This window comes from Ipomoea triloba, chromosome 9 (genome assembly GCF_003576645.1).
Source record: "Ipomoea triloba cultivar NCNSP0323 chromosome 9, ASM357664v1".
Lineage (NCBI taxonomy): Eukaryota > Viridiplantae > Streptophyta > Magnoliopsida > Solanales > Convolvulaceae > Ipomoea > Ipomoea triloba.
In genome coordinates this window covers 24,969,284-25,036,982 of record NC_044924.1, presented here as the reverse complement: position 1 = coordinate 25,036,982, position 67,699 = coordinate 24,969,284, and the positions used below count along the sequence as shown (strand labels likewise).

At 36.1% G+C, this 67,699-nt stretch overlaps 3 protein-coding genes and 1 long non-coding RNA gene across 5 annotated transcripts; all 4 read right to left on the bottom strand.

Moving 5' to 3' along the window:
* Window positions 1–6,256: 6,256 nt before the first annotated feature.
* LOC116030561 (rac-like GTP-binding protein 5) lies at window positions 6,257–14,388 on the bottom strand. The gene is made up of 7 exons (XM_031272847.1): window positions 14,212–14,388; window positions 14,026–14,113; window positions 12,428–12,537; window positions 12,235–12,298; window positions 11,950–12,014; window positions 11,439–11,504; window positions 6,257–6,546 (listed from the first exon to the last, which is right to left on the bottom strand). Exons 1-7 carry the CDS (start codon window positions 14,356–14,358, stop codon window positions 6,448–6,450), a joined length of 639 nt encoding a protein of 212 aa, XP_031128707.1. The 5' UTR covers window positions 14,359–14,388; the 3' UTR covers window positions 6,257–6,447.
* A 22,080-nt stretch (window positions 14,389–36,468) lies between these two features.
* LOC116029808 lies at window positions 36,469–36,954 on the bottom strand. Its single transcript, XM_031271849.1, has one exon. It carries the CDS (start codon window positions 36,952–36,954, stop codon window positions 36,469–36,471), a length of 486 nt encoding a protein of 161 aa, XP_031127709.1.
* A 6,500-nt stretch (window positions 36,955–43,454) lies between these two features.
* On the bottom strand, window positions 43,455–45,490 carry LOC116030638. The gene is made up of 4 exons (XR_004100440.1): window positions 45,222–45,490; window positions 44,201–44,361; window positions 43,885–43,954; window positions 43,455–43,686 (listed from the first exon to the last, which is right to left on the bottom strand). It is a non-coding gene; the product is annotated as an uncharacterized LOC116030638 (long non-coding RNA).
* A 3,738-nt stretch (window positions 45,491–49,228) lies between these two features.
* Window positions 49,229–53,528, bottom strand: LOC116029416 (jasmonoyl--L-amino acid synthetase JAR4). 2 transcript variants are annotated; one of them, XM_031271413.1, is made up of 6 exons: window positions 53,167–53,528; window positions 52,613–52,675; window positions 52,104–52,406; window positions 51,668–51,769; window positions 50,693–51,486; window positions 49,229–49,989 (listed from the first exon to the last, which is right to left on the bottom strand). In XM_031271413.1, exons 3-6 carry the CDS (start codon window positions 52,397–52,399, stop codon window positions 49,448–49,450), a joined length of 1,734 nt encoding a protein of 577 aa, XP_031127273.1. In that variant the 5' UTR covers window positions 52,400–52,406; window positions 52,613–52,675; window positions 53,167–53,528; the 3' UTR covers window positions 49,229–49,447. The 2 variants fall into 2 exon arrangements, with proteins under 2 accessions (XP_031127273.1, XP_031127272.1); XM_031271412.1 differs by lacking the exon at window positions 52,613–52,675 and having other exon boundaries at window positions 53,167–53,527.
* Window positions 53,529–67,699: the final 14,171 nt, after the last annotated feature.

The following is a 67,699-nucleotide window of genomic DNA, read 5'->3' as shown; positions in this document are numbered from 1 at the left end:
GGGGGGGGGGGGGGATACAAATTCTCAATTTTTTTGTAACTATGTGAACCGCAAGAGGAGGAAGAATTAAATACTAGGCTTGCAAAATCTGTCCGCGGAGTTGGTGGTTGATGCACAGTAGAAGGGCCAGATAATGATTGATTATTTCTCTACTTTGTTTACATCCGAGGAAGGTGAGGCAGCGCCGGTTCTAGCCTGTTTAGAGAACAGAATGCTTTGCTTTTGCAGCCGGTGTCGGGTGAGCAGGTGAAAGCGGCTGTCTTTACTATGCATCCGGATAGATCACTGGGCCCTGATGGTTTATCTCCGGCTTTCTTTCAGACATATTGGGAGGTGGTGGGAAATGAGGTAGTTCTTTTCTGCCAAAATTTTATTTCCTCTGGTTTATTGCCTCTGTGGATGATACCCATATTGTCTTAATTCCTAAGTTACCGTCATCTGAAATTATGTCTGATTTCCGTTATATTTCTTTGTGTAATGTGATCTATCGTATTCTTGCAAAAGTTTTAGCAAATAGGTTGAGAGGGCTGTTGAACTCTGTTATTTCTAGTGCTCAAAGTGCCTTTATTCTAGGTCGTTCTATTGTTGATAATATTTTGATTGCCTTTGAATCTAGTCATGCCTTGAATCACCATCATGGGGATAGAGGTGGTTTCGAGGCTTTAAAGGTTGATATGAGTAAGGCATATGATAGGGTGGAATGGGGTTTTTTTTTAGTAAAATCTTGTTGGGGTTGGGTTTTAGTACTCATTGGGTTCATTTTATGAAGGAGTGCGTATCTAAGGTGCATTATACAATTTTAGTTGAAGGGAAAGAGTGGGGGCCTATTATTCTGGGTAGGGGTTTACGTCAGAGGGATCCTTTGTCTCCTTGTTTGTTTATCCTTGTGGCTGAAAGTATGAGTGCTATGTTAAGAGTGCAAGAAGAAGAGGGAGCATTACATGGTCTTAGGGTTGCGAGAGGTGCCCCTTCGGTCTCTCATTTGTTCTTTCCAGATGACTGTCTCTTTTTCTTTCGGGCTAATTGTTTAGAGGCAGGGGTCTTAAAGGCTGTTTTAGGGGAATATGGGTTAGCGAGTGGGCAGCAGGTAAATCTGGCTAAGACTTCTATTGTATTTGGGAGAAATGTTGATCGGATGGATAAGGAGGCTGTTTGTGAAATTCTAGGGGTGCATGAACAACAGGGGAGGGGGAGATATTTGGGGTTACCTGGGTATGTGGGTCGTAGAAAAATGGAGATATTGGGTTTTATTAAGGATAGGGAAAGGGGGAGAATTATGAATTGGGGAAATCTTTTTTTGTCAAGAGCCGGCAGGGAGGTTTTGTTAAAAACTGTGTTACAAAGTATTCCAAATTATGCGATAAATGTCTTCTTACTTCCTCAGGGGTTATGCACCGAGCTTGAGAGGATTATGAAGTCCTTTTGGTTGGGGTGTGAGAGAAGGAGAAGTGGGGGGATTCGATAGAGTACTTGGGGTGACCTGTGTAAATTGAAACGTTGGGGTGGTATGGGCTTTCATACAATTAGGGAGTGGTATGGGCTTTCATACAATTAGGGAGATAAATTTAGCAATGTTGGGTAAGCAGGGGTGGAAGTTCTTAATGGATCTTAGTGCTCTTGTGACTAAAGTATTTAAAGCTAGGTATTTTCCAAGATATTCTTTCCTAAATGCAGATCGGGGGGTCTAATTCTTCTTTTGTGTGGACTAGTATCTGGGAATCTAGGGATTTGTTAAAGAGGGGTGTAAGGTGAAGAATTGGGAATGGGGAGAGTGTGAGAGTGTGAGGGTGTGGGGGGATTCTTGGCTCCCATATGATATAAACCTGTTTGTTTCAACTCCAGAGCATGTCTATCTAAACAATCCTTCTGTTCAGTCTCTTTCTCAACCAGGGACTAGGCAGTGGGATTTTGATCTTTTAAGGGATTTATTTTGTGAGAGAGATTATCATCTTATTTGTAGTATTCCAACCTCCTTTTGTTGTTCAAATGGCTCTTTGTTTTGGAGTAGGGAAGAAAAAGGGGTTTATTCTGTGAGGAGTGCCTATAGACTTGCTAAGGGGTTTGAGGGTAGTGAGAGGGGTGGTGAGTGGACGGGTTTGTGGAGGTTAAATATTCCTCAGAAAGTCCAGTGTTTTTTTCTGGAATTTATGTACTTTGAGATTGCCTACAAAGGATGCCCTGTTGCTGAAACGTGTTCCTTGTGATCCCGTTTGTCTGTTGTTTGGAAAAGAAAATGAGACTATTGTTCATATTTTTGCAAACTGCGATTTTGGTCATGCTTGTTGGCATAAATTAAATCCTAGTTGGAATTTATCATATGTGGATTCTGTTTGTGAATGGCTTGAGGAGATGTGGAGGACTCTTTCTGTGCGAATGCTGGAGAAGATTGTCATGGCATCTTGGGCACTTTGGGAAAATAGAAATTCTATGGTTTGGAATCAACAAAGCAAGGATCTTGGTTCGGTTGTGCAGCAAGCTATTATTTATTCTCAGTCCTAAAAATCCATCCGAAACAGTGCCAAGGTGAATGAGGTTCTGCCCATTAGTCATATGGTTTGGTGGGAGCCCCCTCCTTCAAATTTTCTGAAAATAAACATTGATATTGCTATGGATTATGCTCAGCGAAGGATGGGTTTGGAGTGGAGTGTTTGCGATGAGGAAGGTGTTGTGTTGGGTGTAGTTTTGTTTGTGGTTCCAGGTCTTTACTCGGTTGGTGAAGCGGAAGCTATTGGGGCCCAGGAGGCTTTGAGTTGGATAAAGGCGAAGGGGTGGCAACAAATTATTCTTGAATCTGATGCTCAAGTTGTTACACGAGCCATAGATGATGAAGAGAACTTTACTCCTTTTGGGTCTATTATTTCTAATATCTGTTTGCAGTTATAAGAGTTTTCTTTGATTTCCTTTCGTTTTGTTCCTCGTAGTGGTAATATGATTGCCCATACCTTGGCAAAGAAGGCTCTTTCTGTTGTTGAGGATGGTACGATAAAGTGGTTTCCTTTCTGCTTTAATTTCGTTTGTAGAAACAATGTTATGATTTAATGAAGTTTTGCCTTGTGGTTTTTCAAAAAAAAAAAAAAAGCTTCATTTAAAATCCCTAAACCAATAAAATAGTCCAATTGAGTCCCAAATTGACATGTTTAGCAGGTTAGTCATTCTCGAGTTGACACATGTCTTTAAAAAAAATTAAAAATTTTTATTTTTAAATTTGAATTTTTTGAAAAAATTACAGCCACCGGCTGTCAAGGGTAAACGACCATGACTGTTTACTGACAGTCATGACCGTTTCCAAATTTGGACCATCTATACAATCTCGAATGAGATCCCTCGTTTCAAGGATGATATAGAGGTCTGAAGTGAAGTCGACCATGGCTGCTGCCTTCGTTTTAGTCCCTCTTTATCACCTCTGGGAATCTGAGTTGAAAATGAGTCTGAAGCGAAGGTGGCGACCATGGTCACTTTTGCTTTATACCTCTATCATCTCTGAAATGAGGGCATCAGCTCGTTCCAAATTTGGCAACAGCTTCGAGATTCTTCGAAAGGATATAATTTATGGTGGCATCTTAGGAAGAGGGTGGTAGAGCAGGAGCCATGTTTTCGTCACACACATAGCAAATCGAGTTGTTTCTGATTCGGGTTTTTGGTCGGGGCTGCAATTTTGGGCCTTGTTTTGAAATTACTAGGAGAGCATTATCCAGAAGTCTCAAAGCCATTTCGATTGCAAGTTGCTCTTTCTTTTGGAAGAGAAAGAAAAGAAATGATATGTTCAATAGTGTGAGTATCTATGTGAGGTCCATATTTGAAATGACCATAGCTGTCAACCTTAGATTGTTAGACAACCGTGGCTATCCTCGCCGGGCATCCACGAAATTTTGTTGGTTTCATAGCTGTGGCAGATTCTGAGCCAGAGCTCTTTTTGGTCGAGGCGGGCAGAAACCTGCTAAGTCGTATTTTAGTGCGAGCTTTCCAATAAGCATAGTTAGCCCCTGTTAACTCAGGTGGTCTCAAGTTCTGTCCATCCTGAAACATTTAAACACAGGTAAGACAGAACACATAAGTAAAAGAGTAAAGAAAAACACTAAATACACAGCATGCATATGATGATCACTTGAGTTCAAGAAACACGAAACACCAAGATCTTTGGACGAATAAATTAAGTCTCAAGGCTCTGATACTAATTGTAAAATTGTGAATCTTGAATGCAGGGAAAATCATAACTAATTTGAACTTAGATTTTAATTAAATTGATTATCTGTGTTAAGCTCTATGTTAGACAAAGAAGCACGCGGAAAGTAAAGAATAAAATAAATGCAGAAAAATAAAGGAACAAGGAACACAACGATATTTATACGCAGTTCGAAGAAACTCCTCCTACATCTACGGGGCCATCCAAAAATGAAACTCAACTCCACTATATGATTACTGAGATTATAAGAGGTATCAATGATATTCCATACAACTATGGCCTAATCATTCAAACTCAATCTTTATCTGTCAATGACACAATGCTTTGTGACCTTGCAGTATAAATGACTAAGTGAATTATATAATTAAGTTGTATGTAAACTTATATGCCGTGTTTAAATTGAAGAGAGGGAGAGAAGCTATACAAAGAATATATGGGGTTGTCTTGAGCTTTTGTTGGTTTTATTGCTACTTTAAAATTATAAGTTTGTATTTATTTGTTGGATGGCAGTGCCCAAAGTTCAACAAGGATTGAAGAGCTACTACAAGAGGACCATAATGTAAAACACATGAGGGAAAGCTTTCAGAAGTCAAGAAACAATCTTCTCTTCTTTCAAAACTTACCAGGCAACTCAGTATCCATGATATTCAAGCAGTTGCTGCCTCTAACTACTCAAATGGTGAAGCAGTTAAAAATATTAGGCTTAATAATCTTTCCAGTTCTGATTTCCACATTTAGTGTGTTTCGGATGGACATATTGTGTATCAAGTTATATAGAGTAGGTATGCATTTGATTAAAACTTTATGAACATTTAGACTTGGTGATTGGAATTGTTCATTGTACTTTGAAGTAGATGATAATTCTAGTGTATTTTGAAATACTTTACATACTAGTAGAAGATGATTATACTAAAGTATTGATGCCTTGGTATTTATAGTGTTTAGATAAATTGTTTTTATTATATTATTATGCTTAAAATCAAAACAGGTTAAAAACAACGGTTTAAAACCGTTGTCTATGAATGTGAGAATAATGGTTTTTAACCGTTATCTTATATATTATCGGCGTGACTTTCAACAACACTTGTTTTAACAACACACAATAGACAACATTTTTTAACCGTTGTCTATGCCTGTGACTTTCAACAACACTCAATAGACAACAGTTAAAAAATGTTGTCTTTTATAGAAAAGACAATGATTAAAAACCGTTGTATATGTGCGTGACTTTTAACAACACCGATTTCAACAACACTCAATAGACAACGGTTTAAAAAATCGTTGTCTTTTCTATATAGAAAAGACAATGGTTAAAAATCATTGTCTATGTGTGTAACATTTAACAACACCGGTTTCAACAAGACTCAATAAACAATGGGTTGATTTGTGTGCTATTGGGCTTGGGTTGCTTAATAGACGGCTTTTGACTTGGATTTGACCCATTAAGACTATATGTGGACCACATAATTTTAGAAATTGTGGATAATATAAATTGGTTTGAAGATAAGAAATTATGAACCTATATGTGATGGTGTCCCGATACATTTCTCATATTTAATTCAAATAATTAAATTAAATATGAGAATCATCCAAAATGATGGTGTTTGTTAGATTTTTTCTACACACTCACCACTATAAATAGTGGTTTCATTTTAAAAGAAAAGCGAGTTCTGAAGATCTACATATCGAAACTCCGCCGGTATATCGTCAGGATACATATATCTAGAAGCCCTCCCTTCATTGAAGAACAAGCAAGCTACTTAACTCCGGAGGCTCTTCAACAAGGAATTAGGACAATTCAACATACTTCCAATAGAGAATCAAATGACTTCTCATATCCAAAGATTGTATCCTTAATTCCTACATTAGTTACACACATCATTGTAACCAATATACTTTGAGTTTTAATATATATATATATATATATATATATATATATATATATATAATTCAAGTTTTCGCATTTACACCAACTTTCATATGCTTCTTATTTTTTATTAATATACTATAATTATTCCCATCTTTCTAGATACCTCTTTTGTAAAAGCACTGAAATCATGTACAAGGAGGGAAAAGCTAACAAATTTCAATGGTATACTACATAGATTCTACTAGAACATTAGTACACTTCTAAACATTGAAAACATAATCGAATGAATTGACTATAATACAAAAAACAAAGACTGGATTCCAAAGATGGAGAAATTAAGAATCATATCTTAGAGCTATACATGCAGGAGGAGTATAACATCAAATGTATTTGATCAGAGAATACGACATGCTTTATATTTTCTTCTCTGTTTCTTGGATTTTGAAGGTTGCAGAACCGCCTTAATTGCAGCGTCAAAAACAGCTTTCACATTCTGCAGTGAAATAATTTGTGTTTCTTCGTCATATTTGCATGGTCAAAAATATTGTTGAATAGGAGCAAAAAGTTAAAACAAATTGAATAGGGCAAAATTTGTTTATGAAAAAATATGAAACATCATTAATGAGATATAATGGTTTGAATGGAACATATATTATAATATAAGTTAATATACTCTATAAAATATTTATAAATATTTTTTATTGAATTAATTTCATGTTTATCTAAAGTAATCTCTCTATGTGTGTGTGTGTGTGTATATATATATATGTCTGTGTGTAGAGAGAGAGAATACATTGGCTAGATGATTTATCTGAATGTATATCTAAAAAAAAAAGTATTTTTTTCATAATTGACGCACATAATATATTTGATATCAACTAATCCATTTATATGTGTTATCACATATGACACATTTACAAATTAACACACATTATAAATATTATACAAAAATCGAAGTATAAAGTTGCAAAATAGATGTATGTTGTTGAAACAGATGTTGCAACGATTATTATAGCAAACACTGGATAGAAAGAAAATAACAAAAGAAATATTATTACAGATGATTATACTTAAACTAGTGATTACAAAGTTTGTCCTAAATGCCTTTATATAGTGTTTAAGATAACTAGAAAGTAGGATCAAAACATAAAATTAGAATTCCTATAAGATAGGATCTTAACAGAAGAAGCGAATTACTTATAAGTAAATAATAAATCAGAATTATGTCAGTCCAACATCCCCCTTAATAGTGTTTGTCTATGTGCTTACTCAACTCCTTCCATAAAATACAAGATTTTTGGCTAAATTAATAATTGACTTATTATTTTGCTAAGCGAAATTGCCTAACATGCACTTGACGTTGCTGCAATGTACTTAGCATCACATGTTGATAATGCAACAATGGATTGTTTCTTTGGAGACCACGAACACACACTGTTTTTCTAAGCATAAAGTGTTAGAAATAATTATTTCCTAACATTGATTTATATAATAAAGGTTGTAACCACATAAGGGACTCAAGGTGTTGATTAGTGATGTATAAAGGCGGAATTATTGTGGCCCTGTTTGGTAAATAATCAGCCTATCAGCCAATTTTGACTTATTTGACCACTATTAGTTGTTTGGTTAATAAGCTTTTTGTAACTCCAAAATACTAAAATTCAAAAGGCTACTCAAAGCAGCATTTTCAATTAGCTTTTTGAGAAAAGAAATTATATCAAACAGCTATCAGCTATCAGCTAATCTATCAAACAACTTTCTACAATCAGCTAATGTTATTAACTAATCATACCTTCTAACCAAATCAGCTAACCCAATCAGCTAACAATCATTTACCAAACAGGGTCTGTGTGAAATTCCCTCCCTCTCATTCTGTTAAAATTTAAGTATATAAGGGTTAAAAGATGTGTGTTGGAAAATGTTATGGGTTCCTAAAAGGAGGTTTCACATTCCTAAAGGGATTTCTATTCCTAAAAGGGGCTTTCCTATTCCTCTTGAAAGAGGGTTCTTATCACATCTATAAATACCCAAGAAAACTCTAGGGATCATAAGGTTTTCTAGTCTCTAAGTTTTTCAGTCTCCATATCATCAGGAGGTGATTAAGGCATACAGATCAGAGAGGTGAAACATTCTTGATTATTCAAGTTAGAGATGATATCTCCAATGGAATCAAGTAAGTCTTTATCAATATTCTTGTTTTAATTAAAAATCCATGATCATGAACATTGTTTAGTTGATTGATTTGATTTACATGCGATTCATTGTTAATTGCACTTCCGCATTCAAGTTATAAGCACATAAAGTATTTAATTAACATAAAGCAGTAACCACTGGTACTCTTTCTTTCCTCAAAATCTCCACCACAATCACTATCAAAATAACCAACAAGATCATTTTCCTCAAACGATGAGAGTAAAATAGTTTGTAGTCAAAAGTTCCTTTGATGTAGCGTATGATCTTCTTTACCACTTGCAAATGTGATTGCCAAAGGGACTCCATAAATCTACTAACTAATCCCACAACATACATAGCTAATATTGAGTTTGGTGCATGTGAGATATCTGAGACTTCCAACAATTTGTTTGAAGTATGTTGTATCAACATCTTGGCCAACACCTTCCTTTGTCAGTTTTGTTCCTATTTCAACAGGAGATCGAATAGGATTTGAACCATGCATCTTAAATTTCTTTAGAAGGTGAGTAGCATATTTCTTCTAATTGATAAAGATTTCATCTTCTCTTGGAACTACCTCAATGCCTAGATAATAAGATATGAGGCCGAGATCAGACATCTCGAACTCCTTTATCATTGACTTCTTGAAATATTCAATTATTTTGTGATTATTACTTGTAAAAATCACATCACCAACGTAAGGTCATAACAACAAAAAATCTCCAGAATTAGCCTTCACACATAAACCATGATCAGATAGACACTTTTAAAACCAACTTCTTGAAGGAACACGTCAATTATATTCTTTTATTCCAAGCTCGTGGATAGCTTGCTTAAGGCCATATAAAGCCTTTTTGAGTATGCACACTCTGTATTCTTTATATGTTGTATAAAGTCATGTGGTTGCTTTACATAAACCTCTTCATCAAATATGCCGTTGAGGAAAACCAACTTGACATCCATTTGGTAAATCTTCCATTGCCTTTGGGCTACTAAAGCAATGATCAACCTCACTGTGTCCATTTGACTTCATTTTGATCTTGAAGACCCATTTCACATTAATCGCCTTGTGACTCCGTGGAATATCTACTAGTTTCCACGTTCCATTTTTATCAATTGAGGGCATATCGTCTATAGCTTTCACCCATTTGGAATTTAGCCAAAGCCTTTTTTTTTTTTGAATACTATTGACTCTATTACAATGTAGTATAGAACCTGTGACCTCTCACTTAGGAGAGCCACAACTATGCCGCTTGACCACAAGGCTTTTGGCCAAAGCCTAAGATCGAACCCTTGACATTTGGTTAAGGATGTATGAATCCCTTCCACTTAATCACATCCCTCAAGTTTTTAAGGATGTTCTTTGCGACAATGGATCTACTAACTTTGCTTGGTAGGTTGCATTTATGCACGGGTAGCATTGAACTTATTTTTGGACCTTTTTTTTTAATTATATATCATGGTAACAATTGTTATATTGTGGACCAGAGTCCACCATGGATATGGTGAACCATGTTCAGATAATATACCTTTAGTTAATCTATTACGTACCTTTAGTTACATAAAGGACACAATATATTAACTGCAAGTACATAATCTAAAGAGTTAATTCCAATTGAAGTCCCTTATCTTTAGTGGTAATTCTAAATTTAGTTTCAAACTATTGTTTTTGTCATTTAACACCCTAGACTATCATATTTTGGACAATTTTGGTCCTTCCCGATGACTTTTCTAATGAAACTCTATTTTAGGTAAGGGTATTTTTGTCTCTTCAATTTTTTTATTTTTTCTAATGAGTTAATTCTAGCAAAGGTTTCTTGTCTTTGGTAGCTATTCCATATTTAGTCATAAATAATTGTTTTTGTCATTTAACAACAAAGACTATCATATTTTAGACATTTTTTGTCATTTCAATGTCATTTTCAAGTGAAACCCTATTTTAGGCATGACATTTTCGTCTCTACGTTTTTTTTTAATTTTCTATGCCAGTTTTTTTTTTTCGATTTTCGTCTCTTCAACTGTGGGTTGCACCATCTCCTGCACTCGACTCTTGTCTTCATCTCCTTCAACCCGGCCCCAAATTGTCATTCGTCAATGGAGATACTGAGTATGGGAGGACCTCCGGGTGCGAGGGAATCATTTTGCAATGCAGTCAGAAAGCTTAGGATGTCGCCACCCAATCGGTTTCAGTCTGACCGCTATTATTTTAGTTCATGATTCCATGAATCATTTATTATAGTTGTAGAGCCCAAAAAAAAAAAAAAAAAAACAGAGAGAGAAAGAAGTTTCTTCTTTGTAATCGAAAATACCATTTCGTAAAATAGAATTTCACCGGAAAAAGTCGAAATTACCAAAAGTGTTCAAAATATGATAGTCTAGGGTGTTAAATGGCAAAAATTATTGTATGAGATTAAATTTGGAAATGCCACCAAAGCCAATGGACCTCCGATGGAATTAACTCATTGGGAAAATAACTTTTAAATAATTGAAGAGACAAAAAATACCATTGCATAAAATAATGTTTCACCAAAAAAGTCATCCGAATGACCAAAAGTGTTAAAATATGATAGCCTGGAGTGTCAAATGACAAAAATGGTAGTCTAAGACTAAATTTAGAATGCTACCAAAGATAAAAGACCTCCGTTGAAATTAACTCTAATTTAAATGTCATTTGGACCAAGATCTACAATACAAAATGAATCATATTGCATAGTAATTTGTGTCATGGTAAGAGATGGACTTACTCTTTAGATTGGTCTTTTTAATTTTTAATTTTGCAAATCACTACATGTTGATAGGTTTCTTTTTGTATAGCCTAGGTTGATTTACTTGTATTTTCTTGATTTCTTTAGTCTTAACTTGGTTGATAGATGGCGAGAAAGGGGTTCATTCCCCGTTCAATTGTAGACCACCATATGAAGTACTCCGTATTAAAGATGTACATTTATTTTTTGCTTTAATAAAATGGTCCTTTTCTAGAGAGAATAGAGGGGAAAACAACAGTACCATCATTTACATTTATTGTAATATTTAATATATTTAATATAATCTAACATCACTTTGAATTGCATAAGATATTCATTTGGCAAGGGTTAACTTGGCAAGGGTGAAATGGACACAGAGTAACAAAATAATTCACTAACACCACTCATTTATTAGTTCTGTAAACTATCATCCATTTTAATATATCAAGGAGGGTAAATTATTAATTACCTGCTGTGTTTTGGCACTACACTCAACATATGCCACAGCTCCCATTTGCTTTCTCAACTCTTCACCCTGTTTTACAGAATGTCAGAGGTTTTCAATACATAATGTTACTTTATGTATTCCGTTTCAACTAAAAATCTAAACTAATAGTTAGACTATACAATTATATATATAGAGAGGGGTTCATATGACTATATGAGAACCTATATTAACATGTGAACCTGAGAACTAATCTGAACCATTTATCTAGATTAGTGAACGGCATCTATTAACACAATGCTGACATGTCGTGCACTACAAACACAATGCACACACATTGTGTACCGCATTCTGGATTGACTTTTTCCATGCACAATGTTCTAGCCCGTTGGATGATGCAACATCAAGTCATCAAGGGTGTGCACAGGTTCTCCGGTTCACACAATAAGATAGATTCTCACCTGAACATTATATATATATATATATATATATATGATGTTCATTGTTCAACACAAGAAAAGAACGAATGATACACCTGCTCAGTTGATATTGTACATGCCCCTGGATAATCCCTTTTAAACTGCTTGTCTTCTCTTAAATCTGCAGTGTAGATGAACTCCATTAGATTAAGAAAGTAAAAGAAAAAGTTTAAGGGGCTTGGAAATCATTACTCTAAAGAAAGAAAATCCCTGCAGCTGAGTGGTAAATTATAGGATTTTGAATTGGTGAGAGAGGGTAAAAAGAAGAAAGTGCATTAATCCATACTTTACCACTAGAACAATTAAGAGACATTAATCTTTAAGAAAGAAGGAATGGTTACCCAGTTTGGTCCCCACTAGAACAATGGGCACTGAAGGTGCATAATGCCTTAGCTCTGGAACCCACTTCTCCGACATAACGAATTAAAGCAAGAAAATAAAATTATGGTCACTTATATGATCCAAGAATTCAATTCCACTAGCCTGTTGGATACAATAATGAGCAATGGAAAACTAATTCTGTAAAAGGATTACCTTTTTTGAAATGTTTTCAAAACTAGGCCTACTTATCAGAGAGAATGCAAGGAGGAAGACATCTGCTCCTCTATAGCTAAGGGGCCTAAGCCTGTTATAGTCCTCTTGTCCTGTAACAATTACAAACAGTTTTTGGGAAACCATCTTCTCAAAAATCTTTTTAACAAAAATAATGGGTTTTGATCCTTGATGATGTCTGCTTGCACTCTGCAGGGCTAGGCCATCATTGCTTTAATTTCCTCTATTTATGCAAGAAACTATAACTGGAACAATGAGAATTCACATGCTTTTTATCCTTAAAAATAAAATTATTCCTAGACTAAAGGGTGTTTGGCAATTGGTTATTAGCTGATTGATTTATTTAACTGATAATTAATAGTTGATTGTGTTAACTTGTTTGACTAGCTAATAGTATTAACTGGTTATAGAAAGGTGTTTGATAAATTCGTTGTTTATCTTAATTGATTACATATAAAATGATATATAAAGACATAAGTATATTGTGCTTTTTACTTAACTCTTAAAATATTTTTATAATTTATTGTAATTGTTGTGTTATTATTAATTATTTTTAACTATTATCTTTTTTATTATTAATAATTTTATAATTATAAAAAAAAATAGTTTGTAGTTAATAATAATTAAACATAACGGTTAGTACAATTATATATATATATATATATATATATATATATATATATATATATATATATCGGTTCTGATAATTAAAAATGTAAATTTGAATAAACGTAAACACCACAATAACAAAAACTATTAACCAAACACCTTGTGCTCAGATGGCATGTAGTGATTTTCCCATATGAGAGTTCATAAGTATACTAGATTGTAATAGAGTGAGCTGTATTAAAAAAAAAAAACTATCAAAGGTAAATTAGACTTTTAAAACTAAAATGGAATAAGCTGATATCAATAAGTTACTCAAAGGCCCTGTTTGGTAAATAATCAGCCTATCAGCCAATTTTGGCTTATTTGACCACTATTAGTGGTTTGGTTAATAAGCTTTTTGTAACTCCAAAATGCTAAAACTCAAAAGGCTACTCAAAGTAGCCTTTTCCATTAGCTTTTTGAGAAAAGAAATTATACCAAACAGCTATCAGCTAACAACTAATTTATCAAACAACTTTCTACAATCAGCCAATATTATCAACAAATCATTCATTCTAACCCAAACAGCCAACTCAATCAGCCAACAGCCATTTACCAAACACGGTCAAAGTAGAATTTTCATTTTCAGCTTATTGGTATTAATAAGCTATGTCAAAAGTTACTTACCAAATATTCATATTAATTGTTTGACCTGACAAACAAGTTAAACTTTGGCTGATAAGCCATTTTCTAAACACCCCTTAGTTAATTCGCCATAACAAGGAATATAATACATTGTTTTAAATTAAACAAATACACTTTCAACCATTTGATTTCCATTCCAATTTTGATTCTCATGTTCGAACCAAAAACACCATAATGTAATCCACAATTGCCATAACAAGGAATATAACACACTGTTTTAAATTAAACAAACAAAATTTATGCACTTTCAGATTCCAAACCATGAAACATGAAGCTAAGGCACATACCAGCAGTATCCCACAAAGCCAAATTCACACACTTCCCATCAACCATGACATTGACACCGAAATTGTCAAAAACCGTGGGAACATAATCCTGGAAACCAAGCAATTCAAGAGCACAGGCAATTTCACAAACAGTTTGTGTGCAATCACAAAGTCTCGATCACAATCTAAAGAGAGGCATAAACATACCGTTGGAAAAGTGTTGTTGGTGTAGGAGATGAGAAGACAAGTCTTGCCAACAGCTCCATCTCCCACTGCCACACATTTGACGAACCTGCTTATCGCAGTTGTGCTTGTAGAAGCTGCCGCAGAGGCTGTTCCACCTGTGGCATTCATTTCGTCGTATCCCAGCTCAATTGCCCAGAAAGAGAGACCACTCCAGTGTAGAGAAAATGAGCGAGAATTTGAAGAATTGTCTTTTTAAGAGAAGTTGTTGGGGAGAGAAATGCAAATAAGAGAAAGTATGGGGACAGCACAGAGAATGACATTATCTTCTATCATCCTTATACCCTCGATTAGAGTTCATCTCGTCCACAGTGCACTGTAGACCATAATTCTGTATGTACGACATCATTTTTGAAAAATCATTTATTTAATTTTGACGCTGATGATTTGGTTGTCTAATTTATGTTATAATTTTTTTTTTATAAAACATGTATATGTATCTTGTGTTGTGAAATTTTGTGTCTTGTATTATAAAATTCTGTATTTTAAAAGTATAAATTCTATATTTAAATAAATTATTAGTTGTGTAGAAAAATGACCAACAAAAAACTACAAAATTCTTGCTTCAAAAAAAAAAAAAAACTACAAAATTCTTTAAAATCTAAAGTTCAAAACGACATTATTTTAAATCAAGATTCACAATGCTACTTGACTAGTCGACCATATAAATTCCTATTTTCTAACAGAGCCTTTCACGGCGGGAAAGTTGTAAAGTGACTTTATTTTGAGCTGTCAGCGAGGGAAAAGGTTATGACTAATGAGAGGGTCGACTCCCGGAAATTTTGGTCTCAAGGCTGGCCAAGTCATTATACTTATACCATATTTTATTATCCAATTAATTAATCCATTTTTTTTCAAATATTAATATGAATATTTTCATGACCTTTCCCAACCAGTCCTTATATCGTGGACCGCGGTCCACAATGCATTGTGGACCGTGGTCCCAAAACGACGTCGTTTCAGTAAGTGGGAGACGGCGTCTGTAATTGGCATTACAGTTCATCTCAAAAGATACTACCTTACATTTGTGTTTTATATTATCGAATGAAACTGTAGTTATATCGAAATGTAACTCTAGTTGTGTTGAAATGTAACTGCAGTGTATATGAACTGATACTGAATAACAGTTTCACATTTGTGTTTTTATATTATCGAATGAAACTGTAGTTATATCAAAATGTAACTGTAGTTGTGTTGAAATGTAACTGCAGTTGTGTTGAAATGTAACTGCAGTTGTGTTGAAATGTAACTGCAGTGTATATGAACTGAAAGTGAGTGGCGCGAATTCATCTGTCTGTTTTCATTAATCAAAACGACGTCGTTTTGATGCGAGGTCCACGATATAATTTGCGTTTCCCAATTGGTTGATAAACGTAAGTGAAAATTTTAGTAAAAGCATATCTCAAGTTTTATTTTGTTGTCAGGATACCAAAATCTTTTTTTTTTGAAATTAAAAAAAAAAAAGAAGATTTTGAAAGGTTTATTAGTTTATATGACAAGTTGTCAAGTTTTATTGGTAACGGTCAATTTTGTTTAAGAAAATTAAAACAAAAATAGTTACTTATTTTATTTTTGTAAATATATGACTTAAAATCTTGTCTTCATTATTATATACTCTGTATTATATATGACAAAAACTCATGTGAGATTGTCTCATTGACTCAATTTGTGAGACTAGTCGGATCTTTAATTATATGGATCACCCAACGGTTTCAAGTTCCTACTAGATTTGTTTCTCTCTCTATTTCTTTGCCACACGATTCTTCTCTACTCTCATGCTCTCTGGCTCTCTGGCTCCTCCCATTTCTCCACCTTCTGCGGCCTCGTCCTCCGAGCTCTTCTTTCTCCCATCTCTTCTGCCTCCATCACCATCACTGCTCTGACTCCTATCTCATCATCTTTTATTTTCTTAACACCATATTTCGTAAAAACTCACGAAAACTTGTGATTCTATTACCAAGAAGAAAAAAAGCAGGATTTTTAGTGGTTAATAATATAATTTTAAACTCATTTAAACATATTTGTTGACGAATGACAAAAAATTGTCATGCCACGATAATGTTAGGACCAATATGAATGTTTTGAAAAATAAAAGGTATAAAATGAAATGACACATATAAATCTAGGACAAAAAAACTATTTAATACTTAAAACTGAATAAATCAAAATGTCCTTGTATTTAACGACATTTAAATGATTTTGTTGACGGAGAACAAAAAATAGTCATACCACAATAATACTAGGACCAAACGGGCATGATTTAAAAAAAAAATGTGGGCTGACACCTATAAATCTAGGACTAAAATTGAAATTTAACATTAAAACTAAATACTTTAGTTGATAAAAATAATAATTTTAAAGTAAAGAAATTGAAGAAAAAAACTTACTCTTTTTCTCTAGATGCGGGTTGCGTAGGTTTTGGCAAAGATTTTTATTGTTTTAGTGGGCATGCAAAACCCATCTCATATACCATTATTATACCATGTACTATGGTTCATATTGCATTGTGAACTCTAATCCAAAAATTATGCGTAAATTTTATTGTGGATCGCGGTCTACATTGCATGGTAATCCATGCATCAAAACGACGTCGTTTTGATTAATGAAAAGAAACGGTTCCATTTCGGGTCGTTAACTCTGTGTGTATAACATATTCATTTTCATTTTATATACACTGCAGTTCCATTTCAACATAACTACAATTTCTTTTCGATATAACTACAGTTTCATTCGACATTATACACTCAAATATGTGAAACTGTTATTCAGTTTCTTTTCAACACTACTACAGTTTCTTTTATAATACACTGCAATTTTCTTTCAACATAACTACATTATCATTTCGATATAACTACAGTTTCATTGGACAATATACACTCAAATATGTGAAACTGTTATTCAGTTTCATTTTATATACACTACAGTTTCCTTTCAACATAACTACAGTTTTATTTTGATATAACTACAGTTTCATTTTGATATAACTACAGTTTCACTTGATAATATACAAACAAATGTGAGGCAGTATCATTTGAGATGAACTATAGTTTCATTTACAGAGTTCCGTTAAGATGTGACCGCAGACGTTTATTTACTTAAAGAAACGGTGCCGTTTTTGGACCATGGTCTATGATATAACAACTGAAAATTATGTGTCTGAAGTTAATATATTTTGTATCTGCAATGAACAATTTTGGTACCTATAAACAAATTGAAGGCATATAATATGATAATTGCATACACATAACATGAAAATTGTATACACATAAATTGTTAACTGCAAGAACATAATATGTTAATTGCAGACATCACATAAGATGTTATCAATATCGTATGTGTCGTAGTTAACATATTTTGTACCTGCAGACTGCAGTCAACAATTTATATGTATGTAGTTATCATGTTATATGTATGTACTTACCATATTATCTCCTTTCAATTTGTTTATAGGTATAGAAACGATTAATTGCAATTACAGAATCTATATGTTATTTGGGGTTGTGGATTGGTTTCAGTCCAATCCATATTTTAATCGGTAATTGATATGTAATAAATCTAAACTAAAAAATTGAAGAAAATAACTTAAATGTTTTTAATCTTTTGGGATATGGACCCGATTGAGCCAAGATTTTAATTGTTGGCAAATTATACCATGGATCGGGGTCTTTCTTGCATTGTGGATTGTAAGTGTACAAATGATACACATTTGGACCACCTTTAATTGGCTTAATTATTAGTCAAAAATCATAGTTTAAGTTTAATAGGTTGTTATATTGAGTCAACTATATCAGCACTAGATCAGTCCTGGATCTGTGTTCTGCCTACTCTGGATCAGTGCCACTATTTGATTAATTCAAATTAAACCAAGTCACCTTGATCCACGATTTATGGGGTGATCTACACTATTGGACAGAGCTTGAATTAAGGAATTAACAGCAGCTGGAGTTGAGGTTTAATTGGTTTGTTCATTAGCTATATAAAGAGCTCTAGAACTTGGGACTCATTACAGACTTTACTACCTTGATATTCCAGATATTACGTGAGAGTTATATGCAGGTTTTTCTATTGTTTTAAGTTTTATAATCAGCTTGGAAGCATATTTGATGGTTCAGCCGTGTTGGTGAACTTTGATGCAACGCACAGTGTCAGCTTGAAGATGATGAAGGCTTAGCTAGGAGTACTTTTTGTAACCATTAGTGTAGGATGGTTGTTGTGTGACTCCTTGTAACCCTTGTGATCATCTAGTGGATTGGGCTGACGTGAAGTGCCCCACAGACGTAGGAGTGGAGCTCCGAACTGCGTAAACAATTACGGTGTCTGGTTCTTTGTTTATTGCTTTATTGTTTTATGTTTTATTTATCTGTTTCTAAGTGATTAATATTTTCAGATAAATAATTCTCATTAAAATATAGTATGAACCTTAAGTTTATATTGTACATTCAAGATACACAATACAATTTCACTTGGTATCAGAGCCCGGGGAAATAAGTTATTAGTCTAACCGATTTGGCTACGAAATTGTGTTTCTTGAACTTACAAGTTCACCGTGCTTTATTGTTTGTTTTATATTCTGTCATTATTATCTCACTGTGTGTTAAGTACTCCAGAATGGACAGGCATAGACCTCCTCCAGATGACATTAAGGATGATGATCCAGTGGTGCTATTGACCAAACACTTTAACAAGATTTTAAAACAGGTTAAACTAAAGAACAGCTTCCGCGGCAACAAATTTCAAAATCACAAAGGATCAACCTCAAATGTGTCGAGAAACACCTCGCAATCAAATGGGCCAAACCACAAACCATCTATATCCCGCTCATCTCATACTAGAGAAAAGACAGCACTAACATGGAGTGGCGATTAAGCTGACCCAAAAGCTAAAGCTGATACAGAAGAGATTTCTGGCGACTTCGTTGCGTTCACGGCCAGGATTGCAGCTGATCCAGAAGGTGAAGATGAAGATGTAACTGATTCTGAAGGTTGTGATTACAACTCGGCTGAAGAGCTTGAAACTCCTGTTATTTCTTATGAAATAGAGTATAAGAAGTTGTATCTCAAATGGGAATGTTTACTTAAAGCTAATCGTTCTTTGTGTAGTCAGGTAGGGATATTAGAAAAAGCCATCAAAGTGTACAAAAATCAAATATCTGAAAGAGATCTGCTACTCAAAGCTGCTTCTGAACAAGAAGCCATGCTAAAATAAGATGTGGTCAATGCTTTTGAACAAGAAGCCAGGCTAAAACAGGATGTGGTCAAGCTTACACAAGAACTGAATACTCTAAAGAAACAAATCCAGATGATGGATACCACATCAACACTTGATGAAATTCTGGTCACAGGCCGACAATCAACCACAAAGTTTGGTCTTGGCTTCACCGGAGACAAAAACAGTGGGCAAACTATTTTTGTCAAAGCAATTGGACCAGATCCAGAAGATACTCCAGAAACTAGTACAGCTAGACAAATGAGTTCAACAAGGCACCGTCACAACATGGTAATGAAGTATAAACGTACATCTAAGTCTTATAATCCTATTTGTCATTATTGCAGGGTTCGAGGACACACCAGACCAGAGTGTTACTACTTCTACAAAGATCAGAGGATCGAAAAGTACAAACAAAAATTCATCACTCCGTTGACCAAACAGGTCTGGGTAAAGAAGTCTGATTATATATGTCATGTTTCTCTTTTAACCAAATATTCAGGTAGGGAAGGTGGTACTTTGATAGTGGCTGCTTTCGCCATATGATGGGAAATATCAACTTTCTGAACGACATCAAAGAAAACAAAGGTGAAGTAACGTTTGGTGATGGTGTTAAAGGAAAAATCACCAGAGTTGGCACGCTAAATGTTGCAGGATTACCTAGACTCAAAAAGGTGCTACTTGTAAACAGTTTGCATGCCAATCTTATCAACATAAGTCAACTATGAGATCAAAATTGGAATGTCAAATTCACCAAAGATAGCTGCAGCGTTCTGGACAGTCAAAAGCAATGCATCATGGAAGGTAAGCGCTCGTCTGATAATGCATATATTCTAACTAATGATGTTATGTGCTGCAGGTCTAGTATGAATGAAGCTGAACTATGGCATCAAAAGTTAGGACACCTAGATTATCGTTCTCTTGACAAGTTAATCAAAACTCAAGCACTGATCGGTCTACCAAACCTGAAATCTGACTCAGAAGGCATCTGCGGTGCATGTCAGGCAGGGAAACAAGCAAGGACGACTCATCTAGCCCTAAAGGAAATCAATACCAAACACTGCCTGGAGCTGATTCACATGGATCTTATGAGTCCTACACAAACAGAAAGTATTGGAGGTAATAAGTATATTCTAGTATGCGTTGATAATTACTCACGATTTTCTTGAGTAACATTTCTCAGGAAAAAATCCGAAACCTTCAAAGTCTTCAAAGCTCTAGCTCTCAAGCTTCAGAAAACAAAAAATGAACCAATTGTCAAAATCCGGAGTGATCACGGACGTGAATTCGACAACAGTTCATTTTATGAATTCTGCAACAAGTATGGGATAACTCATGAATACTCAGCACCGAAAACACCTCAACAAAATGGAGTGGTGGAATGTAAGAATCGTACCATCCAGGCGATGGGAAGAGTTCTACTAAATGCAAAATCTATACCACGAAAATTTTGGGCCGAGGCTGTACATACCTCCTGTCACATTATCAATAGAGTCTATCTTCGACTTGGCACAAGTCAAACTCCATATGAGATTTGGAAAGGTAAGAAGCTGAATCTTAAATACTTTCACATATTTGGTTCACGATGTTTTATTTTGAAGGATAGAACTCCCACGGCAAAATTCGAACTAAAAAGCAACGAAGGTATATTTCTCGGGTACTCATACAACGGCCGTGCATATCGTGTTTACAACAAAGTTACAAAGACAATCATGGAATCATCAAATGTCGTGGTGGATGATCAACCCGATGATGTATTTGAAATACCACGATTCAGACTGGATTACTCAACAAATAATCCAGAAACTCTTGCAAATAATCCAAAGCCTTCTGAAGATAATCCAAAGTCTTCTACAAATAATCCAGAATCTTCAACAAATAATTCTGAATCTCCTCCGAGTACATCAGACTCATTGTCAAGTGAGCCAAGTTTTCCAAGCGCAGCGTTAGAACCGTCCACACCTGATCCAGGAACGATTCAGATCTATAATCCAGCCTCTAGACTAGATGCACCGACATGCACTCAAAAGAATCATCCATTACAGAACATCATTGGAGATCCAAACTCTGGAGTTCGGACTAGGGGAAAGAAACGTGATTATAGTGAACTTGCTGGGTTCGCGTGCTACACCTCAAAAATCGAACCAAAAAATGTGAAGGGAGCTCTAACCGATGAACACTAGATCAAAGCTATACAGGAAGAACTCAAAAAAGCTGAAAGAAAAAAACTCCTCAAGGGTATTGGTACATTCTACTCCTTATTCTTTAGTTGGTATTTTCTCAATACCTGTGTCTAGGTTTTTTTTTTTTTTTTTTTTTGTTACTCTTCTTGATTTGTTTTTGCATTTCTCGTGTGTTATGTATGCTTTCTTAAAATGTGCCTAAGTTGATTTTTTTATTCTATCTGTGTTTTTTTATTTTCTCTGGACTGTGCTCGCTTTATCTGTTACTGAACCTGTTCTACTTGATTTTCTTGTATCTGTTCCAGAGTTAATCTATGTGTTTCTCTGAATTGATGACTGAATCTGATTTTAATATTCTTTTTGTGGTTTTGTGTTACCTGTTTGGTCCGGTCATGACCGTACGTGACTTTGTGTGTGTGCTTTCTGTGCTACCCGTTATGAATCTTTGCCTAAATTTGCTTTCTCTAAATGTATTCACTGATTTATGTGCTAATTTTCCTGCTTTGTTTGACCCTTTTATCAATTTTTGCATTTGTGGCTATAAGTGCTTTTTATTAAGTGTTGGTTTGTCTTCTAGTTCTGGGTTTCTCGTTTCTATCTTACTTATGCAGGTTCCTGTTACAATTTCAAGGAAACTAGCGCTTAGATATTATGAGGATATTGTGAAACAGTCTCGACGTACAAATTGAGGGGGAGCATGGTTATCTAATTATCATATTTTCCAGTGCTCATATCTTTGGATTATCATATTATTTGGTTAATCATCTGGATTATCATATTATTTGGTTAATCATCTGGATTATCATATTATTTTGGATCATCATATCATTTGAATTAGGAATAAGGGCCAAATTGGCCACTGAACGTAACACGAAAGTGCAGTCAGGCCACCCGACCAAAAAAACGTGCAATTACATCACTGAACAGCGCAAATCCATCCAAATTCGCCTGCTAGCCAGTTTCCACCCCTTATTTCCGGTTGTCTGCTGACATGGTTGATTAGCTGGCAATTTTTCACTTAATTCATTTATTTCCTTTGTCTCAAATTCCAGCCTGTAAGCAAAAGCGATTATATCACTAGGCTATTTTGTTAGCTTCAGAAAATGGGTATGGAAGCCACTGTGCTAACCGAGATTTTGATAATTTTCCCATCTATCTTCCTTAAAATTCTCCGATCAGCACGGCGTCGCCGTCTTCCGCCGTTCCAGGGATACCCTTTCCTATAATCGGCCACCTCCACCTCCTGAAGCCGCCGCTTCACCGCATTCTATACCGCCTCTCCCAGATTCACAGCCCAATCATATCTCTCAGGTTGGGGAGCCGCCTTGTCGTCGCCGTCTCATCGCGGTCGCTGGCAGAGGAATGCTTCACTACCCATGACTCCGTTTTCGCCAATCGGCCTCACACTCTCGCTGGGAAGTACATAGGCTACAACGACAACACCTTGGTGGGACTCCCTTATCCGACCACTGGTGCCACATCCGCCGCCTCAGGAAATCTTCTCCGCCGCCTGCCTCAACTCCTTCCACTCCATCCGACAAGACGAAGTCAAGCAACTTTTGCAGAGCCTCTACCGAGATTCAAAAACTTCGTTTGCCAAAGTGGAGCTTAAGCCGAAATTAGGCCAAGCGGTATTCAATGTAATCATGAGGATGATTGACGGGAAGAGATATTTTGGGGGAAACAACAACCAAGAAACAAAGAATGTTCCAAATCTGATAAACGAGGTTCTGGAAACTCCAAAAGCTTGTTGCTGAGGAAATAGATTATGTACTGTTGAGGAAACAGATGAGGAAAACCTAACTTTGAGTAACTTTGGTACTGCAATCGCTTGGCTGCCTTGTTTTGCTTACAGGCTGGAATATGAGACAAAGAAAAATAAAGGAATTAAGTGAAAATTGCCAAGTAATCAACCATGTCAGCAGACAACCAGAAATAAGGGGTGGAAACCGGCTAGCAGGTGACTTCGAACGAATTTGCGCTGTTTAGTGATGTAATTGCACGTTTTTTTGGTTGGGTGGCCTGATTGCACTTTCGCGTTACGTTCGGTGGCCAATTTGGCCCTTATTCCTTTGAATTATTATCTTATCTGGACTACCTTACTGATTGGTGGATTCTCTTGTTGATGAATGCGATTGATTATTTCTCTTTATCCAAGTGATGAATATGAAGATTCTCAGTGATGCATGGATAAGATATGGACAGTTTGGGAAATTGGTTGTGTCTACAGATCTTTTGGGCACTTTGTCAGCTTGCAGTCCTAAATCTAGATGATCACCTTTGGCAATTCCTTTGTCAAAAAGGGGGAGAAAATATTAAGGGGGAGCTGTTTCTGGTATGGTGTTTTTGGAATTCTTTGAAATATTTTTTGATTATGTATGGTAGGGTTGATGGATATCTGGTTGTGGTACGTACTTGGATTTTTCTATTTCTATTATATTGGACTCATTCTCAGAGTGGATTATCTTTGAAGTATGAAATATATGAGTTAAATGGGTATATCAGAATAAGTTGATGTGACTGTCAGAATCATTTTGAGTATCTACTATCAGTTACTGGTATGGTCTGTCTGATCCTGTTTGAATTGAGTATAATATCTCTTGAAGATCTTTGGAAGACTATGTCAGGTACATCTAATACGTTATGCCTTTATAGTTCTGCTTCATAGGCTATTCATTGTAAACAAATATACTTGAAGGCCTATTTTAATGAAATTTGGTTACATATTCCGTTGCCTCAAAAGTATATTTGTAGATTAGGTTTTTGACAAATAATTGCCAAAGGGGGAGATTGTAAGTGTACAAATGATACACATTTGGACCACCTTTAATTGGCTTAATTATTAGTCAAAAACCTAAGTTTAAGTTTAATAGGTTGTTATATTGAGTCAACTGTATCAGCACTGGATCAGTCCTCTGTCTGCTCTAGATCTGTGTTCTACCTGCTCTAGATCAGTGCCAGTATTTGATTAATTCAAATTAAACCAAGTCACCTTGATCCACGATTTATGGGGTGATCTACACTACTGGACAGAGCTTGAATTAAGGAATTAACAGCAACTGGAGTTGAGGTTTAATTGGTTGGTTCATTTGCTATATAAAGAGTTCCAGAACTTGAGATTCATTACAGACTTTACTACTTTGATATTTCAGATATTACGTGAGAGTTATATGCAGGTTTTTCTATTGTTTTAAGTGTTATAATCAGCTTGGAAGCATATTTGATGGTTCGGCCGTGTTGGTGAACTTTGATGCAATGCATAGTGTCAGCTTGAAGATGATGAAGGCTTAGATAGGAGTACTTTTTGTAACCATTAGTGTAGGATGGTTGTTGTGTGACTCCTTGTAACCCTTGTGATCATATAGTGGATTGGGCTGACGTGAAGTGCCCCGCAGACGTAGGAGTGGAGCTCCGAACTGCGTAAACAATTACGGTGTCTGGTTCTTTCTTTATTGCTTTATTGTTTTATGTTTTATTTATCTGTTTCTAAGTGATTAATATTTTCAGATAAATAATTCTCATTAAAATATAGTTGGAACCTTAAGTTTATATTGTACATTCAAGATACACAATACAATTTCATGGACCCTGATTCAAAAATAACTTTTAGATTTTATACATACAGTTTGACACATTCTGTACGTGAAATTAATTGTTTTTTACTTGTAAACAAATTGAAGGCACGTCAAATGATAGTTAGTTAGTTACAGACATATAACATGATAACTACAAACACATAAACGGTTAACTGCAGATATAGAATATGTTAACTGCAAACACATAATATTACCAACATCTTATGTGTTTGCAGTTAACATATTTTGTACGTATAGTTAAAAATTTATGTGTATGTAGTTATCATGTTATGTATTTTTAATTATCCTATTATGTGCCTTCAATTTGTTTATTATAAATACATAAATTGTTAACTGCATATATAGAATTTGTTAACTGCAGACACATAATTTTTAGACTTGGATTTAAAATGCAATATGAACCTTGCTTTATGGTATAACAAATTTTAATTTACTAGAATGAGTATTTTATATATGTTGACTTTATTTTTATGTTGATAGCAAAATGCAAAAATAATAATAATAATAATAATACTAATAATGATAATAATAATAATAATAATAATCAAAATCAAAATTGGGTTTCGAAAGTCATTTTTCCAAGTACTAAATGGATCCTAGGTTTTTTTTTTTTTTTTAAATCTAGGAAAAGAAGTTTTAATTTATTAAAATTTTAAAAATAAAAATGATTCTTACCCCTCCTATATTTCTCTTCCCTTATTTCTCCTTCTAATGTAGCTCTCAGTCATTGAATGACCATGAATATGTTAATTAACCACTAATTAAAAAATAAATTTAAATCAATCAAATAATGTCAAATAAAAAAAATGTAAGAAAAATAAATTAAAAGTATATTTTTTTGAAGATATAAATTAAATTAAAAGTATATAGCATTACTCTTTTAAAAATCCCCCAATTACTCATCTTTCAATCAATCAGAAAGGGATTACAAAACATATGTTTATTACAAATTATAAATACTTATATATTCTTATTGTTCAGCTAAGCACCTTGTGTTCAGATGGCAAATAGTGACTATTGCATATGGAATGTCATGTGAGATTGAGCCTTAGTGGAGGTAATATTGACTTTTTATACTTCAACAAGTTGTATTAAAAATATTTTGACTGTTCAATACTGGAACTTTATGTGTTCGGGACTTCGGGTCTTCATTTGACCTGTACATTTCAAGCCAAACTGGAACCATGATGATACTAGTTGTAATTTAATAAAATTTTGAAACAAAGACATTCCTATTTGCCAATAAATATAATATAATATTTATAGCTGTTAGTTAATCTGTTCAATACTGGAACGTTATGGGTTCGGGTCTTCATTTGACCTGTACATTTCAAGCCAAACTCGAACCATGACGATACTAGTTGTAATTTGATAAAATTTTGACACAAAGACATTCCTATTTGCTAATAAATATAATATAATATTTATAGTTGTTAGTTGATTGTGTTAGTGGGTTTGACTAGTTGATAGCATTAACTGATTGTAGATAGATATTTGATAAATTAGTTGTTAGCGGATAGTTTATACATACAAAATGACTTTCTCAAAAAACTAATCGAAAAAGCTGTTTTGATCAACTTTTTAAATTTTAGTATTTTAAATTAATAAACTGTTACAAAAAATTAATTAATCAAGCACTTATATTGGTTGTTTAACCAAATTAAACAGCTAATAGTGGTCAAACAAGCCAAAATTAACTCATAAGCTAACTATTTTACCAAACATGGTCATAATATAATAATGTAGCATTTAATAATAAAAAATGTGACACAAAATTTATTTATCATCACTAAAATTTCAAATAATTTAACATTTATGTTTGTTTCAAAAAGATTTTACAATTCATCATTAATAGTACAATAATCATCATTTTTGTTAAAAACCAAAGATAACTTCATTAAATGAAACAATCAATACAAGATGGAATAGAAGAATGCCAAATAGAAGAATCAGGCTGAGAACGAGCAACCCTAGCTAACACAATCATTGATAACACAACCTGTAAATGACAGATCCGGAAGAGTGCCATGGAGCAGGCCACTTCTATACATAATCCAAAATTTTTCTACCGGATTTCATCACTACAAGAAAAATTGCGAATCGCGACGGAAAAATTCCGTCGCGAATGGGCCAAATTCCGTCGCGAATCCGGGTTTGCGACGGAATAAATTCCGTCGTCTATTGCCTTGTCGTATTTTGATAGACGACGGAAAAATTCCGTTGCAACATATCGCGATGGAATTGGCGACGGAAAATTTTCCGTCGCGAAATCACGACGGAATTATTCCGTCGCAATTCCGTCGCGTTATTTTACGACGGAATAATTTCCGTCGCGTTATTTTACAACGGAATAATTTTCCGTCGCATTTCCGTCGCAATCACCGCAACAAATATTCCGTCGCTATATTTTAAATCCGTCGCCGCAAAATAGACGACGAAATGTTTTTCCGTCGCATTTGTTGTATCAAATATTCCGTCGCAAAATTTATATTCTGTCGCGGTTCCGTCGCAATTTTTGAATTATTTTTTTTTTAAAATATATATTAAATTAGTATTTTAAATAGTAATAATTGATTTCAAAATATTAATATTAAACTACAATAATATAAAAAAGACACTATTAATTCTAAAATAAAATATAACATAAGTCTAAAATAATATTATCAATCCATATTAAGTTCAAGTGATAATACATTATCCAAACACATTTAAAATCGGGTCATCCAAAAATATAGTTTAGACTTATGTTATAGTTTGGATAATCCAAAAATATAGTTTTTCTTAGATCCCCTTTCTATAAAATATTATTGGTAGTATAATCTTTAAAACATTTCTTCATAATAGATTCAAAATAGAGTATAAGAGACATATATGGCTTTATATGCACATGAAATCAAATTAGAATATAGATATAGATTTTAAAAGAGTTATAATGCGGAAATATATTTATAATGTACATGTACCCATTATCATAAGCTTTCAAGATAAGAAAATAGTCTTTTATGCAAGCATAAGTTGGTTGGTAAACATAGACATATGCATGAGGTTGCAAATAAATGCATAAACAATAATCTCATAAATGATTCTACTCATCATACTTCTAACATGATATTTTGATATCAAAGATAGAATGCTCAACATTCACTTTCTTTCTCATAATTCTCATACTTCAACACATAATCCTAGTTTCAAATAAGAGTATCACAAATCATTTCATAATCACATTTTCTCATTAAATAGGGATTTCATGCTTATGCAACTAGGAACATCATACTTGATCACATAATTCACTTCATAATTTCATTTCAAGTAGGAATATCATGCTCATTCACGTAGTTCATTTCATAACTTCATTTCAAATGAGAATATCGAGCTTAATCACATAGCTTACTCGTAATATCATTTCACATGGAAATATCATGCTTAATCACATAGCTAATACATAATAACATTTCAAATAGGAATATCATGCTTGATCAATAATTTACCTAATTTCAGGCAACCAATCAGATCAAACACCCGGACCTCAACGGTTTAACCAGGACCACGTACGCATAGTGACCGGACTCAATAGGCACAGGGAAATCCTCTAACAAGCTGAGCCCAGGATATCTCGCGAGGTTGGCAGCAAGGCGTCCAAGCCCGCCGCAATGACCCGCGTGGTAGTGTCCGTTGGGTGGTAGGGCTCAAAGCCCCGCCACTACGCAAGGCTAGCCCCACGTGCCCCTATGGCCTGCGGGTAGCCCTACCTCTTCTCGTAGGGCCTTGTGGCCTACGGGTGACCCTGTGAGAACTCGTAGAGAGGGGCAGAAACCTTTCTCTCGCCATTTTCTTCAACCTGCAAGCTACAAAAACTCAATTTCCAAACCTTTGCATATCCTCAACACCTCAACAATGGCATTATTACATTTAAACATCAACAATACATCAACGTACACATCAAACAGAGCACAAAACATCAATAAAGCTCATCACTAGAGCACCACCACAATATATTCACATTTCTCACATCATTCATAAAAAATAATAGGTTTTAGGTGTCCATTAATGGTTCATTCACAGACAATATTCATACACAGGGAGAAATGAGCATTAATGGAGCTGAGGAAATATTAATAGAAGAAGAAGAAGATAAAATGCTTAAGGGAAGATGAAGGAAGAAATTATCAAATAACTCTTACTATAGCTTGGAGGACTTGATGGTTTTCTCCTGCAGAATGAATAGGCAAATGGAGGGATTGGGAGGCTAAGGAATTAATAGTAACATATTTATAGGCTCTAAACCCTAGGCACAAGCTGATACACGACCATAAGGGGCATTTTTATCCTTTTGAAATATTTAAATTCTCCATGGATGATCTTAGGTTAAAAATGATATAAGGTTGGAGTAAAATATAATAAGATTGATATAGGAATATCACGGGTTCATTATGAAATCAAATTTTGTTTAAAATCAAGCCTATGAGGTTCATAGGTTTCTCTCAGATAGACTTTTGGAATAAAATTCTTGGTAAATATATTTGCCCTTTAAATAAGACTTTTGAAATCAAATGAGATTTCATAATCCCTTTGTACTTGGTCACCCGAAATAAGGATTTAAAATATTAAATTTTCCACACCCATTTGATAAAATAATTATAGAAGTGAAATAATTTTCATGGCTTTATTTTGAAACTTGATAATTTGTTGATAATTTAGAAGTTTGGGTAAAAAATTATTTTTGGGGTCACACACACACATAAGTGTGGGTGCGGGTGCGGGGTGGGGATACCTCCCCCCGCACCCACCTCCATACCCGTGCGGGTATACAAGGACGACGATTTTTCATTCATCAAGGCCCGAAGGCTGGATAATTACATTCAAAATAAAACAAAGGGGCCAATGGAGCACCCCTCCAGCAAAAAAAAAAAAAAAAAACAACAAAAAGTGGGGCTATTTTAGGTTAAGCCCCAAACCTACTTGGTCAAAGGAACGACCTTAGAAGAGACGGTCGGAGTCGCTGGTGTAGGAGCAGAAGCGTAGTCGCGGTACTCCTCCCAAAAAGCAGCGTTGCCTGGCGGAGCGCCATCAGGAATACCGTGGTCTAGCATGGCTTCGATCTCGTCAAGAAACTCCATGTAGTCAAGGTCCGCACTACTACATAAAACACTTTTAACGTCGGTTATTTTTTACCTATAACGTCGGTTATTTTGCGACGTTGTTCTGGCCGACGTAGTAAATAAACGATACGACGTCGGTTTTTTAAAACCAACGTTGTATGTTATTTTTAAAAAAAAAAATTAAGATACAACGTCGGTTTTTTTAAAAAACCGACGTTGTATCTCTTAAAATAAAATAAAAAAAGAGATACGACGTCGTATCTTTTTTTTTAAATAGAGATACAGCATCGGTTCTTTTAGAAAACCGACGCTGTATCTCTTAAAATTAAAAAAAAAAAAAACACTAACGACGAAATCACATCCAAACGCAAAACGCAATATTATAACCAAAAAATATAATGACGGCCCCCTTTACCATAAAGAGTTCAAGCTGCAAACACACTTCTGGAATTCTGTCCATCACTGCCTCAAACCCCAAACCAACAACCTCTATCAACACTAGCTAGAACACTACATACATACGATAAAAGTTCTTGCACAAAAAGTTTCACTAGCTGTAAACCAAAAGCAGATGATATTAGTAGCAGGACTTTTCATTGAATAGTAGCAGTGATAACTATCGCGGCTCGGCGTATTCTTACCGTGAAGATTACAACTGTTTTGGCGGCCCTTCTTTGCACTCCGACGCTGCCTCTCCTGCTGCATGGAAGGAGTGCGGCGGCGCCGATGCTCACGACGGCGGAGAATCAATGGGCGGCTTTAGCTGGCATAAGCTGCATCAACATGGAATGTTATTTAACAACAAGCTGCATCAGGCTGTATCAAAGAACCTCTACTTACTCGCCGGAAAATCATCTGCCCGTAGAAACTCCTAAGTCACCAGTGTCGACGAGTAGAGAGAGAGGTAGTAGAGACACAAACCAAATATTAAAGATATATATTTAAGCAAATAATGCAGATCCGGAAGAAAATATTATAAGTAGATGCAAAAATGCATATCACCGTTGAGATTCAATCGCCAGATACCATCGACAAGGGAGGCATCTTCGCCGGCTAGAAGCTCAAGGACAGCTGCACCCTCCACCTCGTCCTCTACCTCTGCGGTGGTGCGAAGAAGACCGCGTACCTATAAACAAAGCCCACGTAAGGAGGTGGTGGTTGTTGTGGTGGCGGAGAACACTACGGTGGCGACAGCAAAGTAAGGCTGTGGAGGAGAGAACAAAAGAAGACATGGGAGTTGGTGGCTGTAGGGTTAGGGAGGAAGAGAAGGGAAGAAGAAGAGTAGTGAAGAAGAAGAAAACGGCAATATTTAAAATGCAGCTCGTATCTCGTAGATTTTTTTTATTAATTTAATAGACCTTGACGTCGGTTTTATAAAACAACCGACGTCTTAGGTGTTTAGTAATTTTTTTAAAAAAAATTCTTAGCTATAATTATTAAAAAAATGAAAACCGACGTCATACTGAAAATAAAAAAATTAGTAATAATATACGACGTCGGTTTTTTATAAAACCGACGTCGTATATGGTATTTAATTTTTTTTATTTATTTACGACGTCGGTTTTTTATAAAACCGACGTCGTATGGTTTTCGTAATTTTTTTAAAATTTTTTGACGTCGGTTGGTTATCAAAACCGACGTCGTATCCTATTTTTAAAAAAATAAAAAATATAAATAATTTTTTGACGTCGGTTTTTCAAAAAATCGACGTTATTTCAGCGACGTTAAACGTGTTTTCTGTAGTAGTGCCGGGATTAGCTCCTCCGAGGACACAAGGCCATGAAGCGATGGTTCCATCGCGACGGGTGAAGGTTCGAGAGGTACGACGACCCAGTCGTCCACTTCCGACTCAGGCGAAATGTCGATAGGAAACTTATGGGGGAGCGACTAGAGGCTCGGTATTGAAAGGTTGGCGTAGGCAGAAGGGATGACCCATGAAGAGGGAAAAAAGCTCGGAAGAGGACGACCGGAGAAAGGTCTGATCGGATGGAGGTTATTCGGTAGACTGCTTTATGAATCGTGTTTAAGGAAGAGTTTGATAATAAAAATGATATGCTTGGTAGTTCCTTAGGTGACAAGACAGCTGAAAATCTTAGACTAAAAGTGATTGAACATAGTTATTGAAACAATTAATTACCATGGAGGAAAGGTCGGGCTAAAGAAGTAAGAAGAAGATGAGTCGGACCAGACAGACCTAGAAGGGGCCGAGGTAAGAAAGGCGGTGCAAGATAGGCGGGTTATGGAAGTTTCCTAAAGAGTTTGCCGGCTGAAAGGGGAGATGCGGAAGGAAGGTCGAGATAAATTAGGAAAGTGCTTAAAATGTAATAAGGAAAGAGTTCCTAAAGTAATTTATAAAGTTCCTAAGGGAGAAATCCCTCCTAGCTTTTATAAATAGGGGTTCCAGGCCTTGAGAAAAGCATGAGCAATTTTCCACACTCGAGAACAATTCATTGTATTCAAAGGCAATTTATAATACCAAGAGGGATGAGAAGTCACTCTAGTTTTCTGATAGTATTAGTCGATTTTTCGATGGTGTTGGCCTGTCGTTCGACTATTTTGTGGGAGATAAAATCAACAACAGTCATTGTGGAAACAATGCCATGGATACACCTCCATATATATATATATATATATATATATATATATATAAATTGAATATGTGGGGGACTTTTGAGCTTCTAGACATCACGCCATGCAGTGATAGCGCCACCAGAAGGGATAACATTCGTACTAGAAAGGAGTCTATAGCCATGCTTGACAGTATAAATACCCCTTAAATCACCCTTACAACACCAGCCATCTACATACTGGGTTGCTACTTGAATTTGTAAGATAAGATCGACGTCCCTTTTCTCGAACAGATCATTAATCAGCGTAACGTTCCAGTCCTTGGATTAAGGATCAATAAGCTCACTAACCTTCATGTTACCATTATTAAGCATGGGAGACCGAATGAAGGGATCGGGATCATTCGGGAGCCATGGATGCGTCCATACACTCGTAGCACTGACATTCCCAATCCTACGAATGTAGCCTTGGCAAAGAAGTTGTTGGCTTGAGAGGATAGACCTCCAGCTATACTCAGATTAGCTCCAATATTTTCCTCAAGAAAGTCTACGTTAGGGTAGTATCTCGCTTTGTACAATCGAGCAGCCAACAAGTTGGGTTGAGTAAGTAACCTCCACCTTTGTTTAGCTAATAAAGCCACATTAAACCTGCTCAAACTTTTAAAACCCAAACCACCGCTCACTTTAGGTGCACACAATTTACCCCAAGCCATCCATTTAATTCTTCCATCTCGACTGCCTCTCGTTGATCCATTCAATGCGCTCACAAAAAGTTATCGGAATGAAATACATACTCATCGTATAAGTGGGTAACGCATGCGCTATGCTTTTAAGGAGCACCTCCTTACCAGCTTTCGATAAAATCTTATTGTGTCAACCACTCAAACGGTGAATCAACTTTGTCTCAATATAGGAGAATACTTCCTTATTGTTTCTGGAGTTAATTCCCAAAATGGTCCTCCGACTATGACCTTTTCTTAATTTAGTGCCTTGACTTTTAATTGCACCCAAAGTAGTCCCCAAACTATTCAATTTTAAGCCAATTTGGTCTCTGTTAGCTTTAGCGTGAACATGACGTTAAATAGAAGGGCAAAAAAGACAATTTATATTGTTTGTGGTTGAGACCTTGACCCTAAATAAAATGGCGTCAAATCAGAAGCCCTCCCCTTCGCATCTCTTTCCCCTCGTTCAGTATAAACCAACGCCCTCTGTCTCTCGTTTTCCTCTCTCGACGGTAGCTTCAAGAGACCGGCGACCAGGTGCTGCTACAGCAAATTTCTCGTTCTGGTGGCTTCAGGCAGCGGCGGCGTCTCCCTCCTCTCGTTGACGGTGACTGATGTGCAGTGGTCTTCCTCCCCTGTTTCTGATGAGCAGGGCAGCAGCTACGGTAAAGCTCTCCTCCGTCGACCTTGGTCCCGTCTTCCGACAAGCTTGGTGACAGCAGCAACCTTCTCCCCGGCAGTGAGACTCGGCGGTGACTTCTGGTGCGTCGAAGGCAGTAGACGAGAGCTCCTCCCCTGATCCGATTCGATCCAATCCAAGTCCGGTTTGAGAAGCTACTCCAATTGGTCAAATTGATGGCTCCAGTTTCCGCCCTCGCCAAGTACAAGCTCGTCTTCTTAGGAGAAGCAGATCACATAGGAGAAGCAGAAATTCTACGACCGCCTCAAAGCCTAAGTATGCTTTGTGTGCATTACTATTCCTTATCATTATCCATCATTTTCGAGACTTGAAATTCTGTTTTCTTGCTTGCCTTTGAACAATTTCTTTGATTACTTAAATGAATTGTTATAATCTATACCCAAGATATTAATTTACAGTCTTGTGCTTAAAAGAAAACATTGCGCCCAGGGTTTCTTTTTTGTTTCGCAACAGTAAGCAGAGGAGGCTAGCGTCGAAAATGGTGAAATTTCTCAAGCCTAACAAGGCCGTTATTCTCCTTCAGGGCAGCTACGCGGGCGAGAAGGTGGTCATCGTGAAGTCGTTCGACGACGGCACTCGTGACCGCCCCTACAGCCACTGCCTGGTCACCGAACCGCCAAGTATCTGAGCAATTTTTATCCGCCCCTACGACCATTGCTTGTTCCTCTTAGTAATTTTTACAACTGGATTTTGTTTACTTTAAGATGTTATCCTTATTATATATTTATATGTGACAATCAAATTTCTTATTGATCTCATTTATCTTGATAATTATTGCTTAAAAGAAATACATGAGGAGAGAAATAACCCAATTGCGCAACTTGTTGTATTGGGGACGGCAACAACTTTAAATTTGAGACTAACACTTGAAATAACCATTTTACCCCTCATTTTAACACTCATTTGACGCCAGATCTAACGGATGACCTTTTTGGCTTAAAATTGAATAGTCTGGGGACCACTTTGGGTGCAATTAATAGTCCATGCACTAAATTAAGAAAAGGCCATAGTCGGAGGACCATTTTGGGCATTTTCTCTTGTTTCTGCCAATTCCCATTAGTAAGCCCATATATTTTCCTATAATACCAGACTGAGTCACATTGAACATTGCAGCCACAACATTTCTCATATTTCCCCCCGAATTCCTGCTAAATACGATACATGATTTGCTATAATTCACACACTATCTCGACATATGTTCATAGGTCATTAAACAATCCTTCACAGCTTCAGCTTCCAAAATTGTGGCTTTAAAGAAAAGAAAACTATCGTCTGCGAAAAACAAATGAGAAACCCCAGGAGCACCACGAGCCACTACACATGGTGAAACAACCTTCTTCTAAGTAGCACCAGTGATCAAGTGCGAAAGCCCTTCCGCGCAGAGCATAAAAAGATATGGGGATAAAGGATCTCCTTAACGGTGCGCACATGTCAGAGTAATATAACCCGTGAGGTCACCATTAACTCCGATTTTGTACTGAACTATAGTTACACACCGCATGATTTAATTAATTCAGCGCTGATCAAACCCCATACGAGACATAATCTTTTAAAGATAAGACCATTCTATCTTATTGTAAGCTTTCGCAATGTCCAACTTAAGAGCACATCAGCATTTTCTCCCTTCCCTTTTATGGTTTAAATAATGGATGACCTCCGAAGTAACAAGTGCATTATCCATAATCAGAAGTCCAAGAAGGAAAACACTCTACGAGATAGAGATTAGTTTTTCAAGGACCTCCTTCAATCTGTTAGCCAACATTTTTGATAGAAACTTGTAAACAATGTTACAAAGCACTATCGGAAGTAGATCTCCCATGGAAGCAGTTGTCACCTTCTTAGGAATTAATGTGATAATAACATGATTTACGCATGTCGGAAACTCATCTCCATTAGCACAGTTGATGACGAAAGTAGATATATTAGCACAGTTACTGTGGACATATCCGGGGCCATTGAGAATAGAGTGTCACGGGCCTCCTCTGACGAGAATGGTTGTAACAAACTCTGGTTATCATCATCGCCAAGCTTAGGTGTAAAATCATCCAGAGCATTATTTATGTGAACACCTTTTGAGCTAAAAATATTCTTAAAATACCTTGTGACTAAATCCAGCAAATCAACTCCCTCCACTCAATTATTGGCATAATCACAAAGCTTGTTTATGCGATTTTTCCATTTTCTTGCCGAAGCATTGGAGATGGAAAATTTTGGTATTCCTATCCCCTTTCGCGAGCCAAAACTGTTTCGCCCTTTGTTTCCAAATGATGTTCAGATTATCATATAAAGTACTCAGTCTGTCATCTAACTCTTGGAACATATGAAGAGCTGTGCTATCATTACGATCCCTCAAAACATTAAGACGAGCTTGCAGAAACACAATCTCCTTCTCTAATCGCTTGGCATAATCTCCTCCCCATCTCTTTAGTAACATCCCGCATTGGCTCAACCGATTAGGCAAAATATCTCCAATCATCATGTTCCAATTTCCTAATACCACCTCTTTGCAACCAGCTTCCTTTAGCCAGACGTTCTCAAACATAAACTTATGACCTTGCCTCACCACCTCGAGGTCTTCAATCTTAGTATAGATTGCAGAATGGTCAGATGTGATAACATCATTATCGTAAACCATAGCTTGGGGGAAAATGGTGCACCAATCAGCTCTGACCACTACCCTATCAAGACGTTCTTCAACCCAATTGTCAGTTCTTCTACCACGTTCCTAGGTGTATTGTCTTCCTCTGATACCAAGGTAAAAAAGACCACAATTTTCAAACACAAGGTTAGAATCATCAATGAGGGACATTGGATGCGGGTGAAGACCTCTCTTCTCACACGGTGCTTCTATATCATTGAAGTCTCCAGTAACAAGCCATAGTAAGCCAGATTTAGACTATAGAGATCGAAGTAGGTCCCAAGATTGCTGTCGGTGATTTCTTTCAGGGAAGCCATAGAAGAAGGTTATTCTCCACAGATTATAGTTTGGTAGTTGCACCTGGATATCTATGTGGTTCGTAAAGAAACTGATAAGATTAGCCACACCCCTGACATGCTAGAACAAAGCGAAACTACCTCTAATAGCACCTTCGTCAATGTAAAAGAGACCTTCAATGTTTAACTTAACTTTTAATCATTCTACATGATCACAACAAACTTTCATTTCCATTAAAAATATAAAAGTAGGCTTGACCTTAGCTTCTAAGGCCATGATTTCCTGAACTATGCGTGGATCGCCAAGTCCAGGACAGTTCCAACATAAGGAACTCATTAGGACGGGGGACTGGGTGACACCAGCTCCCGCCATCAACAAGTTTTTTTAACCCAAACTCTCAATATCCATAGGGACGTTAATCGAAGTGATTCCTTCGTTTGAAGTTCTGGTACAATAGTGTTTCTGCTCATAGATGGTAAGACTATATCCTCCATGCAAACACGAGATCCCATACTATTCTCAGCCTCAACAATTTCCTCATTTTTTGGAGACTTACCATGCGTGGTTTCCAAGAGATTCTCATGAACCCGTATGGCAAATGAATCCTCTGGCATATTTATCCTCAATTTTCCTTTAATATCCTAATATGTTCTTCTCACCGGTGGTACCCATTGACTACGTTCCATTGAGGTTTCCAGTGCTAGCCATCTCTGCCCCGACGTCAGAATATATCTCTGATTGCTTGCCTATAACTCTGGGCCATAAGGCTTCTCAGCATTCACTTGCCACCCTTGCACACATTGGTAACAAAACTTATCCCCCTATCTGATACATCCATAGATAAAACAGAAAGTTGGCAACGGTTTGTATCGGAAATCCACCCTGATCCATTCGCCGCTATCTTTTTTCAATCTCAATCCCTTCTTTAGGGGCTTCAAAACTTCGATCTCAATACAGATCCAAAAGAAAGTACATAAAGAGCCATTGAAATTATGCTCATCTATTTTTGTAATGTGACCAATAAAACCGCATATATTAATTTTCATAATCATCATTATTAGAATTAATTTTTAACAAATCTTATATTAAATAACTTAATATTAATTTTCTTTTTTTGAATTATAAATTAAAATGTAGTATCTGTTCTATACTTTCTAAATCTTTCCCGTGACCACCATACTACATAGTAGTTAGTATATTTTTTTTTCCCCAAAATGGTCCATTGACTATTGCTCATTCTCAATTTTGCATTTTGACTTTCAATTACACTCAATGTGGTCCATTGACTTTTCAAAATTCACCCAAAGTGATCCTTTGTTAGGTTTTGTGTCAACTCAACGTTAGAAGTGAGGATATTCAGTTCACATATATGGCACATAATACAACTGCCGGTCGTCGTTCCTATTTTCTTCCGTTCACAAATTAACCTCAAATAAAAAACAGAAACCCTAAAATCTAAAATTGCTCAAGCTTTTTACAAAGGAGACTAAGTATCTAGGACAATTCCATGGGGCTTCGAAGGTCTGGGAGTACCTTACCAATATATGGTATGCAATTTTTTTTTTTATTTTGTCTTTTCTGTGTACTATAAGATTCCATGTTTATTTTTACTTTGTTTCTTCTATGTACTTTGCATGTACTGGAATCAATAATGGAATCAATTTTTACTTTATGTATGTGTGTTCATATTGTCTCAATGCAAGCCTTTTATAGTGTTAATTAAAGATGGGTGTTGAGGGTACCACTAGGCAAAATTTATATAAAGAAATGTTTGTCTTTTTTGGGTAAATATAGAAATGTTTGTCTTTTAGTTGTATAATAGGGTGTTGAGGGGACCACTAGAGAGCATTGTTTGATGTTTGTTTGTAAAATAAGGTGTTGGTGGGAGAACCACTTTTTTTTTTATTGAACTGAAGATGCATTGTTTTTGTATTGTACAGTCATTCTATGTTTTTTTTTTTAAGTTTATGATCCATGTATTTTTTTGTTAATAATTTGAATCATTCAGATGATGTTGATGAAAATAGATTTACACTTAAGGTCATGCATGGTGGTAGTATATTAATGAGTGAGCCTGTGACATGTTGGAGGTCATATAGATCATTTTGATTACATGAATATTGATGAATGGGGGTTTATGACCTTACAAGACAAAGTCATAGAGTTAGGGTATAATAGTATTGACGGTAAGGTATATACTATAGTGAGTGAACGGTTGATTGAGGTAATTTCGGACAGTGAAACATGTGATTTAATTCATTTAAGTGATAAGGATAGGGAAGTAGAAGTGTGGATAAACATTGGAGGATTAAATTTTGAAGTTGAGAATGATTATAAAGTGTAAGAAGATTCTGATTATGAGCATGAATGGGGAGAAGAATTACATAGTGTAGGGGAGGAAGATGATATTCATTTTGAAAAAGTAGTAGTTCCAAATATGGAATATCATGGAATAGGATCAAGCAATATTGCTTAGGAGGGGGAATCTCGTGGTGATAAAATGAATGTCCAAGTGAACTATTCTGATGATGAGACACCTCATGGAAGTGATGAGGAAGTAGAGTGTGATATTTGGCCAAAGTTTAGGACTTGTGACATGGAGAACCCTATTTTCAGTGTTGGAATGACCTTTTTCCCTAAAAACTGATAAGGAAGAGATTATTAGTTATGCATTCAATGAAGGGAAAGATATAAAGTTTGAAAAGAATGACAAAGTTAGGTGTATTGCTAAGTGTAAGCAAAGTGGATGTCCATGGTCAATAACCCTAAGATGGATAAACGAAGTGAACTATTGGAGGGTTACAGCATTTGGAGACACTCATGATGGTTGCTCTTGGGTATGGGAGAATCCTACTGTAAAGTCTAGCAGACTAGCTAAGAAGTGGAAAAAAGAAATAGGTGGCAATTCAACCTGGAAAGTGACTAAGTTTAGGGAAAGAGTGGCCACTGATGACCACTTCCATATCACTTCAAAGGTTGTCTATAAGGCCATGACAATGGCTAGAGCTTCTATTAACGGTGAGCTAGAGGATTATTTCAAAACATTCTAGAGCTACTACCTTGAGATTCAAAGATCAAATCCAAATACAACTTCTATTGTCAAGATGGGTGATTGTGTAGAGGAAGGATGGAAGAAGAGATTTTTAAGAGGTATGTATTTATGTTGGGAAGCCTGTAGAAATGGTTTATTTATTGTAGAAAAATTATAAGTGTTGAAGGTTGCCACTTAAGATCCAAGTATGGTGAGTATTTATTGACAGCAACTATCATGGATTTCAATGATGGCATTTTTTCAATTACTTATGCAATGGTTGAAGGAGAAAATAAGGAATCATGATCATGGATTTTAGCATTATTGATGCATGATTTAGGTATTTATGTTGCAGCAGAAAATGAATACACATTTGTTTCAGATAAGCAAACGGGTTGCTGCCTGCATTTAGTGTTGTATTACCAAATGTGGTCTATAGGTTCTGTGTAAGGCATTTGTATGCAAACATGAAGGTTGCAAGCTTTCATGGCAATGCAATTAAGGACACACTTTGGGCAGCAGCAAGAGCCACCACAGTTAATTGTTTTAAAGAGTAATTGAGGACGATGAAAGAGCTTGACAGCAATGCCTTTGATTGGTTGGGAGACAAACATCTATCTGAATGGTCCCAGTCACACTTCACTAGTCCTGCCCTCTGTGATATTTTAGTCAATAATGTTAGTGAGTGCTTCAATGCCATGATAGTTAAGTCTAGGGAATATCCATTGATAAATTGCCTTGAGATGCTTAGGGCAATATTGATGACAAGATTATTTAAAAATAAACAAGAGGCATTGTCATGAACTGGAGTTATTTGTCCTAATATTGTGAAGAAAATTGCAGTAGAAGATAAATGTGCAAGAGCCTATATACTTTTACAGTGTGATTTGAATATATTTGAAGTGGTAAAAAAAATGCATACTTGGAGTAAAACAGTGTACATTTGAGTAGAAAAACATGTTTATGCAAAAAACGGGATTTGACTCGAATCCTTTGCAGACATGGTATATGTGCAATCTAGATGAAGAGACACAATGTCTTGGATTATGTAGATAGCTGCTACACTGTAGAGGCATACTTGAAAGTTTATGGATGTGACATCAATCCAATAACTGGTTAAATGAGTGGTCTCATACTCATAGAGAAGCACCCTTGCTACCTGAATATAAGCTAGGAAAAACCTGGCAAGCCAAGGAAACTAAGGTTGAGAGGAGCTTATGAAAAAAAAAAATCACCAATGATGGGGTCTATATGTCTAAAAGGCAAGTTATATAACACTGCAGCTTTTGCAAACAAAGAAGCAACAACAGTAGGAAACGTCCTCTCAATTCTAATAAAGTTGTAAGTATTATCTCCTTCTTTTAGGTACTAGCATTTAAACTTTTTCATGTAATGCCACTCCATTGGATGCTTGCAGAAAAACCCTAAGCCACAAAGAAGCAAAAAAAAAAAAAACAAAAAAAAAAATGAGAACACTTTTACAACAAATGGTTGATGTAAGTACCCTACAACTATATTTATGTTATACATTTTGTAGAATACCTACACTAAACTTACCTTCTATAATTAAAACTAGGTTCCAATTCAAGTTGAGAGATCAAACTCAAAAGTTCCTAATGAAAGAGAATTGAATGTTGAGGTTGAGGCTGTGCATAATGAGGTTGAGGTTGTCCTCAATGAGGTTTCACCAGCACTTTTTTTTTTTTTTTTTTTTGCTTATTTTAATGAGGTCGTGCAGAATGGTGAACAAAGAACTTTTTTTTTTTAGGTCATTCAAACTGCACCAGATGAGATACCAATACCTACACAACCTGACTATGGAGATGGTGATAGCATTCAATTCAAGGTACAGCTCGTGAAACCCATAACATATTTGCAGAAGATGATACCTTTAATGTTATAGCTGGTGAAGACCTTAACAGATTTGTAGAAGATGATACCTTTAATGGTATAACTGGTGGAGGCCATAACAGATTTGTAGAAGATGATAGCATTCATTCAAGGTACAGCTGGTGAAGGCCATAACAGCTTTAGAGCACATCCCCTCCCAAAAGGCTAAAGACACTTGGGCTAACAATAAAAATGAAGATGATTGCTAAGAAATTTGCTATTGCTCCAAAGATAAGGAAGTATATGACAATGGCTTCAATGAAAACCAAGTTCTATGGAAATAACAATGACCTAATTCACATTGAATAACATTGTAGCATTTCAGTGATTAGGAATCCATCTTTTGGTATACTGTGTAAATGGTTGGTGTAAATCTTTTGGTATACTGTGTAGAAATGCTTATCTATTTTGCTGTAAATATTTTCGTGTACTATGTATCAATGCACTAAATTGCAATGATTATCTATTTTGCTGTTAATGTTTTGGTATACTTTGGCATAACAATGCTTATCTATTTTCCAGTTCCATTTACCAGTTATGCACTTTCCATATACTTTGCAAATTCCATTTCCCAGTTATGTAATATCCTCCCTGTTATGCATTTTCCAGTTTACAAAGGATCAAACCATTCTTTGAATCCACATCCCACACCACCCTGTCAAAAACAATTTCAAGAATAGCAACATTATTGCCAAATAGTGACAATTATTTAAAAATAAAGAACAATTCAAAATTTGATTAGGAATATTGACAAACATTACTCCCTCCACAAACCCAAAACCTACGATCGCAATTTTCACTACTCTAAGAGGTTTGAATGCTCCATTCATTGCCACAATTGCATATGCGCGTAGGGGTTACATCTCCATAGTAATACCTCTGTCTTGGCGAAGATGATGATGTTGAAGAAGAACCCTTAGTACTTTGCCTCCAATTTGTTGACATTGTGAACAATTTTCCCTAATTAGACAAGAAAATTTGCGATTCGCGACGGAAAAATTCCGTCGCAAAACAGCTAAATTCCTATGCGTATCGGCTCATTGAATCTTCATTTGCGACGGGATCGCGACGGAATATTCCGTTGCGAAATTTTGCGACGAAATATTCCGTCACAATTTGGCAGCGAAATATTTAAAAAAAAAATTAGGTATCCGCGATTGTTCTTTGTACAACAGTCGCGTATACCCTTTAAAAAAAAATTTTTTAAAAACAAAAACAAAATTATTCCTTTTTACACTAAAATATTAATATAAAACTACAATGATATACTAAAACACTATTAATTCTAAAATATAACATAATTCTAAAATATTATCAATCAACATTACGCTCAAGTAATAATACATTATCAATTCATATTTTACTAAGTACTAATAATCAATTCAAAATGTATACAACAATATAATAGTAGCCTTCAAATTCTAAATATCTTCTTGTACATTTGTAAAAGTAACATTGTCGTGCAGTCGAGAGATGTTGAGGTCATAATTTAAATGACCCAGATTTTCAACCTACAAAAATGAAAACCAAGAAGAAAAACAAAAAAAAAAAAGTGATTTAGATTAGCTTATTCAATGACCACAAGCAGTTTTCATTGCATTAAAATTAGCTTGATTTGCACATTCAGAACTTCACAAATAAATCTTAACATAGATAAATAAATAAATTACAATATTTATACACATTTAAAAAAAAAAAAAAAGACTTACACTCAATCTGGTTTTGTCTAGTAGTATGATAAAAAGGGAGGGTAGCGTGATAAGAATTAGTCACGTTCACCTGCAAAAAATCTCAGCCTTTTTGTTTGAATCAATGCTATGAACAAGAAACATACACTACATGTCAGAATTATACGATCAATGTGCCACAAGGAAACACAGATCATATTTGCATAAAGTAATTATAACTAGTTTCAATCCACAATAAAAGATTGCCCTTTTTAATCAAATCACAAGCAGCTAAACCTAGGATTAGCTTAATATGACCTTCAACCGCAGAGAGAAATCTTGGGAATGAGTGGTTTACCTTAGAAAAATAGCCAACTATATGGCACCCTCGATCATCACATTCACAAAGAACATAAAACAGGAACAGGTCAACATCATAGTAAAGCGTCTTGTGGTCAAGAAATAACTTTGCCAAATAGCAAAGATTCTGTCCATAAACTTTTTCTTTTTGCCATCAACCTGTTGAGTGCATTCCAATGTTAGAACATAATTAAGTCGCATTAAGATCTCCTAATCAGAGCCACAAACAAATTAATTGACCCATGAAAAAAAAAACACCAGGTGACCAGGGCAAATAAAGTGTTTTTAAATCACAAAGTATATATAAGGAAAAATCTATATATCAAAAGAATAAAATAAAATAAAAACACAGTAGCAGGAAAGCTATGGATACATTGTACAATTGACTTCCTCATTAGTAGGTTAGAGAGTAAAGTTCTAGTAAAATAGCAATAAAATAGCAAATGAATGCCTATTGCATTTTACACTATACTATACAAACTTCAATTGGAAAGAATAAGAAAGAACACACCTCTTCTCATGATCTTATAGGCTTTTTTTGTTGTTCACTTAGCAAAATTTACATGTAAAAAAACTCACCGAGATCTTGTAAAAAAAAATTAAAAGCTCTCTCCTCCACTTGCCTTCAAACTTACCATTGCTACTTTAAATTTACAGTTCTTAAAAGTTGATTAGTGAATGTATCTAAAACATCAAAATAGCCTTCAAAAGTATGTATGTTGTTTCTAAGAGAATTTGATTATATCAACCATGATAATTCAATAAACCTCCTTAATATTGCACTGATTTTAACCATCACAAAAACAATTAACTTTTCCATTAAACTCCTCTATATAGAGCTTTATTCCAAAGTAGATCAAGATCTTTCTTAAGAAAGTTGCAACCTGACCAAACAAGCTCCAACAGTACATATACAACACTACTTTAGGGAAATTAGGGCAAAAACAAAACTAGAGAAATTAGGAAAAATTCGCAAAAACATTAATAGTAAAATTAGGGAAAAGTGGAAAACTATGAACCTGGTCGGCAAGTGGAGACGACCGAAGGCTGAAGATGGACGATGACTGAAGGCGACCGGCGACTGGGAGTCTGGAGTAGGAGATGACGACGGCGGTGCGTTGTGTGCGGTTGCGGTGAGCTGGAGGCGCGAGGTCGCGGCGGTACTGGAAGTACGAGGTCGTGGCTGTGCTGGAGATGCGCGGTGCAGTCAGCGGTGGCGGTGGTGTGCTGTGCCGTTGTAGTGGAAGGGGCGTTCGGCTGGGTCTTCAATCTTCACAAATTAGGGCTGGAGGAGGGTAAAAGACAATAATGTAACAAAAAACAAAACAATTGACAAAAATATGAAAATTTTAAAATTGAGACAAAAATGTGAAAAACTCAGTTCCCGCATGTGTTCTTTGTCAGAACCGGTCAAACAAAAACGCAAATGGGAGTTGCGTTTTTCGGAATACGCAAGTCCCACTTGCGTTAATTTTTTCTATTTTTTTTTGTCGCTTGCTCAGTACGTACGCTGTAGGTTACATAGGTTGCTTCCCTGGCAGGTCCGGCTGCCCCAAGTTTGAGTATAAGCTTGCCCCTTTGAGTTGGTTGTTGTTACGCTTTATGCCCCGCGGTCGGAATTAATCTCTCGACCCACATGCTCAAGTCAAGTATACCGAACATAGAGTTTCCAACACTAAGGGACAAAACATCACTACACTACTCCACCCAGTCACCTCGCGTCAATGCAAATGTTAAGAATCGCCACCTGCGTGGACCAATTGGGAGTGCCACCTGCCGCACCCGTACATGTGGAACACGTGATGGGCATGCCAAGCACCCAGCATGTGTTCCCTCCAGATCTCTATAAATAGCGCATTTAATGTCTGTTTAGGGGACTATTGAACTTTCTCATCAGTAATACATTTTAGCTCGAGAACGTACAACCCATTGTCTAGTACTCGAGCTCATATACTTGCACCATAGACAATACCTCGATGTATTTATGTACCTTCTAGTATTTACCACGTCAACAACTCTCTCCAACCAAATGCCCTACAAGGTAACATATTTCTAATTGTAGAAAAATAAATTTAGTTGATTTTAAATTTGATAATCAAAATGAAAAATAATAATAATCAAGACATTAAAGTTAATAAGAATTAAGGTGCTTATATAGTAAGTGAGAGATCTTTAGCACAAAATATTGGGGGTAAAGTTTTCATGAATTTTACCCAAATAACTATGATGACTAAATCAAGAAATTCAAAGAAAAGTACTCTCAATATAAAACTAGCAATAAATCCGCATGGTTTCTTAAACCTGGATTTGAGTGACACGCATTGCCTAACCCGAAAGTGACCTCTTTTGTTCGTATCTGATTAATCATTCACAGACTTTTGGAGGTTCATACTTCATGTCCTTCTTTCTAAATTACGCCCATATTCATCGACATCTATTTTTTTAAATCCAACTTGAACATTTTTAATCATTTTATTATAACCTTAAAATAAGATTGTCGGGTTCATCTATATTTTTATTCTTTTTTCCAAGGTGAAATGCATAATTTATTTAAGTACTTATCTGTCTCAGTCAATTGAGACGGATGAAGTATAATTCTATTCATTTTTTATAACAATTCATTTTTTATAACAAGCGTCCTTGTAAACTCATAGTTATAACGCAACAAACTTCACCTACATGTATGATTCTTTACAAGAAAATATCAAGAATTAATTTTACAATCACTGTGATTTAATCATGTGACCATCCATTTAGAAGGGTAACAAAGATGTTATCAAACTATATATTAGTTGAAAAATTTAAACACACCCCTATATATATTTCAGATCAAATGAGAACTCATCTTTAAGTGATGACGTGAAGACTAATTTTGTGCGTTCGTCTTTTAATTTGGATGACCAAAATTTGTTTTCCTAAGATGACATGGATTGATTTTTTTTTTTTGTTAAGGTGTGGATAATAGTGCCTTTTTCTATATTTTTTTTAGTGTGAACAAATGGATAATTCTTGGCCAAATTGGTTTCCTATTTTCTTAAGATCATCACCGTTGAGATTTGGAGCCATGATTTCTTCATCATTGATCGAGTGTTCATCAATGCAAAGCGATAAATATTTTTTTCCCTCATTCCTGAGTATAATATCGCCTACATTTGGATGTTGGTGTATATGTACACATGTCTAAGTAGTACGATTGTGCGTTCTGGTGTGTTGGTTGTGCAACCCAGTGTTGTGAGTTGTGCATCGTAGGTTGGTGAGATGTGCATTAGTGCACTTAGTGTGGTGCATCGTAGGACATTGGGATGACTATTGTAGAATTTACGGTGTTTGAATGCACAATCAGAGAGTTACCAATGGACAACATTCGATATAAGAATGCATGACATTCTGTATAGGTATGCACAACTTCTAATAAGACTGATTTACGCTTAATGGTATATTTTCTAATGTTTTAATTAAAGGGGTTTGTTTCCTTAATCTGTGTGATTTGTTCCTTTTAATCTCAGCCGTGCATCATTATAATTTAATGGTCTAAATTAGTCCTCACGTCCTCATCTAAGGATAGGTTCTCATGTGAACTGAAACATTTATATATATATATATATATATATATATATATATATATATATATATAAAATTTCTCAAACAATTCTTTATAAATTACTCTTTTTTTAAATATGTTTTTTGACAAATAAGCTAACAGCCGTTGACTTTTTCTTTTTGGTGCAATTTAAAATGTGAAGTAATTCTCCATATCTTTGGTGAAATTGACCGTATGTACCCCTGGTTTCATTGATTTCTTCTTAAGAAATAACAAAAATGAATAAGTTTTTTACCATAAAAAAATAAACAAAGTTACCAATTTTATCAATCAATATAAAGAATGTCAATGTTTTCAAAAAAAAAAAAAAAGAATGTCAATAATGTGAATAATTGATATACAATAAAATTTTTTAGAATGTCAATAATTTAAATGATTGATATAGAATAAATTGCTTTCTGACCCTGAAATGAATATTTTTGGATTCATTGTCTCATTGATAATTTATAGCCATATAGGTATGAACATCAGAACATGAAATGAATATCTATTCTATTGGTGTAATCAAAATTTCCATTCAGTTTATATTTGAGTCAAATTCATAACCATCAAATTAAATACAAAAATCATGATTTACTTATTTGGCCACATCTTTTAGTGTAATTTTATATATTTTTATTTATAGCAATGAATTAATTATTTAAGAAAATGTGCCTATTAGGACCATATACCTTATATTTTGATTATTCTTATTCATTAGGCAGTGTTATCACACAATCTTGTTGAGCATACAATATCTACAACTATGAATTAAAAATATTATATACTATTATTCTTAAAAAATATTTTAATATAATTAAGATTTTAACATTAAATATTAATATTAAGCTTTTGCATCATGCATATAAAATACTAGTATTAATATAAATGTGCAATTCAACTATCATCTTACACTTTTAATTGAGATGTAACTCATGTTTCAATTTAGTATCAGTGAAATATGATCAACGTATTACTGGGAGCCTATCCAACTAGCATCCAATCCTTATATTATGGACCGGGGTTTAAAGTGCATTTGTGGATCTTGATGCATGTGTATGTGTCTTATGTTGTGAGTTTTAGTGTCTTGTGTTACAAAATTCTATATCTGAAACAAATTAGTAATTGTGTCTTATGTTATGAATTTTTGTGTCTTGTGTTATGAAATTCCATGCTTATGGACACAAATTATGTACCTAAATCAGTTTTGAAAAATAAGAAAATATATAATATGTATATGTGTCTTGTGTTATGAATTTATGTACTTTACGAGTACGAATTCTGTACCTCACTTTAATCCAGGATCCATAATATTATGTGAAACCTGTACATGATATAAATTGCCAATTTGCCACAAGCATTCAACAAAAATTGTGAAATTTAAACTCGGATGGAAGGAAATAAAGATGTAAAGACCTTTCTTTTCTTAAGTGTATCTATATAAAATTGAGATAATCAAATTTCATTTCTATTAATAAAAATAGACATACATATATTTTCCCTAATTTTAAAGAGCTCTGGTGTGGGGGACAGGCAAGACCCACCATCCATGCCTAACCTTACAAGGAGACAAATAACTAAATTCACCATTTTGTATACCATTTTGACAAAAGTATTATTAGGACACAAAGACAAGGCTGAAAAGAGAGTATGACCAAAGCCTATCTATATGTATGCAGTACTAAAGTAGGTCTTCACCACATTGTTGCATAGAATAGCAAGAACTGCGGTGTTATTCGCCCCAACACACCGGGGAGTCTTGAACTGACTAACCGCAGCTCCTAACCCTACAAAATGGTCCAAAATCTTATGGAACGTGCCCCGTCTCACCACGCGGAGCTCCAGCGGCCCGATGGAGTTCACCTTCCGGGAGCTCATGTAGCCCGCGTCCAAGAACGAGCGGTCCAAGCAGTTACAGCACTCCTTGAGGACCTCGTCGCTGGCCTCCCCGCTCACCTCCCAAAAGATCACATAGTTCCCGGGGTCTGTCGAGGTGTTGACGTGGCTCGTGAAGTCCAATACTTCGAGCTTCGAGTCGGCTAGGATCTTCGACGCGGCCTCCACTGATAGCTGCAGGTCCTTCTCCGTGTTCTTGTCGATGTTGATGCTCAGCAGGAGGTTCCTCCTGCATATGAACTGCAGCTCGGGGGTCGAGTTGTGGAAGCCCTTCACCTTCACCACATCCCCCAGTCGATAACGATACAAGCCTGCACATGTACGCGATTCGAACCAGATCAATTCCCCATTGGTGGGATACAAACAAGCCAAAGAATGTAAATCCAAACCAATGCTGATAAATTTCATTCTCCACCCAGGAAAAGACAAAAGAATAGTTTGTAATTTTAAACTAATTTAGTACTGGCAAGTGGCAATCTGGCATTTGCAGATCTGATCTGCCTTGTTGTGAAGTATAATACAATAATATAACTATTTCTCATGGATAATGCTAAGTTAAGGTCAGAGGAGCAACACATACAATACCAAGCACATGGAAACACAACAAAGAAAAACATATTTAACTTCCCCAAGGCAATAGAGCTAATATCGCACTCTTGACAGTTTATACTTTTTCCCCGCATTTCAAACGCCATCGGGAGTACAAAAACGTCGTGAAACAAATGCGGAGAACAACAATTAGAGGGGGGAAATTCTGGGTTTCCATGGCTGCATAAACCGGGAATAAGCTCAGGCATGACAAACAAAAAAAGCATATTGGATTAGTCTCAATATAATCTGGAGTGGAAATTTCCTAAACATTGGATTGGTTAGTGTTATAGTGGGAAGACCAACTACCTAAATGGCCTACTCAACAAGCACTTGCCCCTCCATTTTCCGAAGATTTTTCAACCAATGCATTGAGCACAAATCAAAGTTCTCGAAACAAATTATTCCAATGAAAAACAAGTGTACCTGCGAAGCTGGTGACAATGATTTCATACTCCTCTCCGACTTTGACTTCAGTTAAGCCCACCGGACTAGGCTCCAGCTCCAAACCATCTACGTTATCTTTCAGAGGGATAAACTCGAAATACCCTATGTTAGGGAGCACTGCAAAGGTAACCGACTCGGGAGGCAATTTGGGGTTGACATTTGCAGCAATCCATCCTTCAGATGACCCGTAATCCGCACTTAGCAGAGGCAAATCCCCGGCATAGTGCCTCAACTTCTTCAGGTAAGGTTCCATCGATCCCGTCATGATTCCATAAATGTACCTTGTATTGGGAAACAACTCCGGAATTAGTCCATACCAATTACTCAATCCTTTGCACTTGTAGTAAATTGTATCAGCCAGCTCGGGATCCGGTTTGAGCAATCTCGACATTGCAGCTCGAATAGACGGAACAGTGATTCGGCTCGACAGAACCCCCTCTCGAATATCAGCGCAAAGCTCCTCCCAGACTTGTTCAAAAGTGCGGAAAGCATGGATAATGCTGTGGGCAAACGTGGAGGACACGACTTGAACTTCTTTGCAAAAAATGAGCCCACACAGGAGGTGGCAGTACAACGACTGATGAAAATCGGGGCCGAATATCACTTCATCGGGGCTGCAACACGGAGTGTTCATCGCCTTCATCGTTTTGCTGAACAGCTGGTTTCGGTACACATTAGTAGTAGCAGTTCCAGCCGCTAAACCGCCCTTTGTCTTGAACTGTTTGCTACTGTAGATAAACTGCAAAGCCTTGCCTTTCCCTATTGGGAAATCTCTGCATAACATCAAATGAATGACAAGGCAATATTATTAGTCAAAATGTAAAACTGAACAGCTACAATGATGAAATATTGCATATTTCACTCAAAGCTTCAACTATTATGACAGAAGAAATTCATGAACCAACCAACAAAATCTTCTGAGTCAAAATTAATTACCAAGGTATAAGAGATTACCTGTTCCTAAATGCAAAAGAGGTCTTGAATATCTGCATAGTAGTATCCATCAACTCATCATTGAAAGGGACAAACTTTGGCTTCCCCTGGGTTGTTCCAGAACTGAAACAAACAAATCAACCTGAATTAACAACACCAAACATGCCCGTAGCGAAAACGCAAATTTACTTCCTCCACAATTTCGAGAGGCAAGTGCTGGGACTTAGACATTTCTGAGAGGTAGGTGCTCGACTTGGCCCTTCACAGGCCTCCGCCCAACACCCAATAATCCCTAGCATCCCTAACTTGTTGGACTTGACCCTCCAACGACCTTCGCTCAATATGCAGTAATTCTTAGCCTGCTGAACTTGGCTATTCACAGAACTCCACCCAACTCCAAAAAAAGAAAATTTAATGAAAGAAGAGAAAAAACAGAAAGTATGAGATAAAAGGAAACCTGAGTGAGATGGTGGTAATGGGTTTGCCAGTGAGAATAGGAGAGCCATCCCCATCTGCAATCCTCTGAATATAGGGCTCCAAATCCTTGTGGGCAACAAGGGGAATACAAGCTTTGAAACTCTCAGGGTCTGTTCTTCCACTAAGTCCAAATTTGCGCAGATACTCTGTATCGCTGTTGTCTTGCAGAATCCTCCTAAGAGTCTCCTCTTGAACCCTCCCAGCATCCATGGTCAACGCCTCAAATTGCTCAATCACATCCTCAGGATTAAACATCTTCTCCTTCTCCACCAACATCCTCAAACTATAAGCACCAATCAAAAAGTCAACACAAAGGGTAAATCCAAACTGTAAAAAAAATTGAATTAAACCCAATCAAAACAACTCAACAGAGATTCAATGCCTCGTGATAATCACAGGGTATTTATTATTCAATAAGTCAAAATTTCCAGTATGAAAAGAGAAATTTCAAGGAAGGTAATAATATTCATTTTGGTGAACTGAAAGTACCCTAATGCAAAGGACGGAAAGGTGCACAACTTTGACAATGGTCCACCCAGTCAGCTCAAAGAACTTCGTTAAAAAGACAAAAAATGATTTATTACGAAATAAAATCAAACCCACCAAAAAGACAGTGAATTTTTAAGGTTCAACGAATCTCCAGTAATCAATCACTGTCACCCAATTCAATATAATTTCATAAACAACAAATTAAAATCTCCCCGGAAACCTGAAGAATCATCCTTAATATTTTAAAAGCAAATAGAAATTCCAATAGAAAGAACTGAAGAACCACACCACAGCTAAAGAAGCTGTAAAAGCACAGAATCCAAAATTGTAAAGTTTCCTTTTTCGTTTAGAATCAAACAAGATATCAAGAACAAATTCTAAAAGTTCACAGACTAACTATTCTATTTATAAACGTTAAAGACAGCAAGCAAAGCTGAAATCTTGAGACATAGGGGCGGCTAAAATCCACATCATCACCAAAAGTAGCTCTCAGAAATCCAAAGATTAGAACTTCATACCAAAAAAATAATAAAAATAGAAATATATGTGCCCACCTGTATCTGAATCGGGAAAAGAGAAATGGAAGAAGAAAGATTAGAGGGTTTCAAAGATAACGGATATTCTAGAGTGAGTGGATCAATCCCAGTCTGAGAAAACAGAGCACAGTGTGTGTGAGTGTGCGTGAAAACAAAGAAAAAGAAAGAGAGATTTTTGGAGTGGCGAGCGGGGCCGAGGAGTGGTGGGTTGAATTTTCAACGAGCGAGCGATTCAACACTACTGCCAAAAGATGTTTTCTCTCTCTCCGACTGAGAGAAATGATAGAAAATTGCGTCTTCTCTGTATGTGTATGTGTGTGAGAGAGAAAGGGGTATGAGTGATTAGTAATGAGTGATGAGTTGATGAGAGAAGATTCCGTGGCTGGGATATATATATAGCAGCCGACGGAAGAAAAACACCGTCCAAGATTACAAGAAGCGGCCCGGCCGGAGATTATATACCAAATATGCCCGTCTTGGGACTTGGGAATTACCCGGATTTTGTATCCAATTCTTGTGATCAAAATTCACCTAAGAGTTTGTTGTATAAGTTTTTCTATAGTTAAAATCTTACCATAATACTCCCTCCGTCCCATTTTATGTGTCTAGTTCGATTAACTAGGCTTGATTGAAGTTATTTTTAATTCAATTTTTTATTATATTATGTTTAATATTAATATACAAAATTTATATATTTAGAAACTACACTAAAAGTACTATTAAACACAAAAAATCAAATTTAAAAACAAGTAAAAATAATAAAGAAAATAAACAGAGAAGAAAGAGTTAGTTTGACCAATGAATAGTAAGTACGACAGATAAAATAGGACAGAGAAAGTAAGAACTAATGGAATTCGTTGTATAAGATTTTTTTAATATGATACTTAAAATTTTACCATAATAAGATCATTAGATAAAATAGAAGGTCTGCACTTTTAGTATATTTTAATTTTCTATATTCATTTCAATTCTTAAACGTATTTTATAGTCAAAGATTATCTTTCATAAAAATGATTCTTGTTTGAGTCACCTTCTAGATAGAGTTAATTTCATTTTTAATCATAAATTTATAGGCAGTAATCTTGTTTTAGTTCTTTTTTAGCAAATTTCTCTTTTTAATTCGAGTATTATTGTGGTATGATCATTTTTGATCCTCTATCAACAAAGTCGTTGAAATTTCATAAAATACAAGCAGGGATAAAAATTTCAATCCGCCTTGCGAATATCTACCCGAATCCACCCTGCATGGATAGGATTTTTTAGGGTAATTGTGCTTAAGGTGCGTAGATTGTGTGCTTAGAGTGAGTAGTTCTTGAAACTTAAGTGCGTAGCTTTTGTACTTAAGGTGCGTGGTTTTTTTGCTTAAGGTGAGTAGTTGTTGAAACTTAAGGTGCGTCAACCTGAAGCTTAAGGTGCGTGTTTTTTCTTCTTAAGGTGCATGGTTTTCCTTCTTAAGGTGCGTGGTTTTCCTTCTTAAGGTTCAGTCTAAAGCTTTAGGACACTTTTTTTTTTTTTTTTTTTTTTTTTGCAGTTTCAAAACACAACCAATATTCTTTATAAGATTTTTTCTACAAAGTCATATTTATGTCAATCTAACTTAAGGTGCGTAGATTAGAAAGTTAAAGCATCAGTTTAGAATTTTTTTTATAAAGAGTATTGATCATCACACAACCGCACGGGAAGCTTTAACCGCACCTGAACCCTTTCCTCTCTCTCTCTCTCTCTCTCTCTCTCTCTCTCTCTATATATATATATATATATATATATATATAATAGTAAAATAAGTACTAGTATGTAGTTATCTATACAAGTTTCTATAATTTCGTATAATTTTTTACTATTTTTATATCTAACTAATAAGTTTATTTTTACAAATTAACAATTTAATTATTATATTTTATTATATAGTTATTTAGAGGCCCCAGCCGCTAAAAGGATAGTGGTTGGTCCAGAAGCCAACTCCACCGAGGCCATTCATAAGGGAAAGTTCCCGGTGGTAGAGTGGCTGGACAAGGTGATCTTCCCAATGGACTTGGAGTCCATTGAGGCGACTAACGCCGACAAGCTGCTCAGGCGGGTCGCCCACCGCACCTTCCCGGTACCTCACATACAATCTCTCTTCCTGACTGCTCACTTTCTTAGATTTAACCTTATTTACATCTTTATCCTTTTATTACAAGCCTTGATGTGCTAACTCGCCCTCCACCGTTGTTAGAAGGTTATCCTGTCCGAGTTGGAGGTTCTCCATGCTACATGCTCTGACCATCTCAAGCACCCCAACGAGATGAAGCTTCAGCTTGGGGAGGCGACCTTTGCCCTGGAGCCCGAGAAGAGGCGTGCCGACCAACTGGTGGTGAAGCTGCATACTGCCTATGATGTTGCCATGACTTCCTACAAGGGGTCTGAAGATTTCAAGAGGGATATTGAGGAGTACGCTCAGGCCCATGCATAATAGATTTCCAAGGAATTGCTTGGAACCGCCGCTGGTCAGGAGTATTCGGCTCAGCTTGGGATGGCGGACATCTAGAAAGAAATCTACAATAGCATGACCTCCCGTTTCAAGGATGGTAAGAAAGCCTTTAAGATCCTAGTTGAATATTCAAAGGATAATAGCATTTAAATTGTGAACTTGGGATTAGTGGGATATTGAACTTGATGGATTACAGACTTGAGAAGGAAGAATTATTGATATCGTAGCATTTGAATTGCTAATTGGATTTAGGTAAACAACTAAACACCAATTTTGTTGGACTAATTAAGTAATTATCTTTGAATTTCGGATTTGAGTTGTTGTTTGTGTATCTTGGATCAATCATTGAGTAAGCCCAAAATTCTAAATTTAGAAATCTTGAATCTGAAAACTAGGATTATGTGACTTTTCGTGTGGATTTTTTAGTTGAATTTAAATTTTAATCGTGGATGCTATTCGGAGAAAGTTTAAGTGAAGTCATCAATAGTGATACGTAGGAATCAAATTATTTTTATATAGTATTGTTGGGAGGTGAAACGTCCTCGTGTAGAAACTTGAGTACTTCATCTACTTCTTTAGGTTCTAATTCAGGAATGTCAGGGAGTGGAGGAACTTGTGATGAACTCGAAAGAAGAGTGGAAGAAAACTCTGTCGGGTCTCCTTACCTTCTCTTTTTCAAAATATTTTTATTGCATTTGACTCTGAGTTTATTTGTTGCCTCACCCAACTTCAACTTTGGATTTTTTTTAGCAACATTTTCTTCTCATCTTCCAGCTTTTTTATTACTTCTCTTACATCGGCCTTCTCTTTGATATCACCAAATTCCTACAAAACAATTTGTTATTTCTCCTTCAATAATATCGAATTGAGAAAGAAACAGAAATTACCTTAGCATTCCCAGATAACCTTTCCAAACTCACGAATTTTCGTTGAGGCCAATAGGAAATTAGTTATTCCCTACACCTTCTCTTAAAAGTTGTTTGCCCAACCAATAGTTCTTCTGCAATTTGAGCTATTTTAAGATGAAAACATCTAGAAATCTCTTCCATACTTATTGATCCAGGATCAGGATATATTCTTCTTGTTCTTTTCCTATTATTATTATTATTATTATTATTATTATTATTATTATTATTTAATACATCTATCGCAGTAGTAGTATTATTATCCTCTATAATTACAGTAGTACTTGGATCTACAACCATAACATTTGTAGCTACAAAACTTGCATTAGAAAACTACATCATCATTCTTATATATTAAAATGTTAATTCTTGAAAAAGGTTTAACCCTTACTAATAGTTTCGCTAAACTCAGGTGGACTATTCTCAAAATTTCAGCCGGGAGTAAGGTGGTCCACTCAACTATAAAGTCGGCTAACACTTGAGCCTTGATAGCTGGGCTTGGCTGAAAATCAATATCATACTGGGTGAGCTCGACGGCCCACTTGACAAACCGACCGGAAGAGGTCGGGTTTCTGAGCACCCCGGCTAAGGGTTGATCCGTTAACACTCGGATGGAATTAGCTTGGAAATAGGGGACCAGTTTCCTGGCCGTGATCACCAACGCATATACCACTTTTTCAAGTGGCGAATAGCGAACCTCAGTGGCCTTCAAAGCTCTGGTAACATAGTATATTGGATGCTGAGATGCGGCCAAATAGAGAAACAGTATTTCGCCCTCTACTGGTTTGGACAACAAGGGAGGGAGAGGAGGTATTTCTTAAGACCTTCAAAGGCGGTCTGACATTCATCCATCCAAAAAAATCCTTCCCTGGCCTTCAAAGCGTCAAAGAAAAGCAGGGATCGATCTGCCGACTTAGAGAGAAATCGGCTTAGAGCTGCTAACCGACCTGTGAGGCGCTGCAACTCTTTAACAGTCTTAGGTGATTGCATATCAATAACGGCCCTAACCTTTTCAAGGTTTGGCTCAATCCCTCACCGAGTTACCATGTAACCCATGAACTTTCCTCCTTGAACTGCGAAGGCACACTTCTTGGCATTCAATCTCAAATTATACTCTTCCATAACTCGGAAGCTTGCCGCAAGGTCGTCCGCATGGCTTTCCTCTTTTAGGTTTTTTTTACCAGCATATCATCCACATAAACCGCCATAGATTTACCCAGCAGGTCTTTGAACAAGCGAGACATCATTCTGGTATAAGTCGCACCCAAGTTCTTCAATCCAAATGGCATAACACGGTAACAGTACACCCCATCCAGGTCACAAATGCAGTCTTTTCCTTATCAGCCGCGTGCATGAAAATTTGGTGATAACCCCAAAAGGCATCCATGAAGTTCAAAAGAGCACAGCCGGACGTCTCATGTACCATTTGATCAATCCTAGGAAGAGGGAACGGATCCTTTGGACACGCCTTATTTAAGCCAGTGTAATCGACACACATTCTCCATGCAGGTGGTTTTGGGACGAGTACCACATTGGCCAGCCATTTAGGATATTTTACCTCTCGAATATGTCTCGTAGCCAACAATGCATCAATCTCCTTTTTTACGAATTCCTGACGGTCGGTCGAGAGGTGCCTCTTCTTTTAGATGATAGGTCGATAGGTCGGGTGTACCGCTAACCGATGTTTGATTATAGATCGGTCTACTCCTGCTATATCCTCAGGTCCCCATGTAAAGATAGCCTAATATTTTTCCAAGACTTGCACGACCGATTCTTTGATAGCCTCTGAGAGACCCTTCCCGATCCTCACTCGTCTTTCAGGGTAGGTTGGATCAATTTCAACTTCCTCTAGCTCAACAGCTGGCTCGGACTGTTCCAAGACTCGCTCCACCATGTCGTCCTTCTTGGTGATAGTATGAACTCGAAAGTCCGACCTACCCATCTTACAATAGGATTGCAGGTAGCAGTCACAAGCTACTTTCTGGTCACTCCGCACGACTCCGACTCCATTCAGCTTTCGAACTTCATACACAAGTGCTGCAAAGAGATCAAAGCTCCCAAATCTTCTCATCCCGGCCTCCCCAAAATCACATTGTGAGAGCATTCTAACTGGACGACCACAAACTCCATTTCTATAGCTTTAATATTCAGGTAAGTGCCAAACTCGACCTGTAACCTTAGAGAACCTTCCGCCCCTATCGTGTCACCTGTGAATCCCGCCAAGGGAGTCTTGACTGGTTTAAGGGTATCTCTCGTCAGTCCCAACTTATTGAAAATATCCAAGTATAGAACATTGACACTGCTACCCATATCCACTAGCACTCGTCTCACCACAGTCCCAGCTATATCCATGGCTATTACCAAAGCATCTCGATGAGGACCGGCCCCTAAAGGTAGGTCTTCATCTATAAAAGTAATGTCTCATGGCATACCTTTTCTGTGGTGACCTCTCGTCCCTACACTGCTCCGAGATACAGTTGTCGAGCCTAAGCTTTCCTCGACCCTGCCGAGTCTCCCCTTTCAGGTCCACCCACGATCATGTGAATCAAATTCTTGTGCTTCCAATTTGCTTCCTCTTCCCTAGAAGCAGGTTGCTTTCTTTTGTCGCGGTTACTCTCCCCAAACTGGCTCGGGTTCCCACGCTACCATAGCAGACTTTTACGCCATTGGTTAGAAGAGGTTTGTGCACTCTTATGGATGATGGCTTCCATTTCATTCTTCAGCAAGGTACACTCCTCAGTGGAATAAGTGGTCGAGCGATGAACCGACAATACTTGCCAGTTCCTGATCCCTGGCCTACGGTCTCAAGCTTATCGCTTGGTCGTACCTTAGGTGGCGGAGGTAGAGTTTGAACTTCTTGGATTGCGACCAATTGTTGACGAAATGGTGGGATACCCAATCTTTCAAGGTTCTGGCTAGTCTCTGGTCGGCTGAGCTGACTCTTATTGAACTTTCCTGCTCGTTGCTCCTCTATACGAGGCTTTTTAGGCTGGACCGACCCCTCTTGGATTCTTTTTTATTTGATCGCGTCCTCCGCATCAGCATGTCGATTGGCTCTCTAGATGGCATGAGTATACGAGGTTGGCCATTCAGTATAGAGGTTGGTATGATACATGCTGAGGAAGCCTTATTTTATTATAATACATAGTTTAGATATTAATAAATTACTAAATAGTTATTTAGAAACTAATAAATAATTATTTATAAATTACTAAATAATTATTGAACTTATTACTATTAGTCTTTGAATTAGTTTAGGTATATTAATTATTTAGAAACTACCAATTACTTATTCGTAGTTTAGGAACCTTTGTAATCAACCCTATAAAAGGGAGTGTTATTTGGAATAATATGGAGGCAGAAATTTAATCCCATAAAAAAGGGTCTAAGGGAGTTTTGGGTCTCAAGCAAACCCAAGGTTATCTTCTTTTCCTTTTCCAACTATTATTCTTTCTTTCTTTTTCCTTATGTTTTCTTGCCCGTGACGTTAAGAACATAACAGTAGTTCCATTGCCAGCGTCATGGGCGTCACTCGGTCTGAGTTTGAAGCTCTCAAAGAATCAGTGAATGAGTTGAAACTCTTAGTAAAAGAGCTAAGCAGACGTCGCCTTGGAGAATTGGGTGAATATCCGAATGACCTAAAGCAATGTATTACAAAATTCCTCAATGTCCAAACACCCAAATTCAATATGCCTACTTCGTTAGGAATTGAGGAAACTGATGGCAATGTTACATCACGCAACGTGGATGATTCATCATTCACAATCATTGTTGATCACCCGCATGTGGAGACAACACCGATGCAAGCCAACGTTTCAGCCGATCAGCCTCATGTTGATTCAACACAGAAGGCTGCTGATTTTACAGAAATTGAGGATTCACTTTTTACAGAAATTGAGGATCTACAAGAGAAGTCTCAGGTGGAGGAGGCAATACCACATGATCCTGCTATTACTCAGTAGCAAGCAGCTGTCATTATGCTCCACCATACCCCATTCCACCCATAACTACCCCTCATTCAAGGGCATGTGATTTTCTAATGGCTTATCCAGCCCAAGCTCTTGTGCAGACCTCTCCAGTCACCCCTTCTATTCTTTTGGTGAGGCCAATTGATCGTGGGAAGTGTTGGCTACGTGATGCACAAAGTTATCAAGCTTGCGGGCAAGCTTGATGTCCAGGAGGGGTGTAATGATACATGCTGAGGAAGCCTTATTTTATTATATTACATAGTTTAGATATTAATAAATTACTAAATAGTTATTTAGAAACTAATAAATAGTTATTTAGAAATTACTAAATAATTATTGAACTTATTACTATTAGTCTTTGAGTTAGTTTAGGTATATTAATTATTTAGAAACTACTAATTACTTATTCGTAGTTTAGGAACATTTGTAATAAACCCTATAAAAGGGAGTGTTATTTGGAATAATAGGGAGGCAGAAATTTAATCCCAAAAAGGGTCTAAGGGAGTTTTGGGTCTCAAGCAAACCCAGTGTTATCTTCTTTCCCAACCTCAAGTTTTCCATGAACAAGATTAGCAACGTGTTATCTTCCAAGTCGTCGACTGCTTGAACTTCCTTTTGCCATCTAACTAGGAACGACCGGAGTGGCTTATTTGGGTCTTAGTTGATCCCCGACAGATACATGAAGTTCTTCTTAGGTCAGAGGTTGGCAGCGTAGTTGGTCAAGAAAAGCTCGGCTAACTACTCGAAACTGCTCACTAAATGATTGGGAAATTTCATGCACCACCTTTGTGCCGCGCCGACTAATGTAGTAAAAAATGCTTTACACATCAAAGACTCCTCGGCTCCATGGATTTGCATTCGAGCCTGGAAACTGACCAAATGCTCCGTGGGATCGCCCGTGCCATCATATGTCAAGTTCTCGAGCACCTTGAACTTTGCCGACGTCTTATATGCCATGATCTCTGGAGATAAAGGGCAGAACTTTAAGAAGGACCGGGCATTAGCCTTCTTGCCATCCATTTGATCCTTCAAATCTTGAACTTGCCTGGCCAAGGCGGCCACCTCACTAGAAGCTTGCCCTCGGCCAACCGGAGATTCTCCATTGCTCTCGTAGACTGAGTGTTTCTCTACTTGCCTCTGAAGGGCATCATACCTCCATTCGCGCCTATTTCTAGGCTCGTTCGGAGTGCCTTCTTCTACGGTCAGATTTCTATTACCCAGCCCCTCTCGATTGCTTATCCTATTAAGAGCGGATCGGCGCGGACCCCTAGACGCAGATCGAGCTGGCGATCGCAGAGGAGCGACTAATCTTTCCTGCACCTTCGGTTGAATAGACCAGGACTGTTGTGCCTGATTCCTTTGAGCCCCTAGAAATGGAGCTGGAACCACACCTTCTACTAGAGCCTGCACTCGACCCATGGCCAAGGCCCGCTCGCATACATCTACCACTCGATTTATGCCGTTTACAATTCCAAGTCCAACTGGTGCGGGCTGCAGAGGCGGTAGGGGTACCTCCGCAGCTCGGCCTCCTTCGTTAACTGAAGCATGCTCACACTCACGCTCGCCTGGCCCACGAGAATTCAGACGGCTAAGTTGTTCTCGCAAGTCTCTAGAGCAAGCTCGATTGAGCTGCTCTCGAAAGTCCCGCTCTTGAGAAGCGGTTTTCACTGCATCCCCATTCACTTGCACTTGGGGTTGCGTCCTTCCTTGACCTTGACAACTCCTAGTGGTCACCATAGCTTCGTACTTTCAACCTTCTTAGTCAATTAGATCTACACAACTTTTCGTATCGATCCCCACAAACGGCGCCAATGTTAGTTTTATCAACCATGGATGGTCGATCGGTAGGCCAACACTACCGGAAAATTGACTAGGTATTAGGTCTGAAATTAGAGCAGCGTTTCGACCCTCTTTGTATACAAGTTAGGAGGGATTTCTCCCTTTGGTAACCCTAAACTACCATATACAAATTAGGATTCCTTTCCTTATTACGTTTGGCTACTTTCCTAATCTGATCCGACCTTCTTTCCATATATCTCGCATAAATCCCGCGCCTAACCGCCTTTGCCCTTAGGAAACCTTCCAAAAACGCCTTTAGGAAACTTCACAACTGCCTTTCACACGTCGCCTTCCTTGCCTTGGTCATGACTTCTAGGTCGGTCGGACCGCCTTATCACTTGAGAAACCACCAAGAATATTCTTTTCATTCTCAAACTCATCCTTGAATGTGTTCCACAAAGCAATCCACTGAATAACCTCGCTAAACAGACCCACAGCCGGCTGACCAATCATCAACCGACCCTCGACGTGCCGCCTCCCCATCTTTCCGAGTCCTTCAAGCTCACCCCTCTTTCTCCCACCTCTCCTGCATTTCCCATCGATCGTCTCTCTCCCAATTCCGAGCCTTAGGTGCCGAGCTTTAGCCCTTCCCCCATCAGTTTTAAAAAATCCTTGATGGATTTTCTCAAAAAGTGATTAACAAAAATCACAAAATAAGAAGTGTAAAAGTTACTAACTATGATCTTTCTTATAGTCAATAAATTGACTAAAGTATTTTCTTCCTGAAGAATAAAGTGTGGAAAATGAAAGTATATTATCATAATATAATTCATAATTCATATTAAAAACATGCCTAAAAGTGGTATGTGTGATTAGATAAACTCAAGTATCGTTTCCTAGAAGGATACCTATAAGCCCACTTCAAAATGTCCTAAATATATTGTATATCCTTCAGTATATTAATTGTCATCCAATATCTTGAAATAGATAAGGACTCATTTAAACCTAAAAGGATACTTTAGGACTAGAAGTCCACTACTTTAAAAACGTCATCTTGAACACCTTATTGTGATAAACAAAAAAATTCCTCAATCGCATCAAGCCTTGTTTTGCAATAATTTGGCTAACAATATTTAATGATTTTCCTTGAAAGAGAAAAAGGGATGATATTACATATATCCATTAATATACTTAAAACATAAAACACGTTGGTGTATTTTTATCATTTTATGACCTTTTGGTAAGTTCTAGTATTGGTATTTATTTGTCCCCATAAATGCTATGCCTTGGATTAGCTATGTATTTTTTTCTAGTGTTGTATTAACATTTCATAAGTGTATATATTGAATATACTATGATTATTTCCTCTACAAAGTTTAGCACATACTATGAACCAGTTTAGGCTTTAAATATTTTTGAAAGCAATTATAAGTGGATATGTTTAAAGAATATTGGACAAGTTATATAAATATTGTCCAGATAGAGTCACGAGATTATTGTACAAAATGATAAACTCTAGTGAAAATCCTAAAGATTGTACCATATCCCTTCTCTACACTCTTTTGAAACAATGATTTTACTTTAAGCCATGCATAACTTGAAGATTGTTATCTTCAAGGAGAGACAAAGAGTATATTTACTCAAATTAATCCTGAAAATTGAGTCTTAAAAGGACTAACAGTTGTACTTTTTGCAACATATGAATACATGCATGTGTTGGTTCCATGTGCTTTGTACAAATCTGTTGCACCCCGTTATTACCTTGTTATCACTCTACTTATAACACTTTTGTTTTATGATTATGGACACCAATAAGAAATGAGATAAAGATTGCAACAGCAGCAAGTCTATCCCTTTACTCATATAGACTCCAGAAGAGTAGTGAAATACTTGAAGATCATTGTCTTTAGGGGGGGCAACAATATTCTAAAGAATGAAGATACAAATTGATTTCTTTGTTCATAAGAAAGGTTATGAACACACTACTCGAGAAAATCCTGAAGATTGAACCCTAAAGATCCGCAGTTGCACTCTTTTTTCCTTAACTAAGTTTTCCTTAGTAAGGTTTTTAATGAGGCAATCAGTACAATCACTACTACAGACAACACTTTTAACGTCGCTTGTTTTGGACATACAACGTCGGTTTTTTTTTTTTACGTTGATGTAGGCGACGTTGTAAATAAATGATACGACGTCGATAATAAAATAACCGATGTCGTTTCATTTTTTAAAAAAATAAAAATAAAGAAACGACATCGGTTTTATAAAAAAACCGACACCGTTTCTTATTTATAAAAAATAAATAAGAAACGACGTCGGGTTTTTTCATTTCTATTTATAATTTTTTTTAAATATATATAATTCAATATTAATCCTAAAATTAAAGTCCATATTGATTTCTAATACAAAACAAATTTACAAAAAATACCACGTATTATAAACAAAATAATTCGAAATCATTTAAAAATATTTAAATAGATTCACAAAAATTTAGAAAAAATAATTCAAAAATAATTAAAACTATTATTTTCAAACTACAAAAATTCACAAATTAAAATAATACTTGAACAAAAAAAAAACTAACCATGAATAACGAAGGTGATGGTGGCGTAGTAGTAGTAGTAGTAGTAGTCAGGCTGAACTCAGGGACTAAACTCGCATACAGCCATAACTCAGGGACTGAGTCTACACTACCCCTATAACTCAGGGACTAAAGATGTCATTTTCCCTTTTAAAAATGAACCATTCATATGTCAAGACTTTGTGGTTTAGTGGCACCAAGTTGCACTTTCATATGGGAGGTTGTGAGTTAGAGTCTTAGTGGAAGTAGTATTGACTCTTTGTGCTTTAGTAGGTTGAGAAAGTATTTTTTTTTTGAAAGAAGGTTGAGAAAGTAGTTATGAACAAATATTGCATTGTAACATAGTCATATTTTGAAATCATTTTAATTACACTTCAATTTCATTTGATAATATTGCTCTAGTTTTTAGTTTCATTTTCCACACACACTAATTTCATTATATCAACACTAAGTTATCTTTTTAAGCCTACTACAATTTTATTTGACAATATAGGTTATTGCATGAGCTCTATTTTTTTAGTTTCATTTTCCACACACATTGATTGAATTATAGTAGCGCTAAAGTATACTTTTAACTTCATTTGACAATATATGTTATTGGATGAGTTACGTTTTTTAGTTTCATTTTCCCCACACACTAGTTTCATTATAGCAACACTAAAGTATCATTTTAATTCTATTACAGTTTTATTTGACAATATACGTTATTGCATGAGCTCTGTTTTTTAGTTTTATTTTTCACACACATTACTTTCATTTTAGCAATAATATCATGTTAACTCTACTACAGTTTCATTTGACAATTTTATTGGATCATGCTCCATATAGTGCTGTGTGGATCAAGGTCCACTGTATAATAACTGTAAGGTGGACCATTGTCAATGGTATAATAATCGAGTGTACTGGCTATACTAATTTAGAATGTTAGGCCAAATAAATTAAGGTTCATTTTGTCAAGCACCTTGTGTTCAGATGGCACCTCTGTGGCTCTCCTTAAGGGAAGGTCACAGAATCGAACCCCGGTGGTAGGGTATTAACTATTTGCAATAATTATACCATGGACCCGGGTCCACCTTGCAAGGTGAACTTGTATCCATTTACATATTGAATGTTCAAAATTTGAATTATGAACATTTAGTATATAAATTGTGAACATTTAATATATAAATTGTGAACATTCAGTATGTAAATTGTGTATTTTGGACCTAGATCCACAGAATAATTTGCTGATTCCTTGAGTTGCAACAAATAGAAAAAGTATAGAATAAATATACTACCTTGTAATAGAGTCAATAGTACTCCAAAAAATATTTAGGCTCATTTTCATCATCATCATTATCAACAACAACAACAACAACAACAACAACAACAACAACAATAATAATAATAATAATTTCTAGACATCTAGCAGCCCAATGTTTTAAATGGGTTATCCGAATAATTAAGTAACCATTGGGCTTAATTATTTATTTTAGTTGATACTTTACTACAGAAAAACACATAAAGTCCAAACAAATTAACTATTAATTAATGACAAGATCAGAATACTAATTCATTATAATAATATATCTAAATTAAATTAAATATATAAACAGAGTTTGTCATTATCATTTACCCGTTGATTGCAGATGCTATCGCCTATCGAATATTCAAAAATAGTAATTTCCTTCTAGAAACGGTGACAGAAACACGCAGCTTTATATCATTTGTCCATTAACTGAACACAAAAACACAAAAACACACACAAAAAAAAAATTATTATTATTTTATAGATAATGATTCATTTTCTGAAAAATACTTCATTTTTAAGGACATTCATATCAATGGATATTGAAGGGTTCATAGCAGAGAATGATCTGATGCTTAGCTTTGAAACTGATGTAGGAATGGGATATTTAATGGATAGTTACTCCTGCAAAGTGAAGATAATGTTAGAAATTAAAAAAAAAAAAGAAAAAGAAAAAAAAAAGAAAGAGAGACGCAATGCGCGCTTGGCGTGCACTGCTGCCCCAGCAGGCACGTGCTTCCTATGCGCCTGCTAGGGCGAGTCAGAGTGGCCGCCAGCTGACGGCCACTCTGACTTTGACCATACTTTTATTATTATTATTTTTTAAAATTTTCAGAATTGTTTTTATTTTCTTTTTTCTTTTTCTCTTTTTTCTCTCCCTTCCTACTTTCTCTTTTCTAATAACACTTACAAAAATTCTTAAAAAACTGTGAAATAACCCTATTGATAAGCATGCTCTGATGTTTGATTTAAAGCAAAAAAATGATTTTTTTTTTTTTTTTTGTATTGGTTGACCTTAAAAAAATTGTATTTTTTTGTTTGGTTTTTTTTCTTTAACATGCAAATAAATCTATAGATATGCTATTTCTTATAAACTATTAATTATTTTATAAATAATAATTATTATTATTTATATTAAAATAAAATTATATATTAAAATTTATAATATTTATAAAGATTAATAAAAATTATAATATTGGTGGTAGGGTGGTGGTGGTGCTGGTGGGGGTGGGTGGTGGTGATGGTGGTGGGTGGTGGTTGGGTGGTGGCCTGGCGGCGCCGAGAGTGATTGGATGCTCCATTGCTGCAAACAGAAAATGACTTCTCCCGAAATAGAGGGGAAGTCATTTTCCAAAAAATAACCACTATTTTCCATTGACCATACCCCTATTTTCCAAGTTTCCAAACATACCTAAATCGAACATATCTAAAAATAAAAAAAGTATAAAGTAAAAAAAAAAAAAACTCGAAATCAAATAACAGTTTTCTGAAGTAAACAGGTATTATTCTATATATATATATATATATATATATATATATATATATATATATATATATATA

Coding starts and splice junctions, on each gene's coding strand:
- LOC116030561 (XM_031272847.1), bottom strand. CDS start 14,358: ATGAATGCCACAGGTGGAACAGCCTCTGCGGCAGCTTCTACAAGCACA. Junction 12,299..12,427: donor TTGAAAACATTTCAAAAAAG/GTAATCCTTTTA, acceptor ATGTCGGAGAAG/TGGGTTCCAGAGCTAAGGCA. Junction 12,015..12,234: donor TCTAGTGGGGACCAAACTGG/GTAACCATTCCT, acceptor TCTACACTGCAG/ATTTAAGAGAAGACAAGCAG.
- LOC116029808 (XM_031271849.1), bottom strand. CDS start 36,954: ATGGTTTACGATAATGATGTTATCACATCTGACCATTCTGCAATCTAT.
- LOC116029416 (XM_031271413.1), bottom strand. CDS start 52,399: ATGTTGGTGGAGAAGGAGAAGATGTTTAATCCTGAGGATGTGATTGAG. Junction 51,487..51,667: donor TCTTTTGCATTTAGGAACAG/GTAATCTCTTAT, acceptor GATGTTATGCAG/AGATTTCCCAATAGGGAAAG. Junction 49,990..50,692: donor CATTGTCACCAGCTTCGCAG/GTACACTTGTTT, acceptor GTACATGTGCAG/GCTTGTATCGTTATCGACTG.